The sequence below is a fragment of the Emys orbicularis genome, chromosome 19 (assembly GCF_028017835.1).
Source record: "Emys orbicularis isolate rEmyOrb1 chromosome 19, rEmyOrb1.hap1, whole genome shotgun sequence".
NCBI lineage: Eukaryota > Metazoa > Chordata > Testudines > Emydidae > Emys > Emys orbicularis.
Window position 1 is genome coordinate 8844576 of NC_088701.1, and position 52649 is coordinate 8897224.

The 52649-nt window shown below is 57.6% G+C and overlaps 1 protein-coding gene across 1 annotated transcript; it reads right to left on the minus strand.

Moving 5' to 3' along the window:
- Window positions 1-1021: 1021 nt before the first annotated feature.
- PGLYRP2 (peptidoglycan recognition protein 2) lies at window positions 1022-29688 on the minus strand. The gene is made up of 6 exons (XM_065419656.1): window positions 29619-29688; window positions 25678-26592; window positions 22386-22596; window positions 19026-19320; window positions 8152-8584; window positions 1022-1143 (listed from the first exon to the last, which is right to left on the minus strand). The coding sequence occupies exons 1-6, from the start codon at window positions 29686-29688 to the stop codon at window positions 1022-1024; spliced, it is 2046 nt and encodes a 681-aa protein (XP_065275728.1).
- Between the last annotated feature and the right edge of the window lie 22961 nt (window positions 29689-52649).

The window sequence follows — 52649 nt, forward strand, 5'->3', positions numbered from 1 at the left end:
TCCTTGTCCAGATCTAGTCCACCATCAACAATCTTCTATTCATTGAACTTTTTGAAACTGCACTTTTAGAGAGAGGTAAGGGATTGACTCTGTGTACACAAATTTACAGAGGGACAATAGGGTTGAGGTCTGTTATTTCTCACCTCTATATATTATTTATTTATTTTACTTAAAAACATTTTTGCTGTTAATAAGCATGTTATCTCTGGAGACACAAATCCACAGTTTGAGAACTGCAAAACTAAGCCTCTCTGATGGAATCTTCTAGACTGAGCACTGAGTCCCATTGGGTAGATAGAAAGATTAACCTAAATAATCTCCACAGAAGCCCCTGGAACCCCATAAGCTTGGGTCCCTAAACCATGAACTATTGGAACTCATTTACAAAACTTTTCGCAAACATGACATGAATATTTTGTCTCATACTATAGAATTAGAATTTATAATCCCTATTCCATGATGAGATCTCTTTGAGCTATAATGTATCTGATTTAAATAAAAAAAAGCTGATTTTTAAAAAAAAAATTTTAATGGATTTTTATCTACCCTGACTCCACTGGTATGGGCCGGGGCCCACTTGCCCACCCGTATGGACTCCAGAGGAACCGGGAATGGGCCTGCCTGCCCGTATGGATTCCATAGGGACTGGGCCAGCACGCCTGTATGGACTCCACAGGCACTGGGCCTAACTGCCTTTCTGGTTTAGCACAATGGTTTCTGCTCATCGATTCTCACTGCCCCTGAGCTGGAGCAAAGCAAACGAGAATTGGCCTGAGCTCCCGTCTCCCAGCAGAGACCAACCCTTGAGCTGTGGCTGAAAGCCTGAGCCTGCCTTGGCCACTGGCTAGTGCTCAGAGCAGTGCCCAGCAGCCACATCTGAGACACGGCTCAAATCACAGGCAGCCCACGTCAGGGTAGCAGTGGTAGCATCTCCCCCCTGCAAATCTGAGAAAACATCCTGAGAGCAGAGTCTCTGCCCTGCCCGGGCAGGAGCCTTTGCTTTGCTCTGTTGTGGTGAGCTTCACATGCTGACATTGGCTGGCATAGCCCAGCCCTGGAGACGGGGTCCTGCCTGCACAGAGCTGGCCCCACCACACAGCCCTGCGGGGTTCGCCTCTTCAGTCTCTGGCTTCTCTGCTGAGCCTGCCAGCAAGAGGAGCTCAGAAAGGGTTAACTGAGCCCCATCCCGCCACAGCCCACTGCCTGGCCTAGCCCCAAATCCAGCCTGGGATTTGTACCCAGCTCCAATGCACACTCCAGCTCCAGCATTGTACGTAGATTGCAAGGCACTTAATTGACCCTAGGGGGCTGGCTGTGTGCCCCGCTGCCCCCTGCTGGTTATAGTCAGAACTTCAACTGTGTGTCACAGCCCCGCTGTCACTAACAGAATCCTCTTTACTCAAGCCACAGGGCCCTGAGCCTCTGGAGCAGGGGCATCTCCATTCTCTCCCTGCTGCCACCGTGACCTGCTGGGTGGGGGCACCACTCTCAGCTGCAAGATTAGAACTCAGCTCGTGGGATCACGGCTTGTGAGGTAGCTGCTAGTAACAGGGGGAAGAGGCCTCGGCACAGCCAGAACCAGAATGCCTGTGATGTGGTAATGGGCTGATCACTAGCAACAAATTCCCCTGCGCGGAGAGCTGCCAGTCACTCTGCGGAGCAATTGGCATGAGTGAAACAGGAGGGGGCATGGAACAGCAAAGGGGCTATAACCCAGGAAGTGGTCAACCGAGCACACATGGCCCCGCTGCGAGACGGTTGAGATCCCCGATCCACACACACCACACACGGCCCAGTTGTACCATGGTTGGGATCCGCAACACACACCATACACGGCCCAGCTGTGCCACAACTGGGATCCCCGACCCATACACACCACACAGGGCCCAGCTGTGCAACAACTGGGATCCCCTACTCACAAGCACGACACACAGTGCAGCTATCTCACAGCTGCGATCCCCGACCCACACATACCGCACACAGCTCATCTGCCACAACTGGGATTCCCGACGAACACACGGTGTACACGGCTCAGCTGTGCCACAGCTTGGATCCCCAACCCAGACACAGACGTCACAAGGCCCAGCTCTGCCACGACTGGGATTCCCGACCCGCACACACCATACACGGACCAGCTGTGCCACAACTGGGATCCCCGACCCAGACGCATCACACACAGCACAGCTATGTCACGGCTGAAATCCCTGACCCACACGCACCATACACGGCCCAGCTGTGCCACCTCTGGGACCCCTGACACACACACACAGCACAGGCCCCAGCTGCACCACAACTGGGATCCCCGACCGAGACAGAGCTCACATGGCCCATCCATGCCACAGCTGGGATCCCCGACACACACAGACCTTAAAGAGCCCGGCTGTGCCACTGCTGGGTTCCCCAACCCACACACAGACCTCACACGGCCCAGCTGTGACACGACTGGGATTCCCGACCCACACACACTGCACACATCCCAGCTGGGATCCGCGACACACACACACGGTCGATCTGTGCCACAACTGGGATCCCGAACCCACATGCACCAGACACAGCCTGAGCCCAGCTATGTTACAGCTACTATCCCAGACCCACGCACACCATACACGGCCTAACTGTGCCACAACTTGGATCCCAGACCACACACACCACACACAGCCCAGCTGCACCACAACTGGGATTCCCGACCCACACACAGACCTCAATTGGCCCAGCTATGCCACAACTGGGATCCCTGACCCACACAAATGGACAGGGCCACTCTGTGCCATAACTGGGATCCCGTCCCATGCATACTGCACACGGCCCAGCTGTGCCACAACTGGTATCCCCGACCCACACAGACCTCACACTGCCCAGCTCCAGCACTGCTGGGATCCCCGACACACACCTCACATGGCCCATCTATGCCAAAACTGACATTCCTGCCCCACACACATCATACACGGCCCAGCTGTACCACGGTTGGGATCCCCAACCCCCACACACCGCACATGGCCCAGCTGTGCCACAACTGGGATCCCCTACCACCACACAATGCACACGGCTCAGCTGCGCCACAACTGGGATCCCTGACTCAGACATAGCTCACACGGCCAAGCTGTACCACAGCTGGGATCCCCGACCCACACACACCACACACAGCCCTCCTGTGCCATGACTGAGGCCCCTGACCCACACACACCACACACAGCCCTCCTGTGCCATGACTGAGGCCCCCGACCCACACACATCACACAAGGCCCAGCTGTGCCATGACTGGGATCCTGGACCCACACACACCACACACAGCCCAGCTATGTTACAGCTGCAATCCCTGACCCATACACACCACACACGGCCCAGCTGTACCACGGCTGGGATCCCTGACACAAACCATACACGGCCCTGCTGTGCCACAACTGGGATCCTGGACCCACACGCACCTAACACGGCCCAGCAGTGACATGGCTGGGATCCCCAACCCATACACACCACAACAGCCCAGCTGTGCCAGAGCTGGCATCCCCAACCCACACACCACGTACACAGCCCAACTGTGATTTCCGACCCACACACACCATACATGGCCCAGCTATGCCACGACTGGGATCACTGACCCACAAACACCACACACAGCCCAGCTGTACCAGAACTGGGATCCCCAACCCACACACATACCTCACGGCCCAGCTGTGCCATGCTGGGTTTCCCAACCCACACGCAGTTCACGTAGCCCAGAGGTGCCACGGGTGGATCCCTGACCCACACACACCGCGCATGGCCTAGCTGTGCCATGACTAGGATTCTTGACCCACACGCACCGCACACGGCCCAGCTGTATGACATCTGGGATCCGCGACACACACACACATGGCCCATCTGTGCCCCAACTGTGTTTCCCAACCCACACACACCGCACAGGGCCCAGCTATGCGACAACTGGGATCCCTGACCCACACATACTGCACACAGCCCAGCTTTGCCAAAATTGGGATCCGCAACCCACACGCAACACACACAGCCCAGCTATGTCACAACTGTGATCCCCGACCCACACGCACCACACACGGCCCATCTGTGCCACGACTGGGATTCCCAACCCACACACACTGTACACGGCCAGGCTGTGCCACAACTGGGATCCCTGACACACACGCACTGCACCCGGCCCAGGTGTATGACGTCTGCGATCCGCAACACATACACACACGGACCATCTGTGCCCCAACTGTGTTTCCCGACCCACACATACCATACATGTCCCAGCTGTGCCATAACTGGGATCCCCGACCCACACACACCACATAGTGCCCAGCTTTGGGACCAGGGCCGGCTCTAGGCAACAGACGAGAAAGCACGTGCCTGGGGCGGCACATTGTAAGGGGCGGCATTCCGGCCAACCTGGGGGTGGCACATTCTGGCCACCCTGCCGTGTTTTTTTTTTTTTTTTTTTTTGCTTTGGCAGCCCGGTCCGCAGCTCCGGCTCCCCACGCTCCGCCAGTCCCAGCCCAGCCCTGCAGGGGCACGGACACCAGCTCGGGGGGGCAGGAACTAGCGATCCCCGCCGCTCACCGTGCCGCCGAGCTCCCCGGGACGCGCCACTGCCCGTCGCCTGCACCGGCCTCCGCCTCCCGCTCTGAGCCCAGCCTGGCCGAGCCGCCTTTAAAGGAGCGGCTGAGCCAGCACCTCCTGCAGCCCCCGGGAGAGGCACCCCAAGGCCAGAGGGGGGAGCCCCTCTCACCCGGCTGCGAGCGGGCTGCAGCGCCTGGCTGCCCATGGACGGAGGGAGCGGGTGGGCGCTGCCCTTCACCCCCCTGCAAGCAGCCTTGACCGCCTTCCACGCGCTCCCTGCGGCTGCCGTTTTTGTTTGCTTTGGCAGTCTGGCCGCCTTTTTTGTTGTTGTTGTTGTTGCTTGGGGCGGCAAAAAAGCTAGAGCCGGCCCTGTTTGGGACAACTGGGATCCCTGCCACACACATACGGCACATGGCCCAGTTTTGTCAAAATTGGGATCCCCGACCCACATGCACCACACACAGCCCACCTATGTCATGGCTCTGACCCCCGACCCACACGCACCACACACGGCCCATCTGTGCCACGAGTGGTATTTCCGATCCACACACACCGCACGGCTGGGATCCCTGACACACAGACATACACACACAGCCCATCTGTGCCCCAACTGTGTTTCCCGCCCCACACACAGCACACAGCCAAGCTGTGCCACCACTGGGATCCTCGACCCACACACACCACACAGGGCCCAGCTACGCAACAACTGGGATCCCCGACCCACATATACTGCACATGGCCCAGATTTGCCAAAATTGGGATCCCCAACCCACACGCACCAGACACAGCCCAGCTATGTCACAGCTCTGATCCCCGACCCACACGCATCACACACAGCCCATCTATGCCACAACTGGCATTCCTGACCCACACACACCGTACACGGCCCAGCTGTGCCACAACTCGGATCCCTGACCCACACATACCACACACGGCCCAGAGGTGTCATCCCTGGGATCCCCGACCCACACACATCACACATGGCCCAACTGTGCCACAACTGGGATCACCTGTATTTTAAATATCAGAGGGGTAGCCGTGTTAGTCTGGATCTGTAAAAAGCGACAAAGAGTCCTGTGGCACCTAATATAAGGTTTTTACTGTATTTTAAAGAATCCTTATTGAGGTTGCAGGAACAAACCATTCCGATGTGTAGAAAGAATAGTAAATATGGCAGGCGACCAGCTTGGCTTAACAGTTAAATCCTTGCTGATCTTAAACACAAAAAAGAAGCTTACAAGAAGTGGAAGATTGGACAAATGACCAGGGAGGAGTATAAAAATATTGCTCAGGCATGCAGGAGTGAAATCAGGAAGGCCAAATCACACTTGGAGTTGCAGCTAGCAAGGGATGTTAAGAGTAACAAGAAGGGTTTCTTCAGGTATGTTAGCAACAAGAAGAAGGTCAAGGAAACTGTGGTCCCCTTACTGAATGAGGGAGGCAACCTAGAGACAGAGGATGTGGAAAAAGATAATATACTCAATGCTTTTTTTGCCTCTGTCTTCACAAACAAGGTCAGCTCCCAGACTACTGCACTGGGCAGTACAATATGGGTAGGAGGTGACCAGCCCTCTGTGGAGAAAGAAGTGATTCAGGACTATTTAGAAAAACTGGAAGAGCACAAGTCCATGGGGCCGGATGCACTGTATCCAAGGGTGCTAAAGGAGTTGGCGGATGTGATTGCAGAGCCATTGGCTATTATCTTTGAAAACTCATGGCGATCGTGGGAGGTCCTGGATGACTGGAAAAAGGCTCATGTAGTGCCCATCTTTTAAAAAGGGAAGAAGGAGGATCCGAGGAACTACAGGCCAGTCAGCCTCACCTCAGTCCCTGGAAAAATCATAGAGAAAGTCCTCAAGGAATCAATTCTGAAGCACTTAGAGGAGAGGAAAGTGATCAGGAACAGTCAGCATGGATTCACCAAGGGCAAATCATGCCTGACTAACCCAGTTGCCTTCTACGAGGAGATAACTGGCTCTGTGGATGAGGGGAATCATAGACTATCAGGGTTGGAAGGGACCTCAGGAGATCATCTAGTTCAACCCCCCTGCTCAAAGCAGGACCAATCCCCAATTAAATCATCCAAGAGATTTTTGCCCCATATCCCTAAATGGCCCCCTCAAGGATTGAACTCACAAGCCCTGAGTTTAGCAGGCTAATGCTCAAACCACTGAGCTATCCCTCCCTCCCAGTGGATGTGTTATTCCTTGACTTTATTCTTGACAGCAAGTTAAAGAAGTATGGGCTGAATGAATGGACTATAAGGTGGATAGAAAGCTGGCTAGATCATTGGGCTCAACAGGTAGTGATCAATGGCTCCATGTCTAGTTGGCAGCCGGTATCAAGCGGAGTGCCCCAAGGGTCGGTCCCTGGGGCTGGTTTTGTTCAATATCTTCATTAATGATCTGGAGGATGGCGTGGACTGCACCCTCAGCAAGTTTGCAGATGACATTAAACTGGGAGGAGAGGTAGATATGCTGGAGGGTAGGGACAGGATACAGAGGGACCTAGACAAATTAGAGGATTGGGCCAAAAGAAACCTGATGAGGTTCAACAAGGACAAGTGCAGACACACACCACACACGGCCCAGCTGTGCCACGGCTGGGATCCGCAACCCACACACGGCCCAACTGTATCATGGCTGGGATTCCTGACACACACCACACACAGCCCATCTATGCCACAACTGGGATTCCTGACCCACACATACCGTACACGGCCTAGCTGTGCCACAACTGGGATCCCCAACCGACACACACTGCACACGGACCGGCTGTACCACGGCTGGGACCCCCGACCCACAAGCTCCTCACGCGGCCCAATTGTGCTATGGCTGGGATCCCTGACCCACACACACTGCACACCGCCCAGCTGTACCACAATTTGGATTCCCTACCCACACACACTGTACACGGCCAAGCTGTGCCACGGCTGGGATCCGCAACCCACACACGGCCCAACTGTATCATGGCTGGGATTCCTGACACACACCACACACAGCCCATCTATGCCACAACTGGGATTCCCGACCCACACATACCGTACACGGCCTAGCTGTGCCACAACTGGGATCCCCAACCGACACACACTGCACACGGCCAAGCTGTGCCACAACTGGGATCCCCAACCCACACACAGACCTCACACGGCCCAGCTATACCACGGCTAGGATCCACAACGCACACACACACAGCCCATCTGTGCCACAACTGGGATTCTCAACTAACACACACTGTACACGGCCCATCTGTGCCACAACTGGGATCCCCGACCCACACACAACGCACAGGGCCCAGCTGTGCACGTCTGGGATCCCCGACCCCAACACACCACATACAGGCCAGCTGTTCCATGACTGGGATCCTCGACCCACACACAGCACACATGGCCCAGCTGCATTGCGGCTGGGATCCCCGACCCACACACACCTCACACGCCCCAGCTGTGCCACGACTGGGATCCCTGACCCAGACCCACCCCATACGGCCCAGCTTTGGCCAGTCTAGTTCCAATTGCACCACTGCACTGGATGCCCATTCCCCTGCTGGACACAGCCCAGTGCCAGAGCATTCAGCTCCATGCTGCACCCACCTTACCTTTGGCTGCCTCCTGAGGTGCCTGCTCTGCCTTGGGCCCACTCTCCTGGCTCCTGCGGTGGGACTTGGAACGCAGGTATTTTCGCAGGTTCAGCTTAATGCCCTCTTGGCCCTTGGGCTCCTTGGGCACCTTGCCCGGGGCAGAAAACGCCCTCTGGAACACAGACCTCCGAGCGGCTGCTTTGCTCCCCACAGGCTCTGGGGGCTCGGTGCCTGGGCTGCTCCTGGCCATGCGCACTTCGGGGGCATCAGTCTCAGGCTGGCTATGAGCGCGCTTCCAGTTCTGCAGTTTGGCCCAGCGGCTGCTGGCAGGGGGCATAGAGCGCCGCTCCGGCTCCAGCTCCCTCTCCCCACCCTGGGGGCCCATCCGCCATTTGTAGGACTTCAGCGGGGATGGTGCCTCAGGTGCGCGTGGTGGTGTCATCTCCTCCATCTGCAGAGCAAGAGAAAGAGGGAATGGGACTGTGCCATGACAGTGACACATGGTCTGGCCTGGAAACGGCACCTTGGCACCGGAGCCACCACTTCCCATGGGAATGGAGGCGGCAGGGGATGGGGATGGGAGTGGGCAGCAGAGAGGGGGTGGGAGAGGGCATTGAGGATGGGATGGAGTGGTAGATATGCTGGAGGGTAGGGATAGGATACAGAGGGTCCTAGACAAATTAGAGGATTGGGCCAAAAGAAATCGGATGAGGTTCAACAAGGACAAGTGCAGAATCCTGCACTTAGGACGGAAGAATCCCATGCACTGCTACAGACTAGGGACCGAGTGGCTAGGCAGCAGTTCTGCAGAAAAGGACCTAGGGGTTACAGTGGCTGAGAAGCTGGATATGAGTCAACAGTGTGCCCTTGTTGCCAAGAAGGCTAACGGCATTTTGGGCTGTATAAGTAGGGGCATTGCCAGCAGATCGAGGGATGTGATCATTCCCCTCTATTTGGCATTGGTGAGGCCTCATCTGAAGTACTGTGTCCAGTTTTGGGCTACACTACAAAAAGGATGTGGAAAAATTGGAAAGAGTCCAGCGGAGGGCAACAAAAATGATTAGGGGGCTGGAGCACATGACTTATGAGGAGAGGCTGAGGGAACTAGGATTATTTAGTCTGCGGAAGAGAAGAATGAGGGGGGGGGGGATTTGATAGCTGCTTTCAACTACCTGAAAGGGGGTTCCAAAGAGGATGGATCTAGACTGTTCTCAGTGGTAGCAGATGACAGAACGAGGAGTAATGGTCTCAAGTTGCAGTGGGGGAGGTTTAGGTTGGATATTAGGAAACATTATTTCACTAGGAGGGTGGTGAAGCACTGGAATGGGTTACCTAGGGAGGTGGTGGAATCTCCTTCCTGAGAGGATTTTAGGCTTGACAAAGCCCTGGCTGGGATGATTTAGTTGGGGCTTGGTCCCACTTTGAGCAGTGGGTTGGACTAGATGACCTCCTGAGGTCCCTTCCAACCCTGATATTCTATGATTCTATGGGGCAGCAGAGAGAGGGTGGGATGGAGGCAGAGGGGATGGGATGGGGCAGCAGAGAGGGAGTAGGAGGGGGCATTGAGGATGGGATGGGGCAGCAGAAGAGGTGGATGGCATGGGGCAGAAGGGATAGGTCAGCAGGGGAGTGGGGCTAGTAATTGGAGCCTCTGAGATTCCGATGTGCCCATGGTGCTTCTGACTGCCCACCAGCTTCTGGTGCACAGGCAGGGGACATTAGCCAGGTACCCACGAGTTCCCAGGGCAAACCGGGCACTGGGGGAGTAGAGGGACTGCCAGGAGTCATTCTGCACTGCCAAGCCCTTGGGGGCACATATGTGCCTCACGCAACAACAGTGCAGCTCGGCTGGGCTGGGCTGGGCTGGGCTGGGCATGGTGCGGGGCCTGGTAGCAAAGGACAGGGGTGTCCCAAATGGAGGCGGATGGTCCCCCTGGTTGCCGTGATTTCCCTGGGCTGTGTGCTGCCCTGGTGGCTCCCAGGGCTGTGCATGCTGCGCCACGTGCTCTGGAGCATGACGGCCTGCAGTGGGTGGCCGGGGACAGCTTCTTTCCTTCCTCTGCTTTGGTGGTGCAGGCCTGGCTGGTCTCAGCCTAGGGCAGCAGGATGGATGAACCCACCAGCGCCCAGAGGCAGGTCCGAGCAGGCTGGCTTTGAGCATGTGAATCAGGCTTCCTCTCAGGGCTGGGCCCAAAGAGACGATAAGGGCCCTACTGTTAGTGGCAGTGAAGGGAGCTCTCCTGTAGCCCAAGTCGGGTGACCAGACATCTCGATATTATGGGCTTTGTCTGATATGCACAACTATACAAACACACCCTCCCCGAAAAAACAAAAGTGTCCTGATTTTTCACACTTGCTGTCTGATCACCTGAAGCCCAAGCAGCTGAGACTTGGGATGCTGGAGTGGAGGTCGCTGGCTCTAGTCCCGGGCAACGTTGGGCTGTTTGTGGTGTGTGGATTCACCCCTGTCATGGGCATCAAGAGCCTGTGTGGAGAGCGCTAGTGTTGCAGCCTGTGAGAAACCTGAGGTTTGTAGCTCTGGACTGTGGGCGCCCGGCTCTGGGTCTAGGCTAGCTACAGCCTGGCTGCTCAGCAATGGGAGAGGGGCCTGGTGGGAACAGCAGGGGATGCAGGAAGGCTGGGGCAGGGTAGCCAGACTAGAGGGGTCTGGTGTTCCATGTCTCCCCGTGGCACCTGGCCAGGATGAGTCTGGGTCTCCCTGATGCTCTGGGTCTCCCTGTGGCACCAGAGCTAGGGGAAGGGCTTGCTGCTCCGGGTCTCCCCGTGGCACCTGGCCAGGATGAGTGCTGGCTGGGGGAGGGGCCCCCAGTGCTCTGGGTCTCCCCGTGGCACCTGGCCAGGATGAGGGTTGGCTGGGGGAGTGGCCCCGGTGCTCCAGGTATCCCTGTGGCACCAGAGCTAGGGGAAAGGCCTGGTGCTCTGGGTCTCCCCCTGGCACCCAGGCAAGGTGCACTCTGTGGGAGGCAGCACGGCCCCTCCCTGCCCTGCACAGAACCAGTCCTTCCGCTTCCCAGGCTGGGCAGAGATGCCAGGCTGGGAGAGGTGCGACGCTCAGGCCTGGGCTGAGCAGCCCTTGCCATGGGGTGCAGACAGCAGCACTTCCGCTCTCTCTGGCTCTTGTGGTGCTGCTGCTGCCCCTCCCCCCCCCACCACCGCCGAGCCGTTTCCTCTCCCCGCACCTGGCCCTGTACTCAGTCAGTTTCTGATGTAAATAAAAGGTCCCCAGGTTCCTGTGGCTGCAGGGGGGAGGGGGCAGTCCCTGGGGGCCTTTGCCCCCCAATGCCAGAGCTCCTGGGGGCAAGACTGGAGTGCAAGGAGGGGCAGGGCTGGCCACAGCCCAGAGGCTGCCCTGAGCACGAGGGCTGCTCACTGGGTACCAGCCCCCCGAAAGACCCGTGGCCCCACACGTGAGCCATACCAACCAGTGGGGGAAGGGACACAATACCCCTACTTGGGCCACCCGGCTAGCACCACACACCAGGGTTCTGGAGCCCAGACACCTTACGTGCCCCCAGATCCCAGGTGGTTCTGCCCCTCTGCCTACATGGGCCCAGTGTCTGACCCTGCTGGCTGTTGGCGGGGGTGTGTGGGGACCAGACCCCCTTGCACCTTGCCTGGAGTTCCTGGGGCAGGCAGGAAGCAGCGCCCCCTCAAGTGCTGCTGACAAATGCGCAGGTGGTGGTGGGGTTTTGCAAGCACGCGGGCAAATGGGGCTGGGCTTCCCCAGCAGCACTGAGGGCACAGGGCTGACAGCTTTCCCTGACGACTGCCCACCCAAATCTCTTCCTCCCCGCCCCCATGGCCCCTTCTCCTCTCCCCCAGCTTCCCCATATCCCCTGCTTCCCCTCCTCTTCCCCGATCTGCCCATGTCCCCCCCTCCCTCCAGTCCCCTCCTCTCCCTCCCCCCCCCACTTCCATCCTCCCTCTGGGCTCCTGTTCCCCCCATCTCTCCATGTCTCCTCCTCCCTCCAGTCCCCTCCTCCCCCCAGGACCCCTGCTCCCCCCATGTCTCCTCCTCCCTCCAATTCCCTCCTCCCCGCGGGACCCCTGGTCTCCCCGATCCCTCACCCTCCCAGGCGCCCTGCTCCCCCCTCCGGCCACCCCTGCCGAGCGGCTCCCACCCAGCAGCAGCCCACGCTGCCGGAGCGGTACCTTAGCTCCCTGCTGCCGTCGCTCGCTCGCTCCCCGGCAGGTCCGTCCCGGCAGCGCTGAGCTGTGGCGAGGCACATGTGATCAGACAGCAGATGCTAATCTCGCCCTCACTCCGCCCGTGGCTGAGCGGCCCGATGGCATCTCCGCTCCCAGCAGAGAAGGGGTGGGATGGGGGCAGAGGAGCTGATGGGGCAGCAGAGTGGGGGTGGGATGGAGGCAGAGGGGATGGGATGAAGCAGCAGGAGAGAGGGTGGGAGGGGGCACTGGGGATGGGCGATGGGATGGGGCAGCAGAGAGGGTGGGATTGAGGCAGAGGGGATGGGATGGGGCAGCAGGAGAGGGTGTAGGAGGGGACATTGGGGATGGGATGGGGGCATGGTTCTGGCTGGGCTCAGACCCATCAGGCCAGGCGCTCTCAGGCACGTGGACCAGGCTGGGACTATGCCAAGCTTCACCCATGCCTGGCCCCATGGCAGGCTCGGCAGAGCCCACAACCCCATTGCCCCTCTCTTCCCCTGAAGGCCTTGAACAGCCATTAATCAGTTAACAATGGACGCTGTCGTCGTTAGGTTTCAGAGTTAACAGGACCAGGTCTCTCTGAGCTCCTATACGGGGCTGTGCAGACTCCAGGAAAGTGCAGCATGGGTCACACACCACACTGGCAAGGGATCTTTGCAGCCAGAAGGACCCAGATTAGGTTATTTTAAATGGAAGTTGAGATCCTTCAGCACAAGATGCAGCCACCGGGGAATCGGCACCGGAGGGACTTTACAAATCATCAGCTCTTCAGTGCCCCATTGGCCCGGACAGCCTGGTATTGCTGGGGCAGCTGGCCCATTTGCAACACCTCTGAGAACTTGCTGCTGTCCCCTGCCAGTGACACTGGTATGGCTGGTGCTGGCACGGTCAGTCTGTCAGCATTTCCAGTGGCACGACTGGTGCTGGCACGGTCAGTCTGTTGGCATTCCCACTGGCACGGCTGGTGCTGGCACGGTCAGTCTGTCAGCATTTCCAGTGGCTTGGCTGGTGCTGGCACGGTCATTCCATTGGCATTCCCACTGGCACGGCTGGTGCTGGCAGGGTCAGTCCGTTGGTATTCCCACTGGCACGGCTGGTGCTGGCAGGGTCAGTCCGTTGGTATTCCCACTGGCACGGCTGGTGCTGGTACAGTCTGTCCGTTGGTATTCCCACTGGCACGGCTGGTGCTGGTACAGTCTGTCCGTTGGTATTCCCACTGGCACGGCTGGTGCTGGCAGGGTCAGTCCGTTGGTATTCCCACTGGCACGGCTGGTGCTGGTACAGTCTGTCCGTTGGTATTCCCACTGGCACGGCTGGTGCTGGCAGGGTCAGACCGTTGGTATTCCCACTGGCACGGCTGGTGCTGGTACAGTCTGTCCGTTGGTATTCCCACTGGCACGGCTGGTGCTGGTACAGTCAGTCCGTTGGTATTCCCACTGGCACAGCTGGTGCTGGCAGGGTCAGTCCGTTGGTATTCCCACTGGCACGGCTGGTGCTGGTACAGTCTGTCCGTTGGTATTCCCACTGGCACGGCTGGTGCTGGTACAGTCAGTCCGTTGGTATTCCCACTGGCACGGCTGGTGCTGGCAGGGTCAGTCCGTTGGTATTCCCACTGGCACGGCTGGTGCTGGCAGGGTCAGTCCGTTGGTATTCCCACTGGCACGGCTGGTGCTGGTACAGTCAGTCCGTTGGTATTCCCACTGGCACGGCTGGTGCTGGCAGGGTCAGTCCGTTGGTATTCCCACTGGCACGGCTGGTGCTGGTACAGTCTGTCCGTTGGTATTCCCACTGGCACGGCTGGTGCTGGTACAGTCTGTCCGTTGGTATTCCCACTGGCACGGCTGGTGCTGGCAGGGTCAGTCCGTTGGTATTCCCACTGGCACGGCTGGTGCTGGTACAGTCTGTCCGTTGGTATTCCCACTGGCACGGCTGGTGCTGGCAGGGTCAGACCGTTGGTATTCCCACTGGCACGGCTGGTGCTGGTACAGTCTGTCCGTTGGTATTCCCACTGGCACGGCTGGTGCTGGTACAGTCAGTCCGTTGGTATTCCCACTGGCACAGCTGGTGCTGGCAGGGTCAGTCCGTTGGTATTCCCACTGGCACGGCTGGTGCTGGTACAGTCTGTCCGTTGGTATTCCCACTGGCACGGCTGGTGCTGGTACAGTCAGTCCGTTGGTATTCCCACTGGCACGGCTGGTGCTGGCAGGGTCAGTCCGTTGGTATTCCCACTGGCACGGCTGGTGCTGGCAGGGTCAGTCCGTTGGTATTCCCACTGGCACGGCTGGTGCTGGTACAGTCAGTCCGTTGGTATTCCCACTGGCACGGCTGGTGCTGGCAGGGTCAGTCCGTTGGTATTCCCACTGGCACGGCTGGTGCTGGTACAGTCTGTCCGTTGGTATTCCCACTGGCACGGCTGGTGCTGGCAGGGTCTGTCCGTTGGTATTCCCACTGGCACGGCTGGTGCTGGTACAGTCTGTCCGTTGGTATTCCCACTGGCATGGCTGGTGCTGGTACAGTCTGTCCATTGGTATTCCCACTGGCACGGCTGGTGCTGGTACAGTCTGTCCGTTGGTATTCCCACTGGCACGGCTGGTGCTGGCAGGGTCTGTCCGTTGGTATTCCCACTGGCACGGCTGGTGCTGGTACAGTCTGTCCGTTGGTATTCCCACTGGCACGGCTGGTGCTGGTACAGTCAGTCCGTTGGTATTCCCACTGGCACGGCTGGTGCTGGCAGGGTCAGTCCGTTGGTATTCCCACTGGCACGGCTGGTGCTGGCAGGGTCAGTCCGTTGGTATTCCCACTGGCACGGCTGGTGCTGGCATAGCCATTCTGTCCACAGCATCACCGGAATTGCTGGTATGTCAGAGAGCAGGGACTGGGACGTGGAGTGTGGCACCAGCGGGGCACGGTGGCAGGGACGGGAGCTCCGAACTGTATTTGGCCAGCGGCTGCAGGAACTGCTCCGTGCAACCATGGATGAGCTCCTGATCGCGGCACCACAGCGCCCCCTGGTGAGTTCCCAGGGAACTCGAACTTGCCTCCTGGAATGGCAGCAGCACCTGTACCCAGGACTCCCCCTGCTTGGCACCACACCCCAACACAAGATGTATTTAGTGCAGAAGTCCCCAAGTGGTATCTAGGGCGCTGGGTTGGATTGGGGCACTGGCTCGCCTGGAGTGCCAACTCCCCCATGTTCCCAGCTGCTGAGTTGCACTGGAAGAAGCTAAAGTTTGTTTGTTTAGTTTGGAAAAGAGAAGACTGAGAGGGGACATGATAGCAGTTTTCAGGTATCTAAAATGGTGTCATAAGGAGGAGGGAGAAAACTTGTTCACCTTAGCCTCTCAGGATAGAACAAGAAGCAATGGGCTTAAACTGCAGCAAGGGAGGTCTAGGTTGGACATTAGGAAAAAGTTCCTAACTGTCAGGGTGGTTAAACACTGGAATAAATTGCCTAGGGAGGTTGTGGAATCTCCATCTCTGGAGATATTTAAGAGTAGGTTAGATAAATGTCTATCAGGGATGGTCTAGACAGTATTTGGTCCTGCCATGCGGGCAGGGGACTGGACTCGATGACCTCTCGAGGTCCCTTCCAGTCCTAGAATCTATGAATCTATGAAAGCACTGAGCTCCTATGGGGTTTGGGTATGGAGTGGCAAAGAGGAGCGCTGTAGGGCTGGGGACGGGGTCAGTGGCTGGGTTAGGATTAGACGGATGTGTATGTCGTGGGCTATTTTCCAAACATTTCCGTGGAAAGCAGGTGCAGTCTGTGAAACGCCCCGTTCTTGTGAGGTTTTTGCCGCCTCGGATGAATCTGGAGAAGGATCCTTCCAGCGTGACTCAGAACCAGAGCCTGGATCAGCCCCCCTCTCCCTAGAATCCAAAGGGCCAAGGCTCTGGATTTGGCTCATTGCGGGCTCACTTGGGGGTTGGGGGCTGGCCCTGCCCCTTCTGAGTTGGGCTGCCTCACCCTGACTGAGCACACCCAGACACTGACAGCACGAATGCCAGGCACCCACTGAGGGCATTGACATCCTGGAGGGAGTGGTGCTGTGCCAGCAGGGGTTCATGTCTATAAAGGAGAGGGAGGTGATCCCTGTCCTGGGGCTCACAGACAGCCTATCCTGTGCCTGGTAAATTGCAACAAGAGCTTTATTGCTGGAGACTCAAGTCATCGGCTTATCCATGGGGCAGGGAGAGCACAAGCTAGGACCCAGGTAGCCCCTCAGTGCCAACTGGCTGAGGGCACACCATGGCATAACTCCCACGCATTGCCCCAACACACTGTTAGCATAACCTGCATCTGAAAGGTGCCATGTGAGGAGTCATATGCAAACCAGAGACATGCTGGCATTAATGTCATTGTGTAATATGTGTATGGGCCGTGTACGAAGAAATACAGATGGTGCTGAAAATATGTTCTGAAAATGTGTTTGGCAAGCAGCCCAGCCTGTCCTAGCCAAAGGAAGGGTGCTTCACCTCTTGGCTTGGGCTTCAGTGTAGACTGAGCAAGGGAAGGCCAGAAACAATGGAAATACATTTACATATAAGGTAAAAAAGCCATCACTCTAGCCAGTCGGGGAGATGAGCACTTAACAGTCATGAGGGGGAGGAGGCTGCACCCCGGGAAGCCCTCCTGGCTCTTGGAACAGAGACAACAGCCTTTGGGAAATAGAAGCAGGAACAGAAAGTCATTTGGGCATCCAGCACGCGGGGGGCCATGAGAGGCCAGAGCTCTTGAAATCTGAGACAGGTGGATCCGTCAGCCGAGGGGCTGACATCTCTGGGAACTGACTTGAGGTGAGAAAGCTGCTTGGACAGAGCATAACTTGCTGAAGTTAAGTTTTAGGCACTACACAGCATGTTTGGTTTGTAACCTTTCCTGTCACTTTCACTCTGACTTGAAATCACTTAAGCCCCTGTTCTTTGGTCATAAATTAATTCCTGTTTTATTACAAACCATCTCAGTGCTGTGCATTAAAGCGAAGTGTGAGTCTTCAGCTAACCTGACTGGCTGGCGTGGGCTCTGTGGAGGTAGCGAACGTAACAACTTCTGTGAGTGTCACAGTGAGAGGCACTGCACACTGCAGGGAGCCATCTCTGGGGAACATGACTGGTACCTGCAAGGCAAGGCTTGGACTGGCAGAGCCCTGGAGAGTTTGCTGGCAAGGCCGACAGGCTGGTATGACCCACAACCTAGCAGCATGGTAGCACAGTGGCTTGCAGCTCTGGGTGACCTGAGCAAGATGTCACAGAAGCACACATACATACACATGCACGCACACACACAACACACTGAAAACCTGTGTGCACAGGTACACACACTGCACACTGAAAACACATGCACACGCACACATGTTGCACACCCACTGCTCCTTGCCAGAGGAGGGCCCCCCTCTTATTCTCTTTGTGACGTGCCACCTCCCCAACCTTGCTGTCCTGACAGTGCCACAAACACTGGAAATACATTTATATATAAGGGGAAAAAGCCATCAACCTGGCCTGTCGGGGAGATGAGCACTTAACAATCCTGATGGGGAATGGCACACGTCATCCCAGCCAGTAACTTGGCATAAGATTGTGATGGTTCCTGGTGTCTGCTGAACTGGGGTCACATTCAAGCCAGTGACCAAGAGACTATCAAGTCTCTTGTCTGAGGGATTGCAATCCTGAAGGGCTGGGGACAAGAGTCTGAGCCAGGACTTCTGGGTTCAGTTCATTATTTGATCCACCCTGCCCGGATGGGTGACCATAGGCAAGTCACATCCCCCCTCTGTCCCTCAGTTTCCCCGCCTCAGTCACAGTGGGGATGGGAGGGTAATGAGGGGGACCTTGAGGAGCACTTTGCTCTGCTCAGGCGGGTGATGGTGTTGGGACTCGCAAATGGAAGCCAGGCTGCAGTGACACTGAATCATGTTCCCATGACCAGCTTTATTGGAGGGGGATTTTCAGTACAGGAACAGAGCAGCACATTGTAACTACTGGGGCTAGCGAAGCCCCCCTGACAGAATAGCCTCCACTGAGCCACCCTCCTGGGAACAGGCCACTGCAGCCTGCTCCCTGGGCAGTCTGAAGGCATGGTCCTGGTCCTGGTGGGATGTGTCCTGAACTGGGTCATTACCTGGAACATGACCCATGGCCAGGAGTTCTCACTGCAAAAGCAAAGAGAGAAAACATGGGTTTGATCCCAGAGTGTCCAGGAAATGCCCGATTCCTTCTAGCCTCCCACACCCCAACACACTGAGCTCCGGAGAGCCTGCCCAGGGCATGAACAAGGCCAAAAGAGCCAGCTCCCCGGAACTGCCCAGGGCAGCCGGAGCATGCCATTTCACCATCCACAAGGTCAGGTGGCAATGAGCAAATCTCAGCTTCCAGTTAGAAAGCCCTGGGGGTTGGAGAAAAAAGTTGGAAACGGTGACCCCGAACAGCTCAGGAACCATAAGGTGAGGAGCCAGAACCCAGCAGTGATCAGCTAGAGACATCTCATGCTGTCTGAGCCAGTCTCATGACTTTGGGGGCTGGACTCCCCTGTAGACTGCAGGGGAGCAATCCCTGATGGGAGCCCTTGCTGCTGCGGGGGAGGGAGGACAAGATGGGCCATTGGCTTGGAAGCCTTCAAAGCATCTTCACACTCCCACAGCCCCATTAGCAGAGTGCCCCCTAGTGGAGAGGGAGTGCTGGGGAGCATGCAGGAGAGGTCTCACCTTGAAGCCCTGCCATGTTTGGATCTCCCGGTAGAGTATGTTCCCCGGGCATGCAGTGTGCACCATCTGCCGGTGCCCATGCACTGTGTAGTTGGCCTGGATCTTGGCGCCCTTCACCGCGCACGGCAGGAAGTTGTCACGCACCAGCATGAGGGCAAATGCTTCCGGCAGCGTATCCATGTAGTCCCCGATGAAACTCACGCCGTAGCCTTTACTGTTGTAGCCACGGGTGTGAGCGCCAACCCAGTGCCAACCCCGGCCCTGGTACATGTACCCGTCTGATCCGACCACGAAGCTGCAGCAGGGCAAGAGCAGACAGAAGCTGAGAAGGAGACAGATCCCGTTTCCCTTGCAGTTTGGATCTGGGCTTTCAGCCTACTAGAGAGACGTGGGTTGGCTGCCAAACAGGGGTGCCAGTCCAACCCAGGGAGGGTGGATGGGGTTCCCCTGGGTGCCCACAGGGATAGAGGAAGGCAGCTTTAATTTGCAGCCAGGCCTTTGGGTTTGCACGGATTCATTTTACCAAGCTGTGCTCCCTCCTGGCCTTTTTTCAGGTGGCACTGGCCTGCTGCCCTGCAAATGTCACCTACATCATTCCCTTCAGCAGGGCTCTCCCCGCACTTGGGACTGAATGGCTCTCTGGGGTGGTGCCCATGAGACCAGAGCAGGTCTGGCTGTCTGCATGAGCTTGGCAGTCCCTGGGGACAGAGCCCTGAACCGGGCATGTCCCTGCCCTTGGGGCATCAGGATTCATAGCATTTAAGACCGTAGGGGACCTGTATAAGCCAGGCCAGAGAATTTCACCACTTACTCCCGCCTGGAGCCCAGTAACTTGTGTTTGGTTAAAGCATCTGCCAGCCAGGCCCCCAGCCTGACTTTGGAGCCATCAAGAGATGGAGAATCCACCACTTTCCCTAGGAGTTTGTGCCAGTGGTTCATCCCCCCTCCCTGGTAAACACTTGTGCCTGATTTCTAGTTTGAATTTGTCTGGCTTTAGCTTCCAGCCACTGTGTCTCGTTGTTAGGGTGACCAGATGTCCCAATAGTCACTGCTCTATCTTCTTTGTGATAAACTAAACCGATTGAGCTCTTCAAGTGTCTTGCAGTCAGGCACATTCTCCAGCCCACATGTCATTTCTGTGGCTCTTTCCTTCACCTTCTCCAATTTTCCCACATCCTTTTAAAACTGTGGACACCTGAAGGGGGCGCTGTATGACAGTGTTGGTCTCCCCAATGCTGTAGACAGAGGGAAAACTGCCCTCCGCACCTGCTCTCAGCTCCCCTGTTTACACATCGAAGGGTCGCATCCACACCTTTTTTTGTGCCACAACATTCCACTGGGGAGCTCATGTTGAGTTGTTTGTCCCCTATGACTCCAAAATGCTTTTTGGCCCCTGCTTTCCAGTATACAGGCCCCCACACTGTAGATGTGACCTTGGTACTAGACTGAAGACCTTTGATGCGACTGTATTACAATGCATTTTTTTGAATGGACCCAGGTTTCCAAGCAAACTAGATCGTTCTGTATGACTGCTCTGTCTTCATCATTATTTCCCACCCTACTAATCTTTTATCAGCAGCGATTTTTTATTTACTTCCGGATCATTGATGAAAACGTTGAATAGCGCCAGGCCCAGAACCAATCCCTGTGAAGCCCCCCTCGAGACATTGCCATTTAATGATGATTCCCCATTGACAACTAGTTTTTGAGCTCTGTCATTTAGCCAGTGCCTGATCCATTTAACATGTGCTCTATTGACAGTGAACAGTGATGATTTTGTAATCAGAATGCCGTGTGGTACTAAGCAAAATGCCTTTCAAAAATCTATTACATCTTCATAGTTACCTTTGTCAACTGAACTTGTAATCTGAAATCCGGTTTGTTTGACAAGACCTATTTTCGATATAACTGTGTTGACTGGCATTAATTATATTCCTATTGTTTAATTCTTTATCAAATAAATCCTGTATCAGGTTTTCCCTTAGTTTGCCTGAGGATGATGTCGGGCTAACAGGCCCACAGTTACCCAGATCACTCTGCTTACCCTTTTTTGAATATTGGCACAACATTAGCACTCTTCTGGAATTTCCTCAATATCCCATAATTTATTAAAAATGAACATCATTGGGCTGGAGATCTCCTCAGCCAACTCTTTTAGGATTCTTGGATGCAAATTATCAGGGTCTACTAATTTAAAATGTTTACCCTAGTAGCTGTTGCCTAAAATCCTTCTTCATCATCCTCATGTGATTCAATATCATCCTGTTTCTTTCCAAATACAGACAGAAATATTTATTTAATACTTCTGCCTTATTTGCATCATTATGAACAATTTTACCATCTCCGTCTAGTGATGGGCCTATGTTATTGGGATTTTTTTTTATTCCTAATATATTTTAAAAACTTCTTATTGTCCTTAGCCCTGCCAGCCATGTATTTTTCTCTGATGTCTTTAGCTTCCACTATCAATTTCCTACCTTTCATAATTTCTAATTTATATTGATTGCCATCCATTTCTCTTTTTTCTGTTTTTTATATGTTGCTTTTTTATTTCTAATTGTTGCTAGGATGGGCTTTCAGCCTCAGTCACCCTCTTTCTGGATTGTGGATTCATGCTTCTTAAAGAACTCCCAATTTTCATTCACATTTTTTTTCTGTCCAAATGTTTCCTCCCCATCAGTTTGGCTCATCCTCTCCCTCAGCTTGGGGAAGCTACTCCTGTCGAATCATCAAGACTGTATATTGCAGTGGGGGGGGGGGGGCAGCTGCTGGGGTCAGAATCCTGCCTCAGGGCCTGTCCTGTGCTCTCATGGGGGGGGGGGGGGGGCTGTGTTTGAGCCATAGGAGGCTAGTGGCCTTTGTGGAGCAGAGGGTGGCTCTAAGGTGGGGACGGGCATCCAGACTAGGGGGAAGGATGTTCAGAACCAGGGAGGGAATGGGAAGGGAGAAGTGAGTTGGGGAGGTATGGCACCCACTGCCCTTGTCAGGGTGGAATGAAAGTGACTCACCTATGTGTCATAGCCCCTATTCCTCCAGCAGGCAAAGGAGAGTTGCCTTTATGTCAAGGAGTCACAACCCACACTTCCCAGGGCTGAGGCCCCCAGTGATCAGTGTGCACTGTAGCCAGGACTGTGAAGGCTCAAGCTGGCCCAGGATCTGCTGCAGGGCTGGGTGGGAGGCCTGGAGCAGAGCCAGGACACAGCAGACGCTGCACATCATCAGTGCTATGTTTCACGGATGCAAGGCTCCAGCTGGCAAGGCCCCTTCCCCTAGGCTTTCTCATGGGCTGCCCAGTCTCAAACCACCTGACGGGCACTAGCCGAGTCCAGTGCATCCTGGGAAGGCCATGCCCCTGCTCACCTGTAGCCGATGTCGTCCCAGCCACGGTCGTCCTGGTGGAAGCGCTGCATGGCCCTCATGTCAGCGGCGCACTCAGGGAAGGTCCGGCAGGGCTGGCTGGGTGAGCTGGTGTGGTGGATGTACACGAAGCTCAGGGGCAGCTTGAGCTGCGTGGGAGTCCCCTTGTAGGGCCTGGCCCCCCACATGCAGCGGGGGATGATGGCTGGGCATTCTGGAGGTAAACGCACACAGCAGGGTGAGACACAGGCCCCCTGAACCAAAGCCCCTCATGCTGCCAACACAGTTGCCTGGCATTACAGTCTATTTACCAGAGCAAGGGGAATAGCTGAGTGCTGGGAGCTCTGGGTCTGACCACAGTTCCCTCTGTATCCCACAAGTCCCCACCCCCATGTGCCTCAGTTTCCCCCATGATACAGTTGTGTAATGCTGCCCCCTACCATCCCCAGGACACTGTGGGGCCGAGATAGGGAACACACTGCCAGGAGGGGAGGCCTAGCCAGGCTGCTTGGAACATGTGTCCCACCAGCAGTTTCTAAATGAGAAATGTTCAGGCCCTTCCAGCCGTTTGGGGGTTTTTCCTCCACAAGTTTTCAACAAAATGCTTTAAAACAAACGTTTATTGGCAGGTTCCCCTCCCCTTCAGAAGAAGGGAACAAAGGGGGGAACCCACTCCCAAACGGGTCTGTTTCGAATGAGAGAGGGGCCCAAACACAGAACCGGACCTGAACCGCACCGTCTCCCTGCGACGGGCAGAACCGGACCCGAGGCCCAGAGCCGCCCCGTCTCCCTGCGATGGGCAGAACCGGACCCGAGCCCCAGAGCCGCCCCGTCTCCCTGCGACGGGCAGAACCGGACCCGAGCCCCAGAGCCGCCCCGTCTCCCTGCGACGGGCAGAACCGGACCCGAGCCCCAGAGCCGCACCGTGACCTGCAACGGGCAGAACCGGACCCGAGCCCCAGAGCCGCCCCGTCTCCCTGCGACGGGCAGAACCGGACCCGAGGCCCAGAGCCGCCCCGTCTCCCTGCGACGGGCAGAACCGGACCCGAGCCCCAGAGCCGCCCCGTCTCCCTGCGACGGGCAGAACCGGACCCGAGCCCCAGAGCCGCCCCGTCTCCCTGCGACGGGCAGAACCGGACCCGAGCCCCAGAGCCGCCCCGTCTCCCTGCGACGGGTAGAACCGGACCCGAGCCCCAGAGCCGCACCGTGACCTGCAACGGGCAGAACCGGACCCGAGCCCCAGAGCCGCCCCGTCTCCTGCAATGGGCAGAACCGGACCCGAGCCCCAGAGCCGCCCCGTCTCCCTGCGACGGGCAGAACCGGACCCGAGCCCCAGAGCCGCCCCGTCTCCCTGCGACGGGCAGAACCGGACCCGAGCCCCAGAGCTGCACCGTCTCCTGCAATGGGCAGAACCGGACCCGAGCCCCAGAGCCGCCCCGTCTCCTGCAATGGGCAGAACCGGACCCGAGCCCCAGAGCCGCCCTGTCTCCCTGCGACGGGCAGAACCGGACCCGAGCCCCAGAGCCGCCCCGTCTCCCTGCGACGGGCAGAACCGGACCCGAGGCCCAGAGCCGCCCCGTCTCCTGCAATGGGCAGAACCGGACCCGAGCCCCAGAGCCGCCCCATCTCCCTGCGACGGGCAGAACCGGACCCGAGCCCCAGAGCCGCCCCGTCTCCCTGCGACGGGCAGAACCGGACCCGAGCCCCAGAGCCGCACCGTGACCTGCGACGGGCAGAACCGGACCCGAGCCCCAGAGCCGCCCCGTCTCCCTGCGACGGGCAGAACCGGACCCGAGGCCCAGAGCCGCCCCATCTCCCTGCGACGGGGAGAACCGGACCCGAGGCCCAGAGCCGCCCCGTCTCCCTGCGACGGGCAGAACCGGACCCGAGCCCCAGAGCCGCCCCATCTCCCTGCGACGGGCAGAACCGGACCCGAGGCCCAGAGCCGCCCCGTCTCCCTGCGACGGGCAGAACCGGACCCGAGCCCCAGAGCCGCCCCGTCTCCCTGCGACGGGCAGAACCGGACCCGAGCCCCAGAGCCGCCCCGTCTCCTGCAATGGGCAGAACCGGACCCGAGCCCCAGAGCCGCCCCGTCTCCCTGCGACGGGCAGAACCGGACCCGAGCCCCAGAGCCGCCCCGTCTCCCTGCGACGGGCAGAACCGGACCCGAGCCCCAGAGCCGCCCCGTCTCCCTGCGACGGGCAGAACCGGACCCGAGGCCCAGAGCCGCCCTGTCTCCCTGCGACGGGCAGAACCGGACCCGAGGCCCAGAGCTGCACCGTCTCCTGCAATGGGCAGAACCGGACCCGAGCCCCAGAGCCGCCCCGTCTCCCTGCGACGGGCAGAACCGGACCTGAGGCCCAGAGCCGCCCCGTCCCCCTGCGACGGGCAGAACCGGACCCGAGGCCCAGAGCCGCCCCGTCTCCTGCGACGGGCAGAACCGGACCCGAGGCCCAGAGCCGCCCCGTCTCCCTGCGACGGGAAGAACCGGACCCGAGGCCCAGAGCCGCCCCGTCTCCCTGCGACGGGCAGAACCGGACCCGAGGCCCAGAGCCGCCCCGTCTCCCTGCAATGGGCAGAACCGGACCCGAGCCCCAGAGCCGCCCCGTCTCCCTGCGACGGGCAGAACCGGACCCGAGCCCCAGAGCTGCCCCGTCTCCCTGCGACGGGCAGAACCGGACCCGAGCCCCAGAGCCGCACCGTCTCCCTGCGACGGGCAGAACCGGACCCGAGGCCCAGAGCCGCCCCGTCTCCCTGCGACGGGGAGAACCGGACCCGAGCCCCAGAGCTGCACCGTCTCCTGCAATGGGCAGAACCGGACCCGAGCCCCAGAGCCGCCCCGTCTCCCTGCGACGGGCAGAACCGGACCCGAGCCCCAGAGCCGCCCCGTCTCCCTGCGACGGGCAGAACCGGACCCGAGCCCCAGAGCCGCCCCGTCTCCCTGCGACGGGCAGAACCGGACCCGAGCCCCAGAGCCGCCCCGTCTCCCTGCGACGGGCAGAACCGGACCCGAGGCCCAGAGCCGCCCCGTCTCCTGCAATGGGCAGAACCGGACCCGAGGCCCAGAGCCGCCCCATGACCTGCAATGGGCAGACCCCAAAGTGTGGATCTGGGGTTCCAGAGTCTGGATTTGAATGGGACTCCCCACAGCCCGGGAGCTGGGATTCAGCAGGTGGCGCTGTAAGCCCCACGTGGGCCAGGGGGTGGCGTTTGCTCCGGGCTCATCTCTAGAACCATGTAGCCCCGTTAGTGTAGCATGTCCCTGACTGGTGAGGGGAGAGAAATAAGCACCTACCCAGGTAGGCCTCCGTGAACTCCTGCACTGCCCGGCTCGCAGCGGCCAGCAGGTCCTCGTCCCCAACCCCGCTAAGCAGGGGCGCCATCCGAGGCAGCGCCCGGAGCAGCTGGAGGGAGCGCACCACCTGCTCCTCCAGCTGCCCGGCCTCGGTGAGCTGCACAAAGTTCTGGCGCCTGAAGTTGCTTCTGGCCTGGCCATCCCCGGCCAGGCCGTCCCCAGCGTAGTACTCTCTCAGCAGGGTGCTCAGCGGGGCCACGGGCATGCCTTGCTCTGCCAGGTGTGCCCCCAGGATCACCCCGTCCAGCGCCCCATTGACGAAGGCATCAGTGAGGTTTGAGGGGCGGCCCAGGAGGGTGAAGTTTTGGGGCTCGGACACGCTGTCCCAGCAGCCATTCGGCCCCAAGGGCACCTGGCTCTCGTTGGCCTGGGCCAGGAGAAAGGCCACGCCCAAGGCCTTGGCAATGGTCACTGCGTAGAGGGCGTCTATAGTCAGGGGCAGCCCCGGATGTGTCTGGTTCAAGGGCTCAGTCGTAACTAGCAAAGGCTCCAAAGCCTCGGGGGGCAGCGGCATCTCCCGCCTCCCCTTCAGCCCTGCTTCAATCCCAGCCACCAAGGGGCTTACAGCCACTGTGGTGCCATCAGGGAGCAACACCACCCCCTGCTCAGTCGAGGACGCCTGGACTTTGTGCTTCAGGAGGCGCATGAGGAAGGATCTCTGCTCCTGGCTCAGGAAGGGCAGATCCGGGGGCACGGCAGGTGCCTCCCCCAGCAGGAGCTGGTAGAACTCGCTGTCACAGCAGCCCAGGCCCCGGGCGAGCTCCGTCACGGTCAGGTTGAGGTGTCCGTCCAGGTGGTGAGATTCCAGCACTTCTACGACTTGGATCACGGAGTTCATGTGAAACGGGAGGGAGCCTGGGAGGGGAGGAGCAGGAGAGGCTGTCAGATCCCTGCCTGGCTGCCTGGCTCCTGCACTGCTCACTAGGCTAAGCAACGGGCAGCCCAAGTCGGGAAGTTTTGCACTCCCAGGGATGGGTGCTATCGGGGAAAACAGGCTAGTCTGGGAGCTCAGGCGCGCTCTGGGCCACCTGGGCTGAGGGACTGGAACAGCACAGAACAACTGTGGCAGTTTACTGAGGGCTTGTCCACATGGCGCTGCGGTCCGGACTGAGGGGTGTGAACTGCTCTAACGTGTTGTGCTCCAACTGCCCCATGTGACCTGTTGGCATGCTCTAAAGGGAAAGCTCATGCTGATCTAGCCCTGTTTAAACAGGGCTACATTAATGTGCCCTCGGTACCCTTTCGTTCATGCCAGCAGCGTCTACATGGGGCACTGAGAGCAGTACACAGCAGAGTACTCTGCAGGTTACACCCCTGGAGTCCGGACTGCAGCACCGTGAAGACAAGCCCTGGGCGTAATGGGGGTTCAAGCTGATAACGCGCTGTGCAGCCTAACGGCCCCTACAAACCATCAGACATCCCACTGGCAGAGATTGTGGGACTCCTACCAAACCGTCTCTCCCCCAGGCCGCTGGTGCCTGCAGCCAGGGCATCTCCGCGTTTCGAGACGGAATCCAAAAGCAATTGAAACTGTCCTGACTGTGTGGCTGGGTTAAGGAAATTAACAGAGCGCTGCCAGTTTAGAGACTGTTGAAATGAGGCAACACAGGACTGATCAGTGTGTGTGAAGCAATCCAAACCCGGATATTGGCAGGCTGATTTGGCTGTAGGGTGTGCCCAAGAAATTGCTGCATCAATGGAGGTGGCTACTAAAGATGCCACAGAGTTTCAACAGCATCAAGTGATCTGTGCCACAGATACACTGGGGGTCAAGCAGAGAGCACAACTCAGAGTCCACTGGAAAGCTGTTTGCTTTCGCTGTCACAAACTGTCTTGCAATACAATGATTGGCTCCAGGACACACTCTGCTGGAATTGCAAGAAAATTGGGGCACACACAGAAGATGTGCTGGTCAGGGCAAAACATGCTGCCCCCAGGTGGCAAGAGCAGCAGCAGACGATTTCAGATTCAGCTTGCTGATGGCAATGTGGAGTGCACCGAGGATGCTGGAGTACCTCCCCAGGGGCTTAGAAGACAATACCTGGAGTGTTATTTGGATTCCTTTGCAGTTGGCAGGAATTTGTAGCATGGAGTGTATTACTGATAGTAATACATTGGTAATTCTTTCTGGCCTTCCCTTTCACACTAAAGGAGGAAGAGTATGTAGTGGACAGAAATTGAGTAATGTTTAATAGTTTGGAGCCCTCTAGTGGCATCCCTGTCTTTCTGTTGCAGAAGCCAGCCAGACCCCTGCCCAAGCAGCCCAGCACACAGGTGGCTGGGCCGGGTGTTTGTACATCATTAACACACATGGCTGTTTGGGATGGATCACACTCTGCCAATGTGGGGTCCCTGTATTGCTAATGCTGTGTAGAGAGCACAAACACTGTCGCTGCCCAACTCCGAGGCTGAAGATTTAGGGTTGTTTTGTAAAATAGTTTGAAGAAACATAACACTTAACAGGTTTCAGAGTAGCAGCCGTGTTAGTCTGTATCCGCAAAAAGAACAGGAGTACTTGTGGCACCTTAGAAACTAACAAATTTATTAGAGCATAAGCTTTCGTGAAGTGGGTTGTAGCCCACGAAAGCTTATGCTCTAATAAATTTGTTAGTCTCTAAGGTGCCACAAGTACTCCTGTTCTCATAACACTTAAGAGAGACAGGACAATGTGAACCCCCCACTCCTGTACGCCTGGCATCCCCTGCTATCGTCCCAGGTGACCCCTGAGATCCCACTCACTCAGAGAGACTGGAGGGAATAAATCCCACCCCAGCCACTCCCACCACACTTCCTCTCTTTCCCAGCTAGCTCCTTTGATCATTAGGCAGCAGGTTGCAACGAGTCACTTTCACTCTGTGCCCCATACGGTCACTTTCCCCTTGCTGGTTGGTTGGGTATTTTGGGGCAAAACAGGAGGTCTACTTCTCCAGCCCCAGTGTAGACGTACCCTTATTTAGCTTCAGTTTCCATCTCTCAAACTGGGCAATAGCTCTGCGCCAGGTTGCGTGAACGTTCATGTGTTAAAGATGGAGAGGTGCTCAGACACTCCGGTAACGGGGCCCCCAAGTACCTCAGCGAGCGAGGTAGCTAGATCTTCACAAACTAGGTTTAAATTGACTAGATTTCATGTTGATCAAACATCCCGCAGTGAGCGTTCCCATGCTTGGGGGCCTACCGAGAGCCTGCTGAGAGCAGAACTTTTACTTAAAGACCCAGCTTCTGCAGTCCTGGGATTAGGCCAGAATCTCAGCTGTCATTATAAAAAAAGGTGAGTTTCTAGCTCTCCTGCCAACAGAGGTGACCCCAATGGCTCCAAAACCAGAACACAAAGAATCAGCACTCAGAATGTATTGTTTCTTCTAAATCTCATGATTTAGGGGATCAGACTCATGATTTCTGACCGTGTGGGGGTGGCTGTGCGATCCCCTGCAGCCTTCCCAGTCCAAACATTGATCTGGGGGTACATGAGAGCCTAGGAGAGAAATTGACTAGAAGTGGATTAGAAGCCTGTCCTAGGCCCCGAACCTCCTGGCCCCCAGCCCCCTCGCTCACCCTGAGCCCCTAGGGACGATCAGGAAAGGACGGATGCAATTTCACTCCCCAGTCACACAAACACGCCTCAGGGTTGGTGGCATTCGTCAGGGCAGCTCTAAGCTAGCATGAAACCGACCCCTCTGGCTCCAGTGCAGGAGCTGAATGAAACGCAGGAGGCAAAGAGCCACCAGGATGAGATTCCCCACCTCTTCCCTGTGACCTGGGCTAGTATCCGAAAGGAAAGCTGTGGTTTTATTCCCATCCCTTTCAGCCTCTCACCTCACCTGAGCTGTTCTAGCAACCACACAGGTCTCCCCACTGCAGAGCAGCTCTGGCTATGCTCCTACCTTTGCCAGGCTCCAGCCACGTGCAGAGACCCAGCAGCACAGCGAGGAACCACAGCTTTGTCTGGCCCATCTTCTCCTGGTCTTAGAACCGAGTGAGCCGCACGGATCCCTACAGGGACACAGGAAAAATCAATAGACGGGTGTCAAAGTCTCCGTCCCCAGGGCTGCTGCGCCCTGTGCACTCCCAGACTTTGCCCCTTCACCTTGGAGCTGAGCTTGCCCCTCAGCACTCAGGGGCTGGTTGGAGAGTGAGTGACACATGGGGCAGGATGGCCCAGCCTCGCCGCGGATCCCACGTGAGAATCTGCAGCCCCACAGCCTTCCGCAAACACAGAGATCCCCCTAGCCCCAGAGCATGCCTCCGAGGGATGGCACAGGCTCCAGAACACAGCCAGCGAGCAGCAAAGTCACTGCAGCGCCCCCTCCTGGCTGCCCACAGACTTGCTTATCCTGTCCAGAGTGCACTGCCCCGTCTCCCTGGCAACCCCCCAGTCCAACCCTCCACCCAGGGCCGGCACTTCCACCAGGCGACCCTAGGCAGTTGCCTAGGGTGGCAGGATTTGGGGGGCAGCATTTTGCCATCCTCGGCGGAAATTCAGCGGCGGGGGGTCCTTCCACTCCGGGTCTTTGGCGGAAATTTGGCAGTGGGTCCTTCACTCGCTCTGGGACCCGCCGCCGAAGTGCCCCGAAGATGCGGAGTGGAAGGACCCCCGCCGCCGAATGCTCAGAGGAGAAGCGCTGCCGCCTAGGGTGGCAAAAACCCTGGCGCCGCTCCTGCCTCCATCCCAGTGCTCCCTGCCCCATCCTGTCCCTCCATCCCAGCCCTCCCTGCCCCCTCCTGTCCATCTGCCCCAGCACTGCCTGCCCCCTCCTGTCCTTCCATCCCAGCCCTCCCTGCCCCCTCCTGTCCCTCTGCCCCAGGGCTCCCTGCCCCTTCTGTCATAGAATCATAGAAGATCAGGGTTGGAAGAGACCTCAGGAGGCCATCTAGTTCAACCCCCTGCTCAAAGCAGGACCAACAGCAAGTAAATCATCTCAGCCAGGGCTTTGTCAACCCTGGCCTTAAAAACCTCTAAGGAAGGAGATTCCACCACTTCCCTAGGTAACCCATTCCAGTGCTTCACCACCCTCCTAGTGAAATAGTGTTTCCTAATATCCAACCTAGACCTTCCCCACTGCAACTTGAGACCATTGCTTCTTGTTCTGTCACCTGCCACCACTGAGAACAGCCGAGCTCCATCCTCTTTGGAACCCCCCTTCAGGTAGTTGAAGGCTGCTATCAAATCCCCCCTCACTCTTCTCTTCTGCAGACTAAACAAGCCCAATTCCCTCAGCCTCTCCTCGTAAGTCATGTGCCCCAGAGTGTCCCTTCCGCCCCAGCCCTCCTGTCCCTCTGCCCCAGGGCTCCCTGCCCCCTCCTGTCCCCCTGCCCCAGGGCTCCCTGCCCCCTCCTGTCCCTCTGCCCCAGAGCTCCCTGCCCCCTCCTGTCCCCCTGCCGCAGGGCTCCCTGCTCCCTCTGTCTTTCCGCCCCTGCGCTCCCTGCCCCCTCCTGTCCCCCTGCCCCAATGCTTCCTGCCCCTCCCCCCATCCCTCTGCCATAGCCTGCCCTGTCCCCTCCTGTCCCCCTGCCCCAATGCTTCCTGCCCCTCCCCCCATCCCTCTGCCATAGCCTGCCCTGTCCCCTCCTGTCCCTCTTCAACCGGGCTCCCTGCCCCCTCCCATCCCATCCCTTCCTGTTGCTCTGGAGGCCCCAGGCCTGCTGCCTGCACACCCGGAGTAACTCAGGAGGCAGGAGGGCACCATGGGATGTAGTGAGCCCCCACAGGGGATTGGCAGGAGGCCAGAGGGGGCAGTACCCAGCTGAACCTGAGTGTCACCTCAGGGTGGTGACTCTTAGTCTCTGCAGAGCGAGGAATGCAGGCAAGCCAGAGCAAGTTGGGGCATCTTACCTGGGGCTTCAGGGAAATATCTACCCCTGGCCACCAAGTAGCCATGGCAGGGGGTGGGGGGCAGGTGCTGTCCAGCCCCAGCCAGGGAGCCCTGGCTCATGAGCTCCAGTCAGAGCAGCTCTGCTTTCAGTTCTGGCGCCCCAGTTCAAACCCGGTGTGGCCCCCAGAGGACGTGGTGGGTGGAGAGGGAGAACCTGGCTGTTTGGGATTTACAAACCCCACAGAGCACAGGCAGATGGGTGAGGAGAGTCCCCCTGTGTGCAGGTGAGCAGGCTGATCAAACCCAGGACAGCTGTCTGACCTGCCAGCCATGGAGACAGGCACCCACAGGTGTGACCAAGAGAGAAACCCAGACCTGCTCTAAACAGGCAAGAACAGAGGGGGGAGAGAAGCAGAAAGGGGTGTGTGTGTGTGTGCACGTGTGCCTGTGCACGTGTCTGTGCGTGAGCATGCACAAGTGCACGTGCGAGCCTGTGTGGGGGTGTGCATGCGTGTGTGTGTTCAGGTGTGCATGTGTGTATGACAGATAGGGACTGCAAGCCCTGGCGGTTGAAGGAGTGATAGACGCAATTCAAGGGGAGAGTTCATGAACAGATCTGATTGAAAGCAAACAGACGAGGGCCAGTTAGGGGCAGCTGGGACCCCTGGAAAGGCTACACCAAGAGATGGGGATGCTGCCCCAGCTTGTGCCCTGGGTGGCACCTATGAAGCAGGTCCCAAATGTACTTCTCACCCATGCGGGCAGTGGGCACAGCAGGGCTGGGCTGCCAATGACTCTGCAGCTCACCAGGTCTCCCTGCATAAGCCTTGGCCATGTGCCCATCTGTGCACTGCTGCCAGGGTCGGCGGTCAGCGGGCTCAGTTGGGTTTCCTGGGCCCTTGGAGCCAGAGGAGACAGCTCACACCTAGTGTAGACATGTATCCATGAGGGGCTGAGCCCCCACACACTGCAGGGGACAGGGCCGGCTCTGGCTTTTTGGCTGCCCCAAGCAAAAAACAAAACAAAAAAAACCTGTGGCGCGGCTGGAGCACGGGTGCAGGGGGACCGGCTGGGGGGGAGGGGGAGGGAGCGGGCGGGAGAGAGAGCGAAGGGGGCAGCCAGGGCTACAGCAGGGGCGCTGCCACGCGGCCCCTCCCGCTGCGCCGCCTCCTGCCGCCTGCCGCGAGGGCTCCGCTCCGGTTGGCGGGGAGGGACGGAAGAGGACTGCCCTGAAGGGCGCTCTGGTTCTCCGTGCCGCCGCCCCCTACAGGGCGGCCGGAGCGGAACAAGAACAACAACAACAAAAAAGCGGCCGTGCCGCCCTAGGATTGGGCAGAATGCCGCCTCCAACAATCTGCCGCCCCAAGCACCAGCTTGCTCAGCTGGTGCCTGGAGCCGGCCCTGGCAGGGGAGGAGCTTGGGCTGTGGGCTCCAGATGGGAAGTGGGCTCTGGGGCTGGGTGGCTCCCTGGAGAGTCAGCCCTGGATCTCGGTGGCTAAGGGACTCCTGAGGAGAGCTCTGGCCTGGTACGAATGGCTCAGCGCCGGCTGCCTGGGGCTGGCGGGGTTCCCCAGCACTGACCCTGGCATGGTGCTGGAATGCCGGATGGCGGGGAAGGGGGAAGAGATTCTAGAGTGACCAGGCCCTCGCTAAGGGAAGGCAGGTGCTGCGGATTTCCAGAGCACAGTCAGGGACACTCACAGTGGAGCGGGGCTGCGGAGATCCTCTAGCCTGCCCCCTCCCCGAGCACAGGCTGGAGACCTTTCCCCAGACAATTCCAGCTGGGACTAGAGCAGATCTTCGGAAATCAGCCAGGCTGGATTGAAAATCCCTGGTGCTGGGGAGTCCCTGTGTCCCGGCTAGGCTGTGCCAATGTTAGTAATTTGCATCTTATTTCCAGTCTGGGTCTGTCTAGCTTCCAAGCCCAGCCTCTGGCTGCTGCTAGACCCCTCTTGGCAGGACTGAAAGGCCCAGGGATAAATCACGGCTCCCCAGGTCGGTGCGTACAGACTGATCAAGACACCCCGCACCCACACCCTCCGGTGTAGAACTGCAGTCGGGCCCGCAAACAGCCCTGCCCTGGCCCAGCCCTCAGGCTGCCTGCGGAGCTACCCCTGCCAGGCTCCCCTGAACAGTGCTGCTGAATTAGTGGCCATTCAGCAGGGCTCTGCTCCCTGCCATGGTGCACTGGTCTGCCCCTGCCACGCCGCTAGGACTGGGCTTTCCAAGGGCCCCCAGACTGGACTGGCTTCTAAGGACTCCTGCAGTTCTCTCACATTCCCAGCTCATGGCAGCATGCGGAGGGTGGGGGTGGGGCAGAGCTGAGGGTCTTTGGGGCCCTGACTGAACATTGTCAGCCTGTCCAGCTTGTACCTTGAACTCCAGCTGAACCTCCTGGCCTGGGACGATCACATCGTCCTTGTCCTGGGCTCACCCTGATTTCCTGCTCTGAGCACTTGGCCCCCAGTGGTGTGAGGGGATGGGCAAGGGGCAACATTTGCCATGGGGGCCTCGGCGAGCGGGGGCAGCAGACCCCACCCAGGAGGAACCCTGCCCTGGTCTGTTCCCCTCCACCTTTGCCTCGGCGACTCTTTGCTGTGCTGGAAGGACATGCTGAGTTTTCTGTGGGCTAGGTGGGCGCTTTCCCATTCACCATGCGCCAGGATCTGTGTGCTCCTGAAGGGAAATGAGCAGGGCCAGACTGTGCCGCTGGAGCCTTAGCACAGCAGGGGCAGAGGTGGGAGGGAGGAAAACAGGACAGGGATGAGAGAGCTGGGGGCTGCGGGTCGGGAGTGAGGGGCACCGGCAGAGATGTGACTGGGGTGCGCAGGGCTGGAATAGCAGGGGCTGCAGGTCGGGTGTGAGGGGCACTAGAAGAGCTGGGGGCCAGGCTGGGATAGCAGGGGCTGTGGGTGGGATTGAGGGGCACCGGCAGAGGGGTGACTGGGGTGCTCAGGGCTGGGATAGCAGGGGCTGCAGGTCGGGTGTGAGGGGCACTAGAAGAGCTGGGGGCCAGGCTGAGATAGGAGGGGCTGTGGGTGGGATTGAGGGGCACCGGCAGAGGAGTGACTGGGGTGCTCAGGGCTGGGATAGCAGGGGCTGCAGGTCGGGTGTGAGGGGCACTAGAAGAGCTGGGGGCCAGGCTGGGATAGCAGGGGCTGTGGGTGGGATTGAGGGGCACCGGCAGAGGGGTGACTGGGATGCTCAGGGCTGGGATAGCAGGGGCTGCAGGTCGGGTGTGAGGGGCACTAGAAGAGCTGGGGGCCAGGCTGGGATAGCAGGGGCTGTGGGTGGGATTGAGGGGAACCGGCAGAGGGGTGACTGGGGTGCTCAGGGCTGGGATAGCAGGGGTTTCAGGTCAGGGCAGGCAGTTGTGTGCAGTGTTCAGAGCTGCTCTGTATCTGCCCTTTCTCTCTACTGTCCCTGCTCCCAGAATGCACCAGGCCCTGGACTGAACTCTTCCCCTGCGGGCTGAGCTGGTTTTGTTTGCTGTGATCCTGTTGGATGGGCAGAGGGGGAAGTGACAGTCCCACCCCACAGCCACCGCCCACCTCTGTCACCCAGCACCCTTAGCCCCGGATCAACCCAGCCTGGTCAGACGGGTTCGTCCTCCCTGCCTGGGGAAGAGAAACCAATGACTTGCCAAACAGGTAGGTAGGTGTGTGTGTGTGTGTGTGTGTGTGTGTGTGTGTTGCCACAGCCACACTGCTGCTGTTAGTGCACTAGCTTGGGCGGAAACTTCTGCGCGGATGGACCCTGAGGGTAAAGCAGGCACTAGGGGAAAAAAAAAACAGGCAAGATTCCTGGGAGCTGCCCATCTACATGGCTTGTGTGGCTGCCCCCCGGGCTCAGCAATGACTCGTGTCACCTGAGGGAAGAGGTGACCCAGGCAGCGGGCGGCCAGGGGTTCTGATTTACTGATAAAATTGGTCTCTTTGCTCCATGGCGGCCTGGGTCAGTACCGGCACCTACCAGTAACAGGTCGGGGCGAGGGGCAGCTGAGCCCAGAGAGGGGAAATGACTCAGTCCAGGCTACCCAAGGAGTTGGTGGCAGAGCCAGGAATGGAGCTCAGGTCTCCTGGGCAGTGACGATTCTTAGCATACACATAGCTCCTGGCATGGTCACGGCACCGCATGAGGATTAGCCAAGGAATCCGCATGGCCCAGGGAGAGGATCCTCCTTGTTGGTCTGCATTGCCCAGATGGGGGAGCTGAGGTAGACATGGGGGAGTGGGTCACCCCAGGCCACCGTGACAGAGAAAAGCTGAAAGCTCAGGACTGTGGCAGGCGCCCATCCTAACCAAACCGTGCTGTGGGGAGGGGAGCACTCTGTCCAGTGGTGAGCTGAGGTGTTATGGGCATGGGAAGGTCCTGGCATTGTACCAAGCTATGGAGACCCCCTGTGTGTGGCACTTTGCCCAGGCCTGGGTGCCCAGCCTCCAGGGGGGGATCACTGCTCCAGCTCCACTCGGTCCCAGAAAAGAGTCTGAGATGGGCAGGAGAAGAAAGGAGACTTGATCCAACCTTCATCATCCCCTTCTAATGAACAGCACTTACCTGGTGCTGCACTCCCGCGGGCCCCTTTTCCCCGCAGCCGGACACGCTCCGTTAATCTGATTGCTCTGGAGGCCCCAGGCAGTAGGAGGCTCCGGTGGCTCTTATATATCCTGTGATTAGCCGGGACTGCATGAGAAATCTGCGATGACTTCACTGCAGCGGCACGTCTCCCGTTCACTGCACAGCTAATATCATCTCAGCCAGCTCCCTGCCCCAGTCGGGACTTCCCCAGGGATTCCTGAACTGCTGCCTTCCCTGACCTGTCCAGGGAGCTCCCCTGCACCCACTAGCCCCACTCTCTGCCCCAGGAATTCCCCTGGGCACTCAAGCTGCTCTCTGTAGTAGGAACCTCTTGGCCCTGCTCCTATGGAATGACGATCACCTCAGCCCTGGGGGTGGGGCTGGCACTTCTCCCTGTGGCTGTGAAAGGCCCAGGGCCAGGCAGGGAGCGTCAGACACACACGGGGCTCTGGAGAGAGTCGGCTTTGCTTGGCTGGTTTGTTCCAGCAGAGCAAGTTAAAGTGAAAGCAGTGCATGCACCTGTGCGTGTGTCCATATGTGGGCAACCACAGGCAACTGTGTGTACGAGCATGTGTGTATAAGCATGAATGTATGCGGGTGTGTGTTCACATGCAGGGGTGTGTAGGTGTGTGTGTAACCCACACACCTCCTGGGTGTGGTGGTCTGTCCCATCGAGTGGCACCGAGACCACTTAAAGAGAGAGCTTAATGAGTCTGCTCTACAGCTTTAACTAACAGCCAGGTGGCTTTTAGCTCATGCAGTAGAGGCTCATGATTTAAGCTCCAGTGGTCCCAGGTTCGATCCCGCCCGCCAACAACCGGGGTCCATTGGCCTTACATATGCACACATTCAGGTGTGTGTAGGCATGCACGCACATGCAGGCGTGTGTGAGTGTGTGCCCACATGCAGTTGTGTGCTCCCAAGCAGGAGTATGTAGGTGTGTGCCCACATGCAGGTGTGTATAGACATGCATGCACATGCAGGTGTGTGTAGGTGTGTGCTCACATGAAGGAGTGTGAAGGTGTATGGTCACATGCAGGCGTGTATAGGCGTGCACACACTTGCAGGTGTGTGTACGTGTCAGTGTACTGGTTCAAAGGGCGAGCTGCAGCACTGCCCCATCTCAGACTTTTTGTCTTCACCTGTCTCAGGTGGAATCTTGCCATTCTCTGAGCAAGCAGAGCCGCTGCCACAGCACCCCTTATTACTCTACAGGTCCCGCTGCATGCTGGTATCTTCCCCATGACCAAGAGCCCCTTCAGCCAGCACCCGCTTCTGCGGCCGAGTCTCAGAGAATAGAGGGTTTTAACCCACCCAGGGCCTGTACTGATGTCCGTCGTCCCTTGGGGAATAGGGGTGTTCAGATCCTGAGGGGTAAATCCTACTGCGGCGCAGCCAGCTGCTGTTTCCACACCAGGTCGCAAGCTGAGCTGAGCCCAGGCCCCCCCAGAGTCGTCACCTCGCCCTGAGGCGCTGTGGAAGCTGCAGCTGCCTGGGCTGCTCTAGGATGCGACCTGGAGTGTGTCACTGGGGGTTGGCTAAGGCAAGTGAAGGCCACACCTCTTTCCTAATGCAGATGCACCCCCCCATTGGCCGTCTAGCTGGGCCTCTCTTCTCCAGGCCCCCAGCAGGCTCCGAATCTGCATCAGGTGCCCCCAAGCCCGTCTTAATCACACAGTGTCCTTCCCTGGCAGGATTGGGCCCTTCCTTGTCAAACCAGTTTGATAAACTGCCAGGAGCCTGAGCCAACAACAGCTGCACAGCTAGTGCGGGCCTTGTCCTCTAACTGCTTCAGCGTCAGCTGCCAGGTGCCTCTGTTGAGTCACTTCCTCTTTCCTGCCTGTGTTACATAGACTCCAAGGCCATCTAGTCTGCCCTCCTGCGTACCCGGCCCCAGGACAGCCCAGCATTGCTGTCTGAACCCAAGCTGAGCTGTGTGGACCAGGCAGACCCCGAGAGAGAAACTCTTCAACCAAAGGATTGATACAGAAAATGCCACCACTGTACCCAGGCCAACGAACAGGGCCCTTCACAGGTGTGGCAGTGCATGCGGGTGTGAGTGGTTCAGAATGTGAGCTCACAAGCAAGTGGCTGTGTGACCCCATGTGCCCTGGCCTCCCCTCGCCAGGAGGTCACATGCTCCAAGGCCGAGGGATTCTAAGTCAGCTGGCAAAGGGCAGCCTTCTCCTCCCCTTGCCATCTGGGTGTAGCCTGGATCCGCTCAGCTGGGCTGAGCCTGGCTGGAGCCAGCCCTGGCAGGGCCCTCCTCCCTGTAGACAAGGGGTCATGTGGTGTTAGCAAGCCCCAGCCGCTGCTGGGGCAATGAAGCCCCCCCGAAATGGCTCAGAAGCCTTGCCCCAGCCCTCATGCAGGGTGCCCCCAAGGGGTCACCCCCTCCCAACAGCATTGAGCCCCTGCACAGAGCCATAGGAAGACATCACTCAGTCCTGTATCTGAGCCATGGGGAGACATCACTCACCCATCTTTCTCCCAGTGCCTGGGCAACAAAATGGCAAATGAAATTTAATGTGGATAAATGTAAAGTAATGCACATTGGAAAAAATAACCCCAACTATACATACAATATGATGGGGGCTAATTTAGCTACAACAAGTCAGGAAAAAGATCTTGGAGTCATCGTGGATAGTTCTCTGAAAATGTCCATTCAGTGTCAAAAAAGCAAACAGGATGTTAGGAATCATTAAAAAGGGGATAGAGAATAAGACTGAGAATATATTATTGCCCTTATATAAATCAATGGTACGCCCTCATCTCGAATACTGCCTACAGATGTGGTCTCCTCATCTCAAAAAAGATATACTGGCACTAGAAAAGTTTCAGAAAAGGGCAACTAAAATGATTAAGGGTTTGGAACGGGTCCCATATGAGGAGAGATTAAAGAGGCTAGGACTCTTCAGCTTGGAAAAGAGGAAACTAAGGGGGGATATGATAGAGGTATATAAAATCATGAGTGATGTGGAGAAAGTGGATAAGGAAAAGTTATTTACTTATTCCCATAATACAAGAACTAGGGGTCATCAAATGAAATGAATAGGCAGCAGGTTTAAAACAAATAAAAGGAAGTTCTTCTTCATGCAGTGCACAGTCAACTTGTGGAACTCCTTATAATTAATGGAGATATCCCATCTCCGAGAGCTGGAAGGGACCTTGAAAGATCATTGAGTCCAGCCCCCTGCACCTTCACTAGCAGGACCAAGTACTGATTTTGCCCCAGATGCCTAAGTGGCCCCCTCAAGGATTGAACTCACAACCCTGGGTTTAGCAGGCCAATGCTCAAACCACTGAGCTATCCCTCCCCCCTTACCTGAGGAGGTTGTGAAGGCTAGGACTATAACAGCGTTTAAAAGAGAACTGGATAAATTCATGGTGGTTAAGTCCATTAATGGCTATTAGCCAGGACGGGTAAGGAATGGTGTCCCTAGCCTCTGTCTGTCAGAGGGTGGAGATGGATGGCAGGAGAGAGATCACTTGATCATTGCCTGTTAGGTTCACTCCCTCTGGGGCACCTGGCATTGGCCACTGTCGGTAGACAGGATACTGGGCTAGATGGACCTTTGGTCTGACCCGGTACGGCCGTTCTTATGTTCTTATGACATCAGTACTTGCAGAGATGCTGGCTAAGGGGAAGCTCGGCCAGCCCAGGGCACTGCTGGTGGGAAGAGGGAAGCACTGGGAGAACGTCCCTCCACTGGACCATCCTGCTGCTGAGGGCATCTGCTCCAGCATGGTATCAGTCACAGCCAAGCACTCTGGCATGCAGCAGCCCATCTGAGCAGCAGCAGGTGCCAGGCACCATCCCTTCCTCAAGCCCCAGGGGACAGAGGGCCCAGTTCAAAGCCTCTGAGTTGATATTCAGAGCTCTGCTCTGTGTGGGGTGGCCTTGCTGCCGACCACGGCGTGGGGAGTGGGGGCAGTGCCAGAGGCTGGACTAGGGAATCCGGCGCCGCAAGAGAGATGAGACCCTGGGGCGCTCAGCACTCGGAGCTCACTGCCACCTGTCCCCGCCGCAGCACCAGCCTCCTCCCTCAGGAGCCAGAGCCCCAAGATCACCAGATGATTTTAAAATGAACGGCTCTTGAGGAGCTGGTTCTTCCCGTGGGGGTCTCGGAGGCTTGTCCAGCTTTTCTCCGCACCCACGAAGGTTCCTTTCTCAAAGAGAGACAGCTTCCCCCCAGTAAATTCTACTCTCAGTGCACACACATATGTATCCCCGTGCAGTGCACACACACATACCCCCACCACAGTGCATACACACTTCCCCCCACATGTGCACACACACAGTGTACACACATGTACCTCCCCACACACAGTGCACATACACGTCCCACTCACATGTGCACACACACAGTGTACACACATGTACCCATACACACACAGTGCACACACATATGTATCCCCGTGCAGTGCACACACACATACCCCCACCACAGTGCATACACACACACAGTGTACACACATGTACCTCCCCACACACAGTGCACATACACATCCCACTCACATGTGCACACACACAGTGTACACACATGTACCCATACACACACAGTGCACACACACACACCCCACATGTGCACACACAGTGCACATACACATCCCCCCCAGAGTGCACATGCACAGTGTACACATATGTACCCCACACACTCACAGTGCCCACACATGTGGACAGACTTACCCCCTGTCACAGACTCACAGGCCCACGCCCTCTCGGCTCTGTATGGTCCCTGGGAGTAACTCCCTTCAGCATGAAAGCCCTTCATGAAGGTTTCACTCTCTCTTTGGGGTTAGGCCCTTTGGCCCTGCCGCCTCCTGGGACCTCATCTCTGAGCTTTCTGCATGCCTGTCTCAACAACCCCCCCTCTTCCACCACCTGCTTAAACACGCAGCACTCAGGGAAAACAGACACACACAGTATTCATGCAAACCATTAAGAAAATTCCCCACTTCATCACATCCCCCCACAGTGCACACACACAAACACATACTCCCAGTCACAGTCTCTCTGTCTCCTGACTGGGGTTTTCTAGGCTGCACAGCTCCCTGCCTACACTGTGAGTTCCCCAGGTACCACACAGCTCTTTCTAAGCAAGGACACTGATTCTTAAGGTGAAAGCATTACGGAGAAAACACTTACATACATGCTAATAAGCTTACCAGAGATCCTTTTCCCCCATCTCCAGCAAGGGCTCTGGTTGGTAACAAAGTGGGAATTTTCTGTAATATTTTTATGAGTCCTATTGGTACCTGTGACAAAGTGGGAATGTTCTTAATGTTTTCTCTGAATACTGTGTGGGTGCCTCAGTTTCCCCTATGCCTTTCTTAAGTATCTAGGTGGTGGGATAAGGGTGTGTGATTGTTGCAGAGCCTTAGAGGGCCAGTGTGATGCTGTCTGCACAGAGAATGGCCGACACTCTGTCTCCTGGCAACTGATGGCCTGGGCCCCTCATCTGCAAAGGTGCCAACTGAAGGTGTTGGAGAACAAAGAGATCAGGTGACCTCCTGGCCCAGGAAAGAGACAAAGGCCAGAGGAGAGGCTGGAGAGTTTCAGTTCGGAGCTGACTGGGGAAATGGAGGGGGGCCCAGACGGGCCTCTGGCCTCCCTGCCCCAAGATGGACCTGACTTAGGGGTCCTGTTTCCTGTACCTACAAGCTCTGTTTTGGACTGTGTTCCTGTTGTCTAATAAACCTTCTGTTTTAGTGGCTGGCTGAGAGTCACGTCTGACTGCGGAGTTGGGGTGCAGGGCCCTCTGGCTTCCCCAGGAGCCCCACCTGTGCGGACTCGCTGTGGAAAGCGTACGGTGTGGAAGGGGATGCTGAATGCTCCAAGGTCAGACCCAGGAAGGTCGAAGCTGTGTAAGCTTTTTGCCCTGGAGACAGTATGCTCACAGAGGGAGGAGGCTCCCCCAGAGTCCTGACTGGCTTCGTAGGGAGTAGTTCCAAAGCATTGCCCGGTAACTCTGTGACAGTACCTCAGTTTCCCTTATATTTTTCATGGATACCTGGTGGGGTGGGGAAGGGCTACATTTGCTCTCAGGACCGACAAAGAGCTATAGGTGTGTGTGTCGCCTTCCTCAGTGGATGGAATGAAGAATCACTAAGGAACTGGTTGAAACTGACTCACATCAACAAGGGGGCCAGAGAGACAATACCAACTCCAATGACTCAGGAATTTCCTTTCCTCTCATCAGGGAAGCTGAGAGCAAAAGACTGGAAGGCATGAGGTGGGGGGTAAGTGTGAGCTCTGGAAGAAGCGCTGGGGCTCTCTTAGTTGGGAACTGACTAAGTAGTTACTTGGGGTCAGACTAAGAGACAGACAGACACAGCCTGAAAATGGGGTTCAGTCAAACTTGGCTGGATGCTTAGCTCACCAGAATGGCCCATGTGTCGCGGAGTCCCCCGGCGATGCTCTGGAACTGCTCCCTACAAAGCCAGTCAGGACTCTGGTGAAGTCTCCTCTCTGTGAGCAGTATCAGAGGGATAGCCGTGTTAGTCTGGATCTGTAAAAAGCAACAAAGAGTCCTGTGGCACCTTATAGACTAACAGACGTATTGGAGCATAAGCTTTTGTGGGTGAATACCCACTTCGTCAGACGCATGTGAGCAGACTGTCTTCAGGGCAAGAAGCTCACACGGCTTCCACTTTCCTGGGGTCCCATAGAATCTCTCCACCAGCCTGTTGGACTGAGGGTGATATGCAGAGGCCCAGGTGGGCCAGACCCCACATTTCTCCCAAAAGCCCCTGAGCAGGGCTGACATGAAATCTGTAAGGACCTCGCTGGGGACCCGCCCCCTGCTGAAGATGGTCAGCAGCACATCTGGCATGGTGTCTACCTCAGTGGAGGACAGAGCCACCGCCTCTGGGCAGCGGGTGGCGAAATCCATTACCACCAGGATGTATTCCTTCCCTGACCCGGTCGCCTTGCTGAGGGGCTCCACTATGTCAATAGCCACCTTCTGGAAAGGTTCCTCTATGAAGGGCAGGGGTCTCAGGGGAGTTTCACTCTTATCCCGGGCCCTCCCCACCCTCTGGCAGGGGTTGCAGGGCTTGCAGTACTGCTGGACTGCGTCACAGTCTGGGCCAGTAAAAGTTCTGCAGCAGCTGCTGTCTGGGGCACTGGATCCCCTGGTGTCCTGAGAGAGGGGCATCGTGGGCCAGGTACAATAGCCTGCGGCGATACTTCTGGGGCACCACCAGTTGATTCCCCACAGTTCTACTTCCCCTTGGGGAGCCCATTCCCAGTACAGGAATCCCTTCTCCCACAGGAATCTGTCCCTGCAGCCTTCCCCAAGGGGTTTTGCAGCGCTGTGGCCAGCAAGTTCCCTTAGTTTCTCCAAGAAGGGATCCTTCCGCAGCTCGGTCTGGAATTCAGCTGCTGGGGGAGGGAGTGGGACCTGTTCCCTCTCGCCAGGGGCGGCTCCAGGCACCAGCGCACCAAGCACGTGCCTGGGGCAGCAAGCCACGGGGGGCGGCCTGCCAGTCGCCGTGAGGGCAGCAGTTCGGCGGAATGCCTGCGGGAGGTCTGCCAGCCCTGCGGCTTCGGCGGCAATTCGGCGGCGGCTAGCCGCGGGACCGGTGAACCTTCCGCAGGCATGCTGCCGAATCCGTGTTACCAGCAGACCTCCCGCAGGCCGAAAGCCACCTGCCTGCCGTGCTTGGGGCGGCAAAAAACATAGAGCCGCCCCTGCCTCTCGCTGGCTGGGCCTGGGGTCACAGCCCCGCTGAGCCCTGTCCCTGGTAGCCCCCTCCCTGCCATGGAGATTACTTCCCAGCAGCACGTCTGGACCAGGCAAACCTGGTTGGCAGCCGACCTGCTCTGCCTGGGTGTCCCCCCACTCAGCTGGGGTCTCGGCTCCCACCATGCTCAGCGCTGCCCTTGCTGTCCCAGTGGGGGTAGGCAGCGAGCTCGCTGTTTTGGTCACAGCATCAGAGCCAGCCTGAGCCTCCTCTCTGGTGTGCAGGGGGCTCAGGTTAGGTTAGGGTTGGGTTGGGGTTAGCATCTCTCTGTCTCACTCAGCTCCAGGGATCTGGTTACAGGTAGGCAGGTATCCTGATCCTAGAAGCTCCTCCCCCCTGCCAGCCAGGTCATTTGCATTTTCACTGACCATTTCCATCTTAGCCAATTGGTTCCCTGGATTCCAGTTCAAATCCTCGGCTGTTACAGGAGCAGGGCCTGGATCCTGTCCCACAAAGACACAGTCATCCCCCAACAGGACCTCACAGCCGATATCCTGGAGAACCCCCAACTACCAGCCAGCCCGACCCCTCTTCTGTCTGCACAGGGATCCGGGCCATAGGCAGGGCGAGGGCCTTCATCCCGGGGACCTTCACCCAGGTCACACGGGCCCTCAGCATCTGCGGCTGCACCACCCGGGGCCTGACAACAGTTCTCTCTGTCCCAGGGTCTCGCCACCCCAGGAACGTCTCCCCATTGACCACCACCTTCCGCTCCCATTGGCGTAGGGTTACCATCCATCCGGGTTTCCCCGGACATGTCCGGCTTTTTTAGCTTTAAATGGCCGTCCGGGGGGGATTTCTAATAAGGTAGAAATGTCCGGGATTTCCCCCTTCCCCTCATGCAGAGTGCGGCGCGGCTGATTGGACGGCTGGGCCTGATTGAAAGCCGCTCGCAGCCACTGGGGCCTCTAGAGCCAGAGTCCCTCCCCCTCCCCCGCAGAGCAGCGCCTTATTTGTTTGGCTGCACGTGGAGCCCACAGCTCTCCCTCGGCCTGGTGGGGGGGGGCAAGCAAGGGACAGGGAACGGGGGCTTAGATTGGTCGGGGGTTCTGGGGGGGCTGTCAGGAGAAGGGGGTGTAGAGAGCAGTTGGGGCAGGCAAGGGACAGGCAACAGGGGGGTTAGATTGGTCGGGGGTTCTGGGGGGGCTGTCAGGAGAAGGGGGTGTAGAGAGCAGTTGGGACAGGCAACAGGGGCGTTAGATTGGTCGGGGGTTCTGGGGGGGCTGTCAGGAGAAGGGGGTGTAGAGAGCAGTTGGGGCAGGCAAGGGACAGGGAACGGGGGGGTTAGATTGGTCGGGGGTTCTGGGGGGGCTGTCAGGAGAAGGGGGTGTAGAGAGCAGTTGGGGCAGGCAAGGGACAGGGAACGGGGGGGTTAGATTGGTCGGGGGTTCTGGGGGGGCTGTCAGGAGAAGGGGGTGTAGAGAGCGGTTGGGGCAGGCAAGGGACAGGGAATGGGGGGTTAGATTGGTCGGGGGTTCTGGGGGGGCTGTCAGGAGAAGGGGGTGTAGAGAGCAGTTGGGGCAGGCAAGGGACAGGGAATGGGGGGTTAGATTGGTCGGGGGTTCTTGGGGGGCTGTCAGGAGAAGGGGGTGTAGAGAGCGGTTGGGGCAGGTAAGGGACAGGGAACAGGGGGGGTTAGATTTGTCGGAGGTTCTGGGGGGGCTGTCAGGAGAAGGGGGTGTAGAGAGCGGTTGGGGCAGGCAGGGGACAGGGAGCAGGGAGACTTAGATAGGGGGTGGGGTCCTGGGGGCAGTTAGGGTGGGGGGGACAGGTAGGGGGTAGGGGGATTCTGAGGGGGGCGGGAAGTGGGAGGGGCGGGGCTAGGGCGGCACCCCGTGTCCTCTTTTTTGATTGTTGAAATATGGTAACCCTACATTATCCCCATTTTAGAGTGAGGAAACTGAGGCCTGGGGACCAGAAGTCCTTTCACCAAGGTTAGACAGTGAGTCCATGGCAAAGCTGGGAATAGGACCCAATAGCTCCGAGAGCCTGACCTGTGCTCCCACTCTCACTCCCACTCCCGGTAGCGGGTGTGCGCAGTGCCCAACACACTATGTTTCCCCCATAACTCAAGCAATGCCTCTCCCTAACCCACCTCTAGCCCATCAGGGCTTGAGCTGCTCGACCCTAAAGAGGCTCCAGGGGCTATTCTGCACCAGGACGTGCTGGCCTCCCTGCTGCTTTCCTGCAGTTCCTTTACACCTGCGGCACGCAGACTCCCCGTTCACCAGGGCACGTGGGGCTCTAGTGCAAGGTAAGGGGCTGGCAGACATGAACCTGCTTTCACCACACAACTCCGCCCAGGCATTTCGACCCTGAACTGCAGCTATGGCCCCCACCCCAGCCCTGGGCTGCCCCCACCAGCTGTGCCAGTGCCCCTCACTACTGACTGGAGCCCCCTGCTATCCCAGCCCTGGGCTTCCACCCACTCCCAGCTCTGCCAGTGCCCCTCACTCCTGTCCGCAGTCCCCTGCTATGCCAGCCCTGGGCTTCCACCCACTCCCAGCTCTGCCAGTGCCCCTCACTCCTGTCCGCAGTCCCCTGCTATGCCAGCCCTGGTCTGTCCCCACCAGCTCTGCCAGAGCTCCTCACTCTTGACCCGCAGCTATTCCAGTCCTGGGTTCCCCATCTCACAGCTCTGCAGATGCCCCTCACTCCTGACCCGCAACCTCTGCTATTCCTGTTCACAGACCCCTCTTGAACCGGGGCGCTAGGATTTGGGGGGAGCCATTTTCTTCGGCAGCGACCATGGCGGCTGGATCTTCGGCTGCCCCGGTCGCCGCCGGCATTTAGGTGGAGGGAGCTGGAGCTGGGGCAGTGGAGCGCGGGCAGGGCCGCCTGCAGCAGGGGGGGGGGGCGGCACGCAGGGGAACTCCCCACCCCAGCTCACCCCTACCCTGCCTCCTCCCCGAGCACGCCGTGGCTGCTTCACTTCTCCCGCCTCCCAGGCTTGCGGCGCCAATCAGTTTCGCCTAGGGCACGAAACATCCTTCCACCGGCCGTGGGCCCAGCCCAAATATTCAAAAGTCACGTGTTTGGCCCTCCTAACTGTGCGATTTACTGAGGAGAAGCTAAGAGAAGAGCTAAGGGTTATTAGCACCACCGGCGGTCCTGAACTGTGGGCCACTTTTGCTCTGTCCCAGTTCTGGGGGCAACCATGGAACATCAGAACTGAATCCACTTTCCAAGGGACTTTTAAACCCCAGGTCTGTGGTCTGGATTTAGCCACAGGCTCCGTCCACTGCAGCTGGGGCTGGAGATTCAGCAGTGGCTTGGGCTTCTGAAGTAACACAGCCCACACAGCGGGTCAGAGTGTTGCCAGAAGACAATGACTAACACATAGCAACTAACACCTCAGAGTCCAGCATGCACAAGGCAGTGGAGGCCATGCTGATCAGGTGTAAGGCTTTAACTTGTTCTCTCCTACATTACAGCTATAGCCTATGCCAGCTCTGCGTTGTGGCCGGGCAGAAGCGTACTGCTTCACGACGGTACAAAGTGGCTATGAGGTCATTTTTCTCCTCGCGTGCAGCTGTTACCCGTTCTGACAGGCTGTTTATAATGCTAAGTTTACTAGTTTTCAGAGGTGGTCGGGGGGAGGAGAGGGGGCGCAAGGTGGAAGTTTCGCCTACGGCGCAAAATATCCTTGCACCGGCCCTGGCGGGTGTCACCCCGATGGAAAGAGATGACGACGATGCCCCCCAAGGGATAGCTCCTATGGGAGGGGACAGCCCTTGAGGGTGGGGCAGACACACTCCTCCCCCTCCTGGTGTGTGACAGGCAGGCGGGGGGGAGCTCTCTGCTCTGACTGACTCCTAATCCTCCCCGAGGGCGCGACACCCCCACGAGCGCCCCGCCCTGCCCTCCCAGGGCTCCCCAACTGGGCCCTGTCCCCCCAGACCCACACCCGACTGGATCCTGCCCCCGACCGGGCTCAGACCCCCCAGCTCTGCACTTACTCTCGTGCACCACCGCCTTCAACCCGGACGGGGTCATCTCTGACTCCTCTCACGCCCCTTCGAGTCCTGTGGATGGAAGTGGGACTCAGCTGTGTGCGGGGCAGGGCTGGAGTCACGACTCCTGGGTTCTACCCCTGCTCTGCTCCTGCCCTTGTGCGCGCCCTGGCTTCTCCCTGCCGTGCTCTGGGGAGTGTCTGTGATGCTGGGCGACGGCCCCTAGTGTCACTGATGGAGGGGCCCAGCCCACCCAGGGTCACTGATGGATGGGCCCACCCCCCATATCACTGATGGCCAGGCCCAGCCCCACCCAGTGTCACTGATGGATGGGCCCAGCCCCCCCCCCAGTGACTGATTTCAGTATAAAGCAACTGGGGTGCTGGTGGGTCAATGTCTGCAAGGCTGATGACGGCCGAACGCCGCAGCCCCCCACTTCTGGTGCTGCAGGGCCAGGCCTGGGCACCCATGGGCCTGCGCCTGGTGACAGGGCCACGCAGGTCCCCACTGAACCCCCACCTGGTCACGTGGGGTGCAGAGGGAGGCGGGGGCCTCGGGCAGGGTTAAAGCGAGGACTGGGTTGGGGTAGTGGGGCCTCAGCCCACTCCGGTCAGGGCCCCCCACCGAGCTGCAAGTCCCCCCAACCAGTGCCCCCCCCCAGCAGTGTCCCTCACCCCCCACCTCCACCCAGCCCCCCCTCAGTCAGGCTCCTCACCCCCCCCCCCTCCACCCAGCCAGGCCGCGTGTTGTACCCAGGAGCAGGAGCGGGTTTGATGGAACGTCTCCTTCCCTTGCGCTTCACTTCGACCAGAACGTGCTGGGACGGCCTGAGCCGCATACGCACAGTCACTGGGATTGACTGCACCACTCGGCAGGGAGCTCAGTCCCTTTCTGCATTTACTGGCGGGAAAATACGGTACAGTCCCAGCAAGGGTGGAAAACAGTCTGAGGTAAAATTGTCCTTGGAGTGGCCAATGGCGGGAAAAACCAGTTGGATCCAGTTATGACTGGGCCATGATAACAGTAAACAACAAGATGGCGGTCACAAGATGGCAGTTCAGACTCCATCTTGGATTGCTGCTATATCTGTACAAACTACATATTGAATTTCATATACACATTTTAACAGACTATAATCCTATACCAAAACACACACAGCAGTATATAGAGCAGTATAAACAAGTCATTGTTGGTATGAAATTTTAGTTTGTACTGACTTTGCTAATGCTTTTTATGTAGCCTGTTGCTGTACCCCCGGAAGACCTCTGCGTACCCCCAGGGGCACACGTAACCCTGGTTGAGAACCACTGGGTTAGAGAAACGGGGGGGGGGGGGGGGAGGGTCTAGGAATCAGGACTCCTGGGTTCAATCCTAACTGCAAGCGGAGTGGGGTCTAATGGTTAGAGCAGAGAGCTGGCAGTTAGGATTCCTGGGTTCTAGTCCGGGCTATGCAATTGATTCATTCTGTGACATGGTTCATTCTGCCTTGTCTGCTTGTGACATGTGGAGCGCAGAGACCTGCCCCAGCCCTTCCCTTCCGGCTGGGTGGTGCAGTAATTAATGGCCTTAGAGCCTGGGCTCCAAGATCCTGGAGCAAAGCATCCCGGAGAAGGAATTTGTTCCGCAGGCTTGACTGGATCCCTGCCCCATCCCTTCTCCATCAATCAGAACAAATCCCTCATGGCAGAGCTGTTGTCTAGTTACCCGCAGTGCGGACCCAATCTGTTGTGTCCTGGCTGCTGTTCAGCTCAGGCTAACATCATGTTCTGTTTCTGTAAACTGCCCCAGAGCTTTCGAATGGAAGTGAGAGTCTTCTTCACATCCTGCTCTAAACTGTGAGTAGTGTTGCTCTGTGGCTGTTCAACAGCTGCTGCATTCCTACCCCAGAGGTGGCATCATTTCAGTCCTGGGTGAGTGATCCCTGTGTAGTGTTGTTGAGTGCTGTTGCATATCAGCTGTGCTCCATCCAGAGGTATCTGCATTTCAGTACTGGGTGAGTGATCCCTGAATAGTGTTGCTGTGTGTTGTTATGCAGCTACTGCGCTCCACCCCAGAAGTGGCTGCAATTCAGTGCAGGGTGAATGAAAGTCCATGTCTCATTTTGCAAAGCTTGGGTTCTCCAAGCAAGGGTGCTGTCTGTCCCATGTTCCTGCTCAACAGACTCCGGATTCTTAGCATCAGCGGAGCTACATTTTGAGCAGTGGTGGAACCAGGAGGCAGCTAGGTCATTGGTGGTTCCACCTTCAATTATACCTATTGGCTTGAAAAGGCATCACACGTATACCTAATGGCTGCCGAAGGGGGGCGGTTGCCCCCGGCCCGCTATTAGCTCTGCCACTGATTCTTATTAAACGTTCATTGCGCTGCTTCCACCAGCCACTTTGATTTAGTTTTGTTTTACAGACCCAAGCAAAATGCAACCAACCGCCTCATGCTGGCCTGGCTAGAAGCAGATCCATGTAATTGAACAGACTCATCCAATTACGGAGCCTTCCCAGAGCCATGTGCTGCCCTCACGATACATCAAACCTAGAGGACCTGCTAGGCTCCCAGTAGATGCAGCCTAGAGCCAAACGCAGGCCAGGCAAGGTGGCCTCACCCATGGAGTTCAGGTCCAGGGATTCAGTAGTGGGTAAATGGCCAGCACTGGATGCTTCAGGTTTTGGTGCCCACACAGAGACGGCTGGGGGCTGATTTTCAATTACACACCCGCGGCTGGCCCGGGCCAGCTGACTCCAGCTCCTAGTCCCGGGGCTCGGGGTAAGGGGCCTGTTAACTGCGGTGTAGCCTTTGGGGCTCAGACTGGAGCTTCGGCTCTAGGACCCTGCGAGGTGGGAGGGTCCCAGAGCTCGGGCTCCATCCCAAGCCAGAACGTCTGCACTGCAAGTAAACAGCTGCTCAGCTCGAGCCCCGTGAGCCGGAATCAGCTGGCCTGGGCCACCCGTGAGCACATAACTGCAGTGTAGATGCACCCTAAGTACCCACGAGCCCTGCTGGGAGCTGCGGGTGTTTAGCACCTCTGAAATCCAGGCCCAGGTGTCTCAACGTGGGCACCCAAAGTTAGGGGCCATTCGAAATCTTCTTGCTAGTGTCCGTATGGTCATGAGGAGGCAGGGGGATATGCTGTCCTCTGCTGTCCCCTGCTGGCTACAGTCAGAATAGCTCAGACTCTGGGCTTTATCCCCCATTGACGCTCGTGAAATCAAGTGGCGGATGGGAAAGCCTACGAGGCCCCAGACTTCAGGGGTGGGGTTCCACCCCAGCGTCCATATCACAAACCCACTGTTGCCTCAGGCTGTATCTGGGCCCCTCGGTGACAGCCCCCGCAGAGCAGCAAGGGGCTGAATGGGCCACAGGGGCTGAGCCCACCTTTTCCCCTAGTGGCAGGGCTGCTGGACAGTTTGTATCGTGGGGGTGCTGAGAGCCGTTGAACCAGACTGTAAACCCCATATAGGATGGAAACCACTTCAGCCGCACCCCCAGCACCCCTAACTCCAGCACCTCTGCCTATTGGAAATGGGCCATTTTGATTATCACTACAAAAAGTTTTTTTTTCTCCTGCTGTTAATAGCTCACCTTAACTGATCACTCGTTGTAGTGTGTATGGCAACACCCATTTTTTCATATTCTCTGTGCATATATATATATATCTTCCTACTGTATTTTCCACTGCATGCATCTGATGAAGTGGGTTTTAGCCAACGAAAGCTTATGCTCAAATAAATTTGTTAGTCTCTAAGGCAGGGGTCCTCATGGCGCCCGCCGGGGCGTCTAAGTGCGCCCGCATACTGGCTGGCTGGTGGACGAGCATCGGCTGAAATGCCGCCGAGAAGCAGCGTCATCAAGAGGCGTCGCCGCCGAAAATCGGCAGCATTTCAGCGGCGACGCCTATTGACGTTGCCGCTTGTCGGCGCCATTTCGGCGGATGGTCGTCCGTCGCCACAGTCCTCCGTGGCTTGTCGTCTGGCACCCGCCAGACGAAAAGGGTTGGGGACCACTGCTCTAAGGTGCCATAAGTACTCCTCATTCTTTTTGAGTAGTTTTGTATCATCTGCAAATTTTGCCACTTCACTGTTTACCCCTTTTTCCAGATCATTTATGAATATGTTGAATAGGACTGGGCCCAGTACAGACCCCTGGGGGACACCACTATTTACCTCTCTCATTCATGTATAGCTCTGATTCAGCCATTTTGCATCCAACAGCGTGCCACCACTTATCACAGACATACTCTTGGCTTCCTGACTTGGCTGACGTTAGCAGGTGACCCCAGCACACCTCCCGTCTCAAACCTATGTGCTCTGCGATGTCCAGCCCTCTCCTGCAGCATTCAGAGGAATAATAAGGTCTGTTTCCTCCTCTAAAGAGACAAAATGCACAGCTTGCCACATTCAGTGGAGTTAGCTAACACTTTTATTCCAACACAGCACTGTTGGTATAGCTCAGGGATCGGCAATGTTTGGCATGTGGCCCGCCAGGGTAAGCCCCCTAGCAGGCTGGGCCAGTTTGTTTACCTGCCCCGTCCGCAGGTTTGGCCGATCACGGCTCCCACTGGCCACAGTTTGCCGCCGCAGGCCAACAGGGGCTGTGGGAAGCTGCAGCCAGCACATCCCTCACCCTGCGCTGCTTCCCGCAGCCTCCATTGGCCTGCAGCGGCGAACCAGATAAAAGTGAAACCCTTTCCAGTGACTAAAACTGAACCTAGCAAGATACAGTCTTTGTTCAAGATGGCTTTTCTCACTCAAGGTCTTCCAGCAGGATGGTGGCTGTCCCCCCCACCCTCAGTCAGAATCTCCTCTAGAAGCCAAAGTGCTGGCTCCTT

Excerpts from the sequence above, each read along its gene's own strand:
- PGLYRP2 (XM_065419656.1), bottom strand. The coding sequence starts at position 29,688 with ATGGGCCAGACAAAGCTGTGGTTCCTCGCTGTGCTGCTGGGTCTCTGC. Across the intron at positions 22,597-25,677 it reads GTTCACGGAGGCCTACCTGG|AATGCCCAGCCATCATCCCC; the intron begins GTAGGTGCTTAT and ends GTTTACCTCCAG. Across the intron at positions 1,144-8,151 it reads ACCTCAGGAGGCAGCCAAAG|GCTCAGCAGAGAAGCCAGAG; the intron begins GTAAGGTGGGTG and ends TCTTGCTGGCAG.